This window comes from Aotus nancymaae, unplaced genomic scaffold, assembly GCF_030222135.1.
Source record: "Aotus nancymaae isolate 86718 unplaced genomic scaffold, 86718_ANA_hifiasm-v0.15.2.pri h1tg000250l, whole genome shotgun sequence".
In the NCBI taxonomy this organism is placed as follows: Eukaryota; Metazoa; Chordata; class Mammalia; order Primates; family Aotidae; genus Aotus; species Aotus nancymaae.
Genome location: NW_026988665.1, coordinates 2,674,149 through 2,741,840, shown reverse-complemented (window position 1 = coordinate 2,741,840; position 67,692 = coordinate 2,674,149). Strand labels below are relative to the sequence as shown.

General features: G+C 65.4%; 2 protein-coding genes and 1 long non-coding RNA gene across 3 annotated transcripts in view; 2 read left to right on the top strand and 1 right to left on the bottom strand.

Moving 5' to 3' along the window:
- The window catches only part of PANK4 (pantothenate kinase 4 (inactive)), an 18,817-nt gene extending 18,295 nt beyond the window's left edge, over window positions 1–522 (top strand). Inside the window, exon 19 of the mRNA XM_012460982.2 lies at window positions 2–522. Coding sequence (XP_012316405.1) covers window positions 2–215 — 214 coding nt within the window. The 3' untranslated portion in view covers window positions 216–522. The remainder of the gene's footprint in view (window position 1) is intronic.
- Window positions 523–3,606: 3,084 nt separating this feature from the next.
- Window positions 3,607–31,725, bottom strand: PLCH2 (phospholipase C eta 2). The gene is made up of 22 exons (XM_064371922.1): window positions 31,327–31,725; window positions 28,804–28,950; window positions 27,446–27,699; window positions 27,149–27,277; window positions 23,993–24,163; window positions 21,334–21,427; window positions 20,961–21,164; window positions 20,622–20,742; window positions 18,990–19,161; window positions 18,499–18,606; window positions 17,116–17,259; window positions 13,952–14,044; window positions 13,383–13,462; window positions 12,267–12,364; window positions 11,961–12,143; window positions 11,369–11,476; window positions 10,473–10,597; window positions 10,296–10,380; window positions 9,845–9,991; window positions 9,168–9,247; window positions 6,638–6,935; window positions 3,607–5,191 (listed from the first exon to the last, which is right to left on the bottom strand). The coding sequence occupies exons 1-22, from the start codon at window positions 31,448–31,450 to the stop codon at window positions 3,912–3,914; spliced, it is 4,245 nt and encodes a 1,414-aa protein (XP_064227992.1). The 5' UTR covers window positions 31,451–31,725; the 3' UTR covers window positions 3,607–3,911.
- Window positions 31,726–52,892: 21,167 nt separating this feature from the next.
- LOC105723106 (uncharacterized) lies at window positions 52,893–58,776 on the top strand. The gene is made up of 3 exons (XR_001108743.3): window positions 52,893–53,099; window positions 57,921–58,054; window positions 58,488–58,776. It is a non-coding gene; the product is annotated as an uncharacterized LOC105723106 (long non-coding RNA).
- Window positions 58,777–67,692: the final 8,916 nt, after the last annotated feature.

Below are 67,692 nucleotides of genomic sequence, written 5' to 3'. Positions count from 1 at the left end.
GCCGCCTGGATAAGGGGCTGGCCGCACTGGTGCGGGAGCGTGGCGCGGACCTGGTGGTCATCGAGGGCATGGGCCGTGCCGTCCACACCAACTACCACGCAGCCCTGCGCTGCGAGAGTCTCAAGCTGGCCGTCGTCAAGAACGCGTGGCTGGCCGAGCGGCTGGGCGGCCGGCTCTTCAGCGTCATCTTCAAGTACGAGGTCCCGGCCGAGTGAGGCTCCACGGCTGCCCGGCTGTTCCGCTCGTCTCTCGTCAGGAATGTGTTTTACCGCCACAGGGAGACTGCGTTCGAATCAACATATTTATATTGTACTGCTGGGACCTGGCACACGCCCCCGGCCTGAGGGGTGCGCGGCCGCGAGGCGAGACAGTTTTGTCCTAGGTGACGTTCGTATTGGAATCTATTTAACTGCTAAAGACCTTTTATATATATATGTATATATATAAACAGAGAGATGTATACAGGTATGTCTGGCGGGACGCAGCGCCACGGGCACGCACCAAATAGAGTTTTTAAAAGAGGCCGCAGCCACCTGTGCTGTTTTCTTTTGGAGCAGGGACCCCTCCTGACCCTCCCATGGGGAAGCCCGGAGCGAGACCCTTCCTGCGGCTGCTTCTAGACCTCATGGGCGGGGAACACCGGCTGCCCCGCTGACTCTCTGGCCCCAGGTCCTGCATCTCAAGGCTCCCTCCCAGCAGCCCAGTCCCAGTCCCGTGTCTCACCGCTCCCTCCTGACAGGAAGAGCCAACGCAGCGGGCCTCGTCCCTCCAGCGCCCTTCCCCTGCACCTTCGTGATGTGTGGGTGTCCAGCAGCACTCCTGACCCGAGCTACGGGAAGGAGCCCTTGTCATCGATCACCCTCAAGGGCTCTCGGGCAGCCGGGCACTGGTGCAGACCCAGTGAGGAACTGTGCAGAGCACGTGGGTTTTGTTGCTATGGCCTTGGGCCCAGGCTCCCCGGGGCCCTGTTCTGTGGCCAGGGTGGGGCCATGGTTGCGGGGAGCAGCAGGGAGGCCTGCTGGGCCTAGCCTGTGGGAGCTACTAGGTGCCTGGAGGTCCCTCCCAGTCCCCAGGCTCCCCGCTCAGCCCAGGTGTGGGGTTGAGGCCGCACACCGCACACCGCCCCGTAGGGAGGACAAGGGCTTGCGGAGGCCCTGCTGGGCTGGGGTGGGCTGGCTGCAGGCCTGGCTTTGACTTCCTGTGCCGGAGCTGTTCCCGGTGCTGAGCAGCTGGGCAGGCCCTGAGGAGGCCGAGCTGCCGCCTTGCCCCCCCAAGCCCCCTGCTAGGGCCCCCAGATCAAGAAGCTTCACTGAGACTCCCAAGCACAGGCTATCCTAGGCCAAGGACCGGGGGTGGCATTGCACCCCTGACAGACAGACAGCTTTCCTTGGCAGTCTGGAACCCGCAGAGGCTAAGGCTCCTCAGGGACTCCCCCGTGGAGACCTGCCCTGCCAGAGGTACCTAGTGGCCATTTCTGGCCCCCACTGTGGTGTCTCTTCATGACCTGCCCTTGGAGTCCACGTGGAGCCTAAGGCCTGAGGCCCGGCCCTTGTGCAGCGGCCACCAAGGCGGCCCCTGTCCTGGCAGCTGGGCTGTCCTGAGGCTGGCTCCGCCTGGCTCCAGCTTCCCCCTCCCCTTGGGTTCCAGGGCAGAGGCCCAGCCCCCAGGACCCCGTCAGCCCTCACCACTTCCCAGCCTGCTCCTGTGGCCTCCGCTTCCCCCACTCAGCCCCTCCGGCTCTCGCCCCTGTCCCGGCCCTGCCCTCACTGGTGGTGGCGGCAGCACTGCGCCTGCCCGGCGTGACGCCCACAGGGCTGCCCCAGGGCCAGAGAGTCCAGCCCCGCTGAGGGACGTGCCCACTGCAGAGGTGAGGTCAGATCCCGGCCCCGGCAGGATGCCTAAGAGGAAGTGGGGGTGCACAGAGGCCTGGATGAAAAGACCTGGGACCAGCACAGCAGTGCCCAGCCCAGCTCGGGAGCCCCTGCACACCCCAACGCAGGGCCTGCCTGCCCAAGGGGCTGCCCAGCCTATGAGACAGGCACCCTGTGCCTCCGGGTAACCCCCAGCCTCTGTGACCCCAGCCGGAGCAGGAGGGCTCTGCCTTGTTTGCTCAACGTGGCTTTTTTTTTTTTTTTTGAGATGGGTCTCTTGTTGCCCGGGCTGGAGTGCAATGGCACAATCATGGCTCATTGCAACCTCCGCCTCCCGGTTTCAAGTGATCTCCTGCCTCAGTTTCCAGAGTAGTTGGGATTACAGGCACCCGCCACTACACCCGGCTAATTTTTAAATTTTTTTTCTTTTAATAAAGACGGGCTTTCGCCATGTTAGGCTGGTCTCGAACTTCTAAATTCAGGTGATCCACCCACCTTGGCCTCTCAGAGTGCTGGGATTGCAGGTGTGAGCCACTGCACCCAGCCCAATGTGGCCATTTTGACGGGGCTTTCCTCAAGACAGGACCCGGCCCCGGCCCTCAGCCCCTCCACTCCCGCAGACCCCAGCTGGCTCCCCCAGCCCTGCCCTGCCCATGGCACCACTCGAGGGCTCAGCAGGAGGCCTCGGTCACCAGGTGCTGTCAGTGTCACCACCCAGGAGCTCTGTGAGTCCCATTGGCAGAGCTCAGACAACTGAGGCTCAGGTGCCACCCTGGGCCCCAGGCCACCAGCCCATCTCATCCCTGCACTCGGTGGGGCCACAGCTGCCCACGTGCAAATGGCCCGGGGCTCAAGGATGAGAGGTTGGCCAGGCTCCCTCGGTGGGGCCGTTGGGGCTCAGGGGAGGTGGCACCAGTGGCCCCTCTTGCCTGGCTGAGTTGGGGTAGTGGTTCCTGTGGCTGCCCGAGATGCTGCCAGTGCAGGAAAATTGTGAGGGCAGAGCAGCACCCCTCGCAGAGCTGCCTTAGGCTCCGGGCCCCATGCCCAACTCCCTGAGGGCCCCACCCAGGTGGGACAGAGCCAGGGTGAGCTGGGACACCCTGACAGCAGCGCTCCTTGGGGTGCTGCGGCAGGTGGCAGAACCTCACGGGGCAGGACACCCCCTGACTTCTGGCCACGGGGTGGGCCACACCTGCCCCCACTGCTGGGGCAGCAGAGGACGGGCTTCCCTGGGGTGCAAGAAGCACCCCAGCTTCTCCCGCGAGGAGCCTTTCTGGAACCACCGTGCTTTGAGGCCTCAGAGCAGCTGCCAGGGCCTGGGGTTGCTGTGGCCCGGGGTCGGGGCCTGTGCCCTGAGGAGTGGGCTTTGCAGCCCTCCCCAGAGCCCGTCCAGCTCAGCCCTCTGAGGACAGGCTGGGCCTTTTCTTGGGGTGTCCTTTGGGCTTGGCGCAGGCTCTGACGGGCAGCTGGTGAGTGGCACGGGAGGCCAAGCAATGGAAAGCCGATCCGTGCTGCAAGCATACTCATCCCAGCCACGTTTGGGAGTTTACAGAGGCTTAGCGGGGGTAGAGCGTGGCGTGGTCAGAGCAAGGTGGACACGGGCTTCAGGGCGAGGCCCAGACAGTGTCCTGAGCAGCCTGCACTGTGGCCAGGTCAGCTGTGTCTCCCAGGGTGGGCCCAGAACAGGTGCAGGCAGACACACACCACACATCCAGGGCGGAAAACCAGGCAAAAGTGGAAAGGGAGTCGGTATCATTTTAATATTGTGTAAATTTTGCTTCTAAAAATTTAAATATTTCTCTGTGTATAGATCCTAAAACGCCAGGAAGACTGCCTGGCGGGGCCAGCCTCGAAGCCCCCTCCTGGGGGCCCTGGGCCGGCAGCTTTATCCTCTACTCTCTGGAGCAGGGGCCGAGGGGACACAGAGGGCAGCCGGGACACAGTTTTGGGGGCCTGGCTGTCCCGTTTCCTGAGCAAATGAAACACACCCGCCCCTGCCCCGGGCCTCCACAGCCACCCAGGTTCCCACCAGGGACAGGGTCAGAGGCGGAGCAGGACCAGGTTCTCTGCAGCCGCGGATGCTGGCCCAGGAGCTCCCTTGGAGGGAGCTGGCGCATCCACCCTGCCCTCATGGCCCACAGAGCAGGCGCCCTCGGGGGTACCCCGCTCCTCCTCTGGGGGTCCCTGCCGGCCCCGGCCCTGGCCCTGCAGTCTCTGCTGCCGCTCCTGCGCCTGGCGGGCACGGCTGGCGATGGCACGCACACGGCTCTGGCTGCGGGAGGAGGAGCGCCGCAGAAAACCGGGGCCCCCCGCCACCCCGTCCCCGGCCGCACCCAAGCTGATGGGAGACGTGATGTCTCCCGCTTGCTGGAAGACCGTGAGCCAGCGCAGCTGCTCTGTCAGGATGTCCCGCCTCACCCCTGGCCCCAACACCCGCCGCGCCCCTCCCGGCAGGCCCAGGCTGTGGCTCAGGCTGCGGGAGCCACCCTCAGAACTGGGGGCAAAGTCATCCGCAGTGAGGTCCCCCAGGCTCTTGGACTTGGCAGCCACGGGGCAGTCCTGCAGGCTCCCCAGGGAGAGGCGGCCCCAGGGCGGCCGGAGCGGGAGGCCAGGCATCCGTGGAGCCAGGGGCCTGGGCCGCAGGTCCTCAGGCGTGGGAGGCCGCTGGCCCACAGCCCGCAGGTTAGGGTTGGAATTGCTCTTGGTCACCGGTGGCGGGTCTGGGCGGGCAGCTGAAGCCGAGTGGGGCCTGGGGGGCAGGCGTCCAACGGGGCCTCCGGCGAGGCTCTCTCGGCTACGGCCCAGGCCCAGACTGGGCAGGGAGAGGTCGATGACGGTGTCACTGGATGACATGCTGGAGGACGAGGAAACGCTGTCTCGGTGGCCATGTGGCTCCAGCCGCTGCCACAGCCGGTCACTGCCCGTGGCGTCGGAGTACACGGCAGGGGCCGGGAAGGGCCCGGCCAGGGGCTCTGTGGGCACCTGCCCCTCACTCTTTACCCTTCTAATCACGGGCAGGGGGCCCAGGGGCCGGGGCTGGCTTCTGCCGTCCGTCTGACTGCTGGGGGTCCCCTCGCATGCCTCGCTGGGGCCCCTGCCATGGCACGGCCTCGGCCTGCTGTCTCGGGGCTCCTCAGGGTCCTCTGGGGGGCTTGCCACATTGGTTCCGGGTCCCATGGGACACGGGGGCCATTCCTGAGAAGAGTTGGTGGGGACGGCCGCTGGTGGCGGGGGGCCGGGGCCTGGGGCAGGCTCCTCGGCAATGGTCTCCAGGCTGCACGGTGCAGGGAGCGGCCGCTGCGTGGAGAGGGGGCGGGTGTCTGTGGGGAGGTGGGGGGAGTGAGAGAGAGCGCCACAGGGAGGAGCAGAAGAGAGAGGGAGACAACAAGAGAGGCGAGAGGAGAGTCGGATCAGGGTGGAGTCCCCAGTGCCCGGGCCCCACCCCGAGGCATCCCCCCGCACACTCAGTGCCCCCACCCTGCTGCTGCTACGGCGCAGTCCACGCCCTGTGCCACACACGGGGCCCTCCTGGGACTGGGACAGCAGGGATACGGGGGCCGGGCCCCGTTACCTGTCGCTCGCGCTCTCAGTTCCTAACTACGGAGGCAGCGTGGGTGGGGGCAGAAAGGAAAGCTCGGTCAGGGGGGCTGGAGGGGCAGGGTGGGGAGGGCGGGGCGGGCTCCCTGTCTCTCCCTCCCTCCAGGCTATGGCGATGTCCTCATGGTGGGACGCCTCAGCCCAAAGCAACAAGGCCCGGGGCCCAGGGAGTCCCCTTCATGCAGGTGTCCTGGGCACAAAGGCGCCCTGTGGCTGCACCACATCAGGCTTCCAGTAGGGACCCCTGGAGCCTGCCCTGGAGGAGGCAGGAAGGGGATGGGAAGTGGCCCCCAGTCCCAGGAGGGGCATCAGGGGCCATGCCGGTTGCCAGCCTGGGAGGTGAGTTTGGGGAAGCACCCAGCAGGAGGGGCCCAGCACGTCAGGCCACACTCCAGGCCCAGGTCCTCAGCAGGAGCAGCTCCTGCTGAGAGCCCCAGCCCAGCCCGTCGGGCCGCAAACCAGCTCCACCCGAGTCCCAGGGCCTCAAGATCACACAGGAGGGCTGGGGCTACAGGCCACAGGCAAGCCAAGGGAGCAGAGTGCCACGGAGACAGAGCCACGAGCACACGGGGTGACACTGTCCACACAGAAGCAGCAGCAGGTGACCCAGGTCCAGCCATGCCAGGGGCGTGCGGGAGGACCGCGCAGGGCAGGAGGGCGGGGCTTACCGGCGGAGAACATGGGGGATTTACTCCTGATATCCTCCAGCTTTTGAGCAAACAAGGCACTCATCTCTCCCTGCAGGGCCCCCGGCTGCCTGCAGGCACCCTCGGGCCAGCGGGCTCCCACTTCGGGGCTGCCCGGGCTGTCTGGGCTGCTGGCGTCCGAGGACATGGAGCCGCTACCTCCTGGACCCTGCCCCCAGGCCCCGGGCCCCTTGTGGGCCTCTCTGCTTCTCCCCGAGAGAGCTTGAGGGTCCAGGCCACTGCAGGGGGCCCCCATCAAGTCCTCGCGGGCCTGGGGCTGCTGGCGAATGGCGGCATGCCTGCTGGCCGGCCCCGGGCTGGGTGGTCGCTCCCTCCGCAGGCCCTCGGTGTTCACGCCAGCGCAGGATCCCACCACGCACTTCATGCACGTGGCGGCCATCCCAGCAGGCCCCGGGCCCTCTGGGACACGCGGGGGCCGCACACGCACCGGGCTCTTCTCCGTCACCACAGCTGGCGCCTTACCTCGGGGGCTGCCACTGCTGGGCCCCTCCTGGGCCGGGGCTTCCGGAGTGGGGCCAGGGCTGGGGGGCACCATGTCGTCTGCCGCCCCCTTGGAGCCCGCGTCCTGCGAGCCCAGGACCAGCTCCGGGAAGCCCTTGCGGCCCGGCTTCTGACTCTTGGTCGGGGCGCTGGCCGTGCGCCGCAGGAGCCGCTGGCTAACGGAGGGCCGGGCCAGGGGCCGGCCAGCAGCATGACTGTCCAGCGAGCCGGGCTTTGGGCCTCGGAGGAAGAGGCCTTTTAGGCCCAGAGCCTGCTTGACCTGCAAGGGAAGGAGCCCACATAGCTGGTGCCAGGGCGCCCAGCCCAGCTGCCCATGCACCCCAGGGCCAGCTCTCCAGACCGCGCCACAGACAGGTCTCAGTGCGAGGGACCGGCTGCCTCGGGCTGGGTGGGTGTGGACACACCAGGGCCTTCAGGAGCAGGGTTCCTGGGGCAGCTCTGCCGGGACAGTGACTGCTGCAGATCTAAGGACAGATGGCGCCCCCACCCTCCGGCAGAACCTGCCCCTGCCAAGCTGTACAGGGCCTGTGGGGCCCTCGAGGTGCACAGAGAGAAGGTCCTTTCCTCTGGAGGAGAGGCCCGCAGCCCCAGGTCTGGCAGAGGCACTGGTGTGGAGCCGGAGACAGGTGAGAGTAGAATCCCGGGTCTGCCTGCTTGCATCTGCCCTGCCCTCAGGAGTAGCCAGGTGCAGACGGAGGCCCGCTCGCCCAGCCCCTGTCCTGCCCACTCCCATGGCAAAACTCCTGCCCAGGGAGGTGCCACCTCTTCCAGGAAGCCTTCCTGAACTCTCTTGGGCAGACTTTTCCGATCTTGCCCTGTCCTCTGCCCGTGTGAGCCCCCAAGGCCCACAGCTGGCTTGCTGCCCCGTGAGCCCTGCCAAGATGGGCTCAGGCTCCCCGCCTGCCAGCACCAGGCCACAGCCAGTCTTCCCAGACAGCTGGGCCCAGGAGGTCCCTGCCTGAGTGGAGCGGCTGGTGAGAATGAGGCAGCTGCATCTCCAGGGTGCCGGGGCCAGAGGGGCCCTCACATACCAGACACCCCAAGACCAGCAGCACCCACCGAGCCCCCATGACGAGCCGTGCTCGTGCACAGAGCGGCCCAGGCCCCCAGTGGGTCAGCCCCTGCAGGGGTGCCTCTGGGCAGATGCGTTCAGATGGCCAGCACTTGAATCAGCTTCCTGATTCAAGATCCCAAATCCACGCAATTTGGTCACAGTGGCTGGGAAGCCATTTAGAAGCAGATCCGGGATTCCGGCTCGAGCACCAGCCTTGGGAGTGCCCTCATCCAGGCACTGGGCGTGGTTGGCAAAGACAGGGAGGGAGCAGAAGGGGGACTCAGAACCAACGGCCTGAGGGGCCGAGGTGGGGGCACCAGAGAGAAGGAGGGGGGCGGGAGGGATACGGGGGGGCTACAGCCAACTCCCCACCAGGGACTGAGCGAGGGGAGGGAGGCCTGAGGGACAGGAGGCCGGGAGAAGGCGGCCGCCCAGCTGAACCCTGGATCTGCCTCGTAAATGCCACTCTGGCTGGGGATGGCCAGGGTCCCCGGAACCATGTCATGATCCATGTCACATGAGCGACAGTCTCCAAATGCTACTAGGAGTCACGGATGCTAATGGGCACGGCCTGGCATGCAGGGGCGGCGGGCAGCACTGTCCCGCGCGCCGGGTACCTTCAAGGCTCCTAACGGAGCTGCGCTTCTAAAAGTAGACTGTGGCCATAGAGAAGCCGACTGCAAGACCAAAGAGACAGAGGGGCGGGTGAGGCGGCCATGGCAGCCGCGTGGGGAGCCCCGAGGCCTGGGGGACGAGGAGTGGATGGGTGGGAGATGGCGGGGGCCGGATGGCACCTCTGGGCCTGAGAGCATGGCAGAGGAGAGTCAGGGTTGGGCCTGGGCAGGCCCCTCGTGCTGTGTGTGCAGCTGTAGCCAGCAGGACCCAGAGGGCACTGGGCACTGGCTCCCAGCTGCTCTGCAGGGCAGCAGGGCTGGCACCGCGACCCCCTCCTGCAGAAGCTGAGGCTGAGGGACACACATGCTGGGTGTGGAGTCACGGGTAAATCCCGGGCAGCTGCCTTCCACGTGACACCAAAAGGATAGGGGTGAGCGAGGGGAGGGGGCGGGGGGGGGAGGGCCACCACTCAGTCCATGCTGAGAAGCCAGGTGGCCACACTGTGGGGTGAGGCCTGCGAGGTCCCCAAGAGTCTGAGACAGGCATTGGTGACACAGGGCAGAGCAAGGCACAGGGCACTGGGGCCCCGCATTGCCCAAGACTCCCACAACCGGCCTTGGGGTCAGGGGTGAGCACTGGCGGCTCAGGAGCCAGGCCCCCCAGCACCCCCTCTTGCAGGTAGAGAAGCAGAGGCCTGGGGAAGGGACCCCAGGCCTCACTGCCTCAGCTGAGGAGCCAGCCCTGGGGACACATGGGGGGGTATGGGACAAGGGCTGGTACGGCCCGTCCCCATGATGGCCAGTGGCCAGGGGTGACACTCACCTTACCGCTGATGTCACTGACAGCCACATGCACAAAGATGGAGGCCTCTTCCATCCCCTCCAGGTACACATGCCGGTAGCCTGGAGCAGCACGGGTCAGTGGGGTCATGAGGTGTCAGCCTCCCAGGGCCCCCACCTGCTCTGCCCCCGACCAGCCCACTCTACTTAAAGGTCTCAAGACCCCAAATACAGCCAACAAGCCCAGGCTGGGGACCTCTGCCTCCTGTGGGCCCAGTACTACCCCTCACCTCCTCCAGGAAGTCCACTGGCATTGCACCAGCCTGCAGGGACCTCTTCCTGGGGGTGACCTCTTCTGCACAGGCTGCGCCCCAGCCTAACCTGAGAGCCCCAGGCTGGCTCTCGTCTGGTCCTCAGCACCCTTCCTGAGGGACACCTCTCCCCTACAGGGCACAGGCTATGCCCCAGCCTGACCAGCAGAACCCCAGGCGGCCTCATCCTGTCCTCAGCCCTCTTCCTGGGGGTGACCCCTCCCACGTAGACCGTGCCCCAGCCTGACCCGCAGAGACCCAGGCCGGCCCTCCTCCAGTCCTCAGCTCCTGTCTCTTTGACGCCAGGCCCAGGCCCACCCACACAGGTGCTGACCCGCAGGGGAAAGGGTGTCTGCCCTGCCCCGGGGCCTCGGTCAGTGTGGGGGGCACCATGTCCACCCCTGCCCACCTGGCATCATGCTGCTGAAGGCCAGCGTCCTCTGGCCAATGAAGTCACGCCCGATGGGGTCGTGGTCCCAGACGAGGAATCGGACCAGCGCGATCTCCGGCATGTGCACCGTGAACACTAGGGTCTCCTCCCAGGTGGGGTTGAACCCTGGAGGCAGCGCCAGGAGGAATGTCCCATGGACAGGGCACAGCCCAGCACGGCTCCAGCCTGGAGGCCCCCGGCCCACACCGCTCCCGCTACTGCTTCCTGGGCTGTCCACCCACAGAGGATTGGCACCCAAGAGTATCAGCAAGGGAGGCCCGGCGGAGCAGCTGGCACAGCAGGCAGCCCTGACCCTCCCGCCTCAGGCTGCCGTCAGCGCTGTGACAGTGGTGCCGGGGCCTGCCTGCGGGGCACAGTGCCCTGCCAGGCCCTGTCGCCCACCCCAGCCCCACCACGGCCCGAGCCTCACCATTGTCATCCACCACGCGGGTCTGCTCCCTGCTACAGTCCACAGGGAGCCCGATGACCTCCACCTCCACAAAGGGGTCGATGATCTGGGCACAGCGTGGGGTGCATCAGGCCCATCGCCGTGCCTGCCCGTCACACCCCACCCCCACCCCACCTGCCTGTGCAGGGCGGGCCCTACCTCCCCGCGGTCCCCCAGCATGGAGTCGCGAGGCTTGGGGAGCTGCTGGCCACTGATGATCCGAAGCACCAGCTGCTTCTTGAGCTGCCCGGGCAGAGGGTCCTCCGAGTTGGGGTTGAACATACCTGAGAGGTGTCAGGCACGGGGTCAGTGGCTCAGCCCTCGGCAAGACCCCCACTCACTGGCGCACGGCTGCCAACAGCCCCCTCCCAGCCCCCAACTAGGAGACTGGAGCCAGTGCCAGGTGGAGGGAGGGGACAGCAGTTCAGTGGGGGTGCCTTGGGGGGCAGGCGTGGCAGGCCCAGTGTGGGTCACTTTTGTGGCCACCGCAGCACGTGGGACAGAGCCCAGGCCTCCCACGGATGAGCCAAGGAGTTCACATGGCTTCTGGGGATGGGTCTGGGTCCCTGGGGGTATGTGGGGTGGGGTCTCTGGTGCCAGTGCCCTGGGGCCCACTCAGTGTGAGAACCCTGAGGAGGACAAGCCAAGGGCAGAGGTGGGAGAGGAGCCAGGGCCACACAGGCAAGCTGGAACTCTTCCACAGCAGACAAAATGGAGGGGAGGAGGTTCCTGAGACCCAAAGATGGGCTGGGCACAGGGGGCTGGGTTGCTGGCACCGGGCCCCCCTCAGCAAGTCCTGCCATGAATCCCACATGGGGCCCAGGCTCCTGAATTCTCCGTCCCTGGATTCCTGCAGAGCTGGGCCGTTGTTTGCAACCCCAGCAAGGAGGGTGCCCCCACCCACCTCCCCAGCGTCCTGGGAGCCTCGTCCCAGCCTGATCCTTCAGGGGACCCTGACAAAGCTGCCCACCCCCTTGCCAGCCTGTGGGGCTCCAATCTCTGTTCCGGCGACACCCAGGAGGCCCGTCCAAGCCCTGAGCGTCCGAGCGCCTCACCCTGGCACATACACTCGGGCTTGAGTACGTAGCCACAGCCGCCGTTGGCACTGAACTTGGCTCGGTTCAGCTGCAGCATCCGCCCCTCTGACTGGTAGTTCAGGGCAACTGTGAGGGGGACATAAGGCTGCCCCGGTCAGCACCTGACCTTCCAGGCGTGTCGCCCCCCACCTCCCACCACCACACACCAGCACCCCCTGCACAGCTGCTGCGGGTCCACCGTCTGCCCCTCATCCCCGATATGAGCAGTGACCCGAGGCCTCCACCTGTGCAGGACTGGGGCCTGACATCCTGGAGGGACGTCCCCGGGGTCAGTGCAGCCAGCCTCTAGGCAGGTGTCCCTGGGACCATGGGGACAGACCTGTACCACCTCTCCTACAGCCCCCCGAGGTCTTAAGGACCGTGCCCCAGTGCCAGCCCAGTGTCAGTGTCGGCCTGGTGTGGGCAGCAGGCCTCGGGGGTGTGGAGGCTTCAAGGGTGAGAGCCCAGCATAGAACCAAGGCCCCAGCGGGTCCCTGCTCGCCCCTCAGGTTTCAGGGACCATCTGACCGAGCCCCCCCCGCAGCCCCCAGCGCGCCGTACCCGCACCCACCCATCTGGCAGCCGGCGTTCCAGAAGGGCTGCGGGTTGTAGTTGCTGGAGTCCACGCGGTAGGAGGAGGGGTAGATGCGGGAGAGCTGCTGCTGGTTGAAGCGCAGATACTGCGCCGGCTTCTGCTGCAGGATCTGCTGGGCCTTGGTCTCGCTGAAGGACGACACCTGCCAGCTGGACGCCGCTGTGGCGCCGGGGGCCGGACATCAGACGCTGAGTCCTGGAGCTCGCCCGGCGCCCGGCAGCGTAGCAGGGGTGGGGGACAGGGAGGCCTCCGCCCGTGGGCCCCGGTCCCCGAGCCTCTCACCCTCCACCTCTATGTCGTGGGTGGCCACGGACGTCGTGTACTTCACCAGGTCAGAGAGGGCCCGGGACAGCTGCATGGTCTTCTTCTGCCGTGCCGTCCTGTGGCAGGTGGCAGGGGGTAAGCACCCCTCCCATTCAGGGCCAGCCTGGCACCCAGCTCCGTGAGATGGGCTCCAGGGCTCTGGCAGGTTCGTTAATTCACGTAGCAGCCCTTGAACCCTCAGAGACAGACCCCAGACTGGGCCGCAGGCCACGGAGACCTGAGTGCCGGCAGGACGTGGGCGGGCTCGGAGCTACCAGCAGGTGCCAAGGCCCCGGGCACCGTGTGTGTGCAGAGGAGGACGTGGCCTGCCAAGCGTGGCAGGGGTGGGGGCTTCTGGAAGGCTCTGAGCAGGGAGAGCTAGGGTCGGGGCCTGGGTCTGGCCTAGAATCACTATGTGGAGAGGAGGCCAGGGGTTCAAGGGGGCCTCCGGGTTGCCCAGGCGTGTGGATCAGATGTGTGCTCAGGGCAGAGCCCGGCTGGCACATGGACGGGATGGGAGAGGGCTGTGCCCAGGCGATGGGCGCGGAGGAGCCGTTGGGGGATGGACGTGACAGGAGGGAGTGGGCGGTGGGGGAGCCCAGGGTGGGGGAGCCCACGGTGGGGGAGGGGCGGGCGCTCCTTGCTGGGCCTGTAGGTCTGAGACCCAGAAGAGACCCCAGACAGTGCTAAGGGAAGCCTCAGACATGGGGCCTGGGCCTTGTATCCAGCCTGGCTAGACTGGAAGCAGGGAGCCACTTCATGGCAGGGGCATTTGATGCCCCTGGGGAGGGCATGAGGCTGGGAACGTCGGAGGAGGAGGAGCTGAGGACTGAGACCGACAGCCCGGCAGCATCTGGGCCTGTGGGGACCTGGGCCCTCCAGCCACCTGCTCAGCCGCCCTGCCCCCACTGCCCACAGCCACCAGCCCGCGCCACACACCACACCCCCACCACTTCCCACTGCTTCCAGGGGCCGGGAAAGGGGTGGGTCCTGCCCGGCTCAAGGATGGCCATGATGGGGTCACCACAAAGAAGGGGCCAGCTGGGCGAGGCCCCTGGGAGCATGCAGGGCCTCCCCACGGGGCAGGGCACCTACCCTCGGCTCTGGCCTCCCGGGGAGTCCTGGCCCTCATCCCCCTCCTCCATGCTGGCTGCCTTCAGCTTGCTGCCCTTCTTCTGTGCAGGGGGCAGAGGCGTGAGCTGTGGGGCCCCCGGCCCAGGCCAGGCCTTGGGGAAGGCTGGGGGGTTAGGGAGGGCCCGTCCTCAGGGTCCCCCGAGGCTCACACGGCCTCCCACATCCATCCCGCCTGGCTGTGCCTGCCAAGGCCTCCTCAGTGCCCTCTCGACCTGGGCTCCGGCGGACTCTCAGGGCGGCCACAGGGCACCTGAGCTTGGGGCGTGGGCCAGTGAGGGCCAGAGGAGGGAATGAGCCAGCAAGACCCCTGCTCCCACCAGCTCCCAGCCCAGGCTCCTGGCCCAGCCACTGGCACCTGCAGCCGACCGCTCAGCCCAAGACTCAGAGGGGATCCTGCGAGCCAGGCCGGGAACCCTGGGGGCCGTAGGAGACCCCCATCTGCTCTGGCTGGGGTAGGGGCTGCTGGGGTGCTGGGAGCAGGGAGGACGCTGGACCCAGACGGGGGCCCTGGGCTGGGAGCCGCGCCGGACCTTGCGCCTGGAGAAGCTTCCCACGACGAGGCGGCTGTTGCGTCTGCTGGCCCCAGCGTCCTCCCCAGACTCCAGGTCCTCTTCAGCCTTGCTCTGAGTCCGAGGGAGAGAGAAGGACAGGGTGAGCCCAGCCTTGAACCCGGCAGGGAGGCCGCGGCAGCTCCCTGGTGGCCCCTCTTCTTGCAAGAGGTGGACTCGAGCAAGGCCTGGGGGGCAGAAGGGCAGGGCGGGGCCAGGTTGGGGAGCCCCTGTGGCTGCTGTTCCCAGTCCACCCTGGGGCAGGGGCAGCTGCTGGCGGGAAGGCCCTGGGAGGCAGGCCCGTGGGGGGAACATTCACTCACGCTGCCTCAGTTTCCCTCCCGTGTTGTCTTAAACTCATTAAGTTCCCAATTCTGAATTTCTTCCCCACCAGTGGAGACTGCATAATAAATGCATTTGTGTGTCTGGAATATTCCTCGGCCAGGGCTGCTTACGAAACCCTTTTACGAGCGTTCCTCGGCCCTGCTGCCCAGGCCTCTTCCCACAGCGCGCAGGTATCACCTCATCAGACAAACAGCTCCAGGTGGGCGCTCCCGGAGGCGGGCTCTGAGCCGGGAACCCCAGAGGCCACCATGAGCCTTCCGGCACAACCGGGGCTCCAGTCCCTGCCCCCGCCCAGCCTGGGGCCGCATCCAAACGGCTCATTCATCCCAAAGCTCATTCCCGACGGAGCCGCCCCGAGCCCTGCAGCCCCTTCCACAGACACCCCCAAAACTTTGCCCAGCTCTGCTCAGGAGGGTCTCCCAGCCCTCACCCTGTCCCCACCCGTGGGGGGGCTGCTTTCTTTCAAACACCACGAAGCCATGGGCCCGCAGCAGGGTCCCTGTTAGAGAGGGGCTTCAACCAGAGGCAGACACGGCGCCCAGCCACGGCCACACCCCTGCACACGCCCACACCTCTGGACACATCCCCGCCACACCCACAGCACATGCGCCTCACACACCCACGGATTCTCCCACGACCACAGACACGTGGCGCTCAGCCGTGCCACAGCGCCTCCTGCTCCCCGGCCTCACCAGCCTGGACCGGCGCCTGCCTGGACACTTCCTCACTGGGCACATTGGAAATCAGGACACACGTCATGGCAGGCCCCATGCCAGGCGGCCTCTCAGTCCTGCGGACGTGGCTGGGGAGCTCCTGCCAGCCTCGCTGTGCTCTGGGTACCTGGGCCTGGATGTGTGCCCTGCCCCTCCTTCACTCTCATAGGGAGCCAGGGTAGGATCGGATGGCCCTTCCCAAGGCCCCGTGTGCACCGGGGCGGAAGGCTCCGGGGTTGTGCGGGCCCTGCCAGCTCGGAGGTGCTCCCCCTCCAGCTCCAGCAAAGCCAGCCCCAGTTTCCTCTTAATTTATTGATGCCACAGCTGCCGGGAGAGGCGCTGGAAGCCGAATTCACAGCGCACCTGGGGCCAGTCGGAGCCGCACAGTTCACAGCTCCTTACACATCCCCAAAATGCTGCAGTGACCAAGAGTCACAAGCGACTGTCAATCCAGGCGTGACCGAGGAGAGGCATGTGCTGACCCAGGAGATGGACGGCCAGACCCACCATCACCCCGGGACTCCCACACAGGAGACAGCGACACCCAACCACGCTCCCAGGGGCTGCGGGCAGCAGAAGGCCAGGAGGGGAGGGGGCCTGGATGGGGGCAGAGGGTCTCAGCCAGCAGCAGAACCCCCAGCCCCGCCTCTGTGGGGAGAGGGTCCCCGTGGGGCGAGGCTGTTGGCAGCATAAGCACTCACTGGGCTGTGCCCAGATCTCTGTGGGTGGGTCCCCTCCTTACCCATCTGGCTTCTCTCCCCCATACCCATTCCTGCTGCCCCCAGGCCTCAGGGGCCCGTGAGAAGAGCCTTGTGTCCTCGAGGTTCATGTGCAGAGGGGACGCTGCCTAGCCCAGGGGGACAGAGAGGCACAAGTGTCCCTCGGCGGGCTGTGCCATCCCCACGACCCCCAACGCAGACACCCCCTTTACCTGGGCCTCGCCCCCAGTGAGCTCCAGGGCTGAATGTTCCGGCCTGGCCTGGGGATCGGCCCCGCCCTCGCCTGTGCCAAAGGCTCTGGGACTCTTCTGTTGTGTGTGTCTCCACCCGGCAGGGAGTACATCTCACCAGGGCGGGACCTCCGATCCTCCCCCAGCCTCAGTGGCTGTGCCAGAGCCCCTCCTCCTCCCACGGGAAGGCTTCCTGCTGGGCACAGGCCCCCCAGCAGCCGCTCAGACGTGAGGTCCACAGGGGACCGCTCTCCTGGACCCGAAGATGCATTTCCAGGTTTTGTACCGGTCTAGCTGGCTGCCCGGGGAGCCACAGATGGCCATTCTCCCCACCCAGACACCTCGGGATAAAAATAAAGGCACGCCTGTCGGCTCGGGACCCGAGAGCCACCTGCACAGGGCATGTTCCTCGAGCTCTCCTTCGGTATCAGCTGTGCCGAGTGCACTCAGGCCGTGGGCGGAAATGCAAACACCCGGGTCTAAAAATACTGGTCCTGGAAGGAAGGGGACATGGCACCCCCACCTGGCCCGGGAGAAGTCACCTTCCCACCCTCCCTGAGGGTTAGGAAAACAGCAAGGTCCCTGTGGGGACAGGCAGAGTCAGCTGGCACCACAGGGCACAGTAGGGCGCTCCAGGTACCAGGAGAGTACCCAGCACTGGCGCCCGGCAGCACTGTCTCCCCGTGGAGGGTCTTCAGGGCCCACCCACGTTCCCCACTCAGCCCCACCCACTACAGGACTGCAGGACCCGCCAGCCACGGCTCCTGGATCCTTCAAGGGCTGCAAGGAGGCTGTGGGACCTGCCGACCCTGCCTGGCACCTCTCACCCACACACACGCCACTGCATCTACCGTGACAGCCCCCAAGGGCCATTCGCTCCACGTGGAAACTTCCCCACGTGGCCACGACCAGCTCCAGGAGGGGCATAGGCAGGGAGGGCAGTCGTGTCCTCCCAGCTGGGAAGCTCCCAGGACTGGCTGGGCTTTGAGACCCCGCTGGTATGTGGGCATGTGTGTATGCAGGTGTGTGTGCAGATTTATGAGTACACACACCACGTGTTCCGGGGCCCTCGCCAGCCCACAGGCTGGCTGTCGGGGAGAACCTGTTGGCATCAGGGGTTTCACCTTCTTGGCCTCTACCTTGCGTCCGAGTTTTCCAGATGGGGACAGTGTGGAGACAGAGAAGTCATTGGGGTCCTCACAGTCCCGAATCTTTGACTCCTTGATGAGGGAATCCAGTTTCCTCTTAGCAATGTTTTCCACACGCTTTCGATTGGTGGACGCCTGCGGAGCCAGAGGCCGGCCTGTTGGCATCTGCCCCCAGCCCTGTGAGCAGTGGTGGTGATGACCCCCAGGGTCACAGCACTCCACCCACCCCAGGCTCATGGGAGTCATGTGATTCACCTTGGGCCTGCAGGCAGCCACTGGCAGGACGGGAACCCAGGCCCACCTGATTCCACCAGCAGCATGAGGCTGTCCACGGGCTCCCAGCAGAGCCTGTGTGGCCTCTGACCCTGTGGCCTGGGAGGTCAGCATGCCAGCAGGCGGCACAGGGTCTGGAGTCTCACCACTGGCCGCCATGTGCCTCAGGAGATGGCAGGGCCAGAAGCGGACTTCACGCCAGCCTCCAAGCGGGACTGGGTGCCCTTCCCTGCCAGTGCAGCCCTTGGGTGGCCCTGATGAACTTGGAACCCTTGAGGGCAGGGCCTGGGCCTTGGGGGTCAGATGCCCCGGTGCCAGGTTGGAGTGGGCATGAAGCTGGGAGCACCATGGAGCTGGTTTTTGCCATCACGTGGGCCACACAGAGATGCACACCCCAGGCAGGAAGAGTGCTGCTGCCTCAGGACTTTCTAAAATGGTTGGCCACGTGGCCCGGAGCAAAGCAGCTCAGTCATCTTCCCATGCCCGGCCCCTCTGGGAGAAACAGCCTTCACCACCTCACCGCAGCAGCCCTAGACCAGTGCCTGGGGGAGAGGAGGTGCAGCACCCCCGAGCCCAGCACTGCACGGGACCCTCCCAACTGCGCAGCCCCCGCCCCGGCCCTGGCGGGGACACAGTGACAGTGCTCGGTGGGGGTGACTGCTGCCGGGATCCACACATCAGGGCCAGCCTTAGAGATGGCACTGCTTGGAGGTGAGCCCAGCACTGGTCACCCAGCCTCCGGCCGGATTTGGTGGAAAAAAGGCCAGAAAGCTGGGCGTGCCAGGTGCCGGTGGGAACGGGGTAGAGTCCGGCATGGGACCTGGCCCCCAGTGCTGCCCCCACTTGCTGAGGGGCCAAGAGGGCAGGGCACCCCAAGAGTCAGCTCAAACGCGGGAGCTGAAACCAGGCACGGGCAGCGCTGTCGCAGAGGGATGGCTGGGCAGGGAGGACCCCCCAGACCCTGGGCCACTGTGCACATCTGCCCTAATGTCCCTCTGTCCTGGATGCGTCCCTTTCCAACTCGCCCAACAGCAAGGACGGACGGCTGCTCTCGGGAGCTGCAGGCTCCGCCCTCACCCGCCCTACCCCCACTGCACTCACATCCCCATTCAGGAGCTTGCAATCATCGTCAATCTCATCAGCACTGTCCTCATCAGACACCTCGCCTTCTTCCGCGTCCTCGCTGATGTTGGCTGGGAGCTTCTTCCCCTGGGGGAGGAGGAGCACGATGGGAGGGGCCCTGGAGAAGATGCCGGGAAGCCAGTACCCGGCACCCACAAGGAGCCGCCGGCCAAGGAGAGGGGCCTTTTTTCAAGCTCAGTTTTGGAATCCCAGCCACAGGGCAGGAGCCAGACTGGCCAGTTCCCCGTGGTTGCAGCAGCGTGGAAGGAAAGGCATGGATGTGCATGAGGAGGTCCTGAGACGGAGTGACCACTGTGGGGAGATGGAGGCCAGGCCAGGGGTGCAGCCAGCCCTCAGCCTCCCAAATCTGCCCACAGATGGCATGATGCCCCCACCTATCTGGAGCAGGGCACTGCCCCAGTCCCAAGACTTGGTGTGAGCTGGTCCCAGGAGGGCACGGGCTCACTCACCTTCACAAGGATCTTTCCCTTGAGCATCTGTGGAGAGGGGAGTGTGGTGGCATCCTCACTGCTCACAGACGACAGGTCCAGCTTCTCCCCAAGGATGTCAGTCAGGTACTGGGCCATTTTCTTCTGCTGGATGACACTGCAGTGGTTCTCGATGGACAGGATCACTGGGTACCTGTGCCCCCAAGGCAGAAGGAGCAGGATGAGGCCAGGGCCTCAGAGGATGGGTAGGCCCCATCTCTGCAAGATCCCAGGTCACCTAAACCATTGAGTGAGGAAGGGTCTTCACCAGGAACCCAGGACAGCTGTGACTACCAGCAGCTCTGGGAGGTGGCCCACCCATCAATGGCTTTGAAAAGCAACTGAGTGGGTGGGAAAGGGGCTGGGAGAATCTTAGGGGCCAGTAAAGACAGTATGAGCTTCTTTCCCCAATAAGGAAAAAAACAAAGGCAACTAGAAACTCCAGGAAAACAAAAGAACCTTTGAAAAAGTCATGGTTTTAAAATGATGTGGACAAAATCAAGGTGCAGTATGGAGCAATAGATAGGCTTGGAAATAGAATCTCTTTGGCCTAGATACTGGGGACACTGTCCTCTGAATGGCCCTGGGGTCCTGACATTGGCCCCATAAAGAAGGAGATATAAGCCTGGCACACACCATCTGGTGGAAGATAGTTATTACCTGCACAGCACAGAATGGGGAGTGTAGCAGGGACGTTTAATTACAAGCTTTTCAGCTTCATTTTTAACCATTTTACTTGGACTTTTACCAAAAGGCAGCCATGATTCTTTTAGAAAATGGAAGTGGCCCAGAACAAGAGAGCATGAACCAGAGCAAGAGATGAGCAAGTCGTGAGAGGGCAGGCGGGGCACAGGGGCACAGGGGCTCCTATCCCCACTTCTCAGGCCAGAGACCGAGGCCTGAGGCCCAGGGCCTGCAGGAGAACACTGTGCCTGCACAGATTACACCGGTCATGAGGGGCAACCCTGTCCTGAGATACCAGCAGGCCCCTGGCTCCTCCCAGCTCATCCCTCCTCCCTCTGTCCCCACCCCCATGTCCTGCAATGCCCTCCCCACCTACAGACCCAGGGGTAGGGCTGGCTCAAGACAGTGGCAGGAAGGGCCAGCTCTTCCAGGAGACGCCGTCTATTTCTGCTTCCTAAATCAATCTTGCTTCTCCTCCCATCCTTCGTGTAATTAGCTCCTTGCCAGTCTTTGAGCCTTGTGTAGCCAGGACTCAAAGGTAACTCAAACCACGTGGGGAGGCGGTCTTCTAATTCCAGAAACTAAATTGGATGTTCTTCAACGGTGTCTGCAGTCTCCGCTAAGTGACGGCAAATTGCGTCTGGATACAGAGTGGCTTCTCAGGGGTGGCAAGCATGGGAGCCACAGCCACCGTGAGCCCTGGCACCAGGAGGTGCCACCAGGCATGTGGACGAGCTGCTCCTGTGAGGTCCCCGCCTGGACCTGTGGCCACTCCCTCCCCTATCCCTCTCTCCTCAACAAGAGATGCCAGAATGAAACCAGCCCCCAGGTCACCACAGTCACTGCCCCCGAAGAAAGGACATGTGGATGTGGTGGGAAGAGCCCTCCCCTGCCCACCTCTGGGGCCAGCCGCCCAGGCCAGCCACTCACTCATTCTTGATGAAGGCGTATTTGTTGATGGTTTCGATGACGTCTTTGAAGAGGATCTTGGAGGTCAGGGTGTAGCCATGATGCACGATGGGCTCCCCGTCGGGCCCATCCCAGCAGTCCACTGCAGGCAGGCGGACCTCAGTCAGCCCCAGGGCCTGGCCGCAGTGAGCCCAGGCAGGCTGAGCTCCGGCCAGAAGGGGGCCTGTCCCCTTGCTCAGTGAGGGACACAGAAGAGGCCTTCCTAGCCCCTGCCCAGAGACCCCCGGGGGCTCCTCAGGCGCAGCCCATCTCCCACAGCAGACGCCAGCCCATGGCCGCGGCCCACGGTCCGGGGCTCACCCTCCACGCAGCGGCAGCCTGCCTGCAGGACCCAGGCGTACATGTCCACCCGTGACTGGGACAGGAGCTGGTCCCCCACGAGGTAGGTGTTGTGGGACGAGGTGATGAAATAGTGGCTCAGCGGGCGTGTCATGTCCTGGTGCACGCGGTGGTGCTCAGGGTTGAAGATGTCCCCAGCGGGGCTCCTCGTGTAGTTGGTGAAGCCTAAGGACAGCGCGGCGTAGGGGCCGTGTCAGCCCACCCCCGGCCTCCTCTCACGGCCACCTGCCCCGACTCGACAGGACACAGAGCAGCCGTCTCAGTCCACAGGCTGGGCCCTCATTGCTCCTCCAGCATCCCAGGACCGCCAGGCGGACGGCAGTGCCCCACTCACCATCAATGCCCAGCAGCCCCTTACTCCTGTTTTCGGGGCACGGCTCAAACTGCTCGATGATGTCCTGGCAGCTCTCCAGGGTCACACCCGTCATCTAGGCCAGAGCAGGGGCATGAGCCCAGGGAGCCCATCCCTGGCCTGGGAGAGCCTCGACCAGCTCCCCCTCACCACTGTGCCCTGTCCATCAGCCAGCTCCCCTCACCCCTGTCCATCAGCCAGCTCCCCTCACCACTGTGCCCTATCTATCAGCCAGCTCCCCTCACCGCTGTCCCCTGTCCATCAGCCAGCTCCCCCTCACCGCTGTCCCCTGTCCATCAGCCAGCTCCCCTCACCGCTGTTCCCTGTCCATCAGTCAGCTCCCCTCACCGCTGTTCCCTGTCCATCAGCCAGCTCCCCTCACCGCTGTGCCCTGTCCATCAGTCAGCTCCCCTCACCGCTGTGCCCTGTCCATCAGCCAGCTCCCCTCACCGCTGTGCCCTGTCCATCAGCCAGCTCCCCTCACGGCTGTCCCCTGTCCATCAGCCAGCTCCCCCTCACCGCTGTGCCCTGTCCATCAGCCAGCTCCCCCTCACCGCTGTCCCCTGTCCATCAGCCAGCTCCCCTCACCACTGTTCCCTGTCCATCAGCCAGCTCCCCTCACCGCTGTGCCCTGTCCATCAGCCAGCTCCCCTCACGGCTGTCCCCTGTCCATCAGCCAGCTCACCCTCACCGCTGTCCCCTGGCCATCTTTGATCACACCAGACACGGCCATGGCGGGGACACTGGCCAGTCACCCCCAGTGTTGCATGACTTGGGACTACCATGGGTCACATGGTTTTCGGATGCTTGCTCTGACTGCAGACTCTGACAGCACTGGAGGGGCCTCTAACCTTGTCAGCTGGACCACCCCGCACTGGTGCAAGAGCTGTGGCCCAGTGTAGGCCTGGCATGGAGCAGAGGCCGTGTGTGGGGTGGGTACAGGAGAATGAGGACCCTCATGCCAAGGCAGGCACAGGCAGCCCCCTTCTCCAGCTCCTCCCGCTGTCTGCCTAAGCCCCCATACGCTGACCCTCCCAGGAGAGCTGAGCACCAGGGTCCAGGCCACCCCAGGCCACCCCAGCCACTGCAGGCCGAGGGACCTCCAGGGCCCTGTGGTGCAGCCAGTCCAGGAACAGCCACCCCACCGGCAGGCTTCTCGGAGGTCCCTGGGAACATGGTGAGGTAACAGGTCGGGGAGCCCAGAGCCAGCTGTGGACCCCTGGGAGGCCCAGCAACCAGGGGTCTGAGCCAAGGGCACCAGTTGCCAGCTGGAGGGCTCTGTCTGGCTCCTGAGTGCAGGGAGGGTTCTGGAAGGCTTGGGACAAAGGTCAAGGAGGGAAGGGTCACTTCTGCCCACCCCCATCCAGGTCCCGTTCCCACCATTGCCTTTACTGGGACAGAGGACCTGTGGCCACCCACAGCCACGTGCCAGTGTAGCCAGGCCACCCACAGCCACATGCTGGTGCCACCTCTGGTGGCCAGGGCACAGGGCACCTGAGACAGTGGGGTCCAGTCAGCTGGTGCCAGCCTCCCATGCCTCCTGGGCATCGTGCCTGCAGGATGGAGAAGCGGCTGCCATCGATGGAGCCCGGAAAGCTGCACCAGCCAGGTGGGTGTCTCCTGGGAGCTCAGGCCCAGGGGCAGCTCCAAAGGCCAGCTCTGGGTTTGTGGTAAGCTCAGGGGTGGGGTACTGCCGTAAGATCCTGCATAAAACCCACCCAGGCCCCACCTGGGCTTCCCAAGGCCCCTCTGCCACTCCCATCCTCCCCCTCAGACCATCACCAAGAGGCTGACAGTCCACGTGGCCAGTAGAGTGGAGGTCCCTGAGCAGCTCCAGGCCAGGGCATCTTGGCCCCTGAGGTTTGCCCTGTCCCTGCTCTCCTCCCTGAAGAGGGTCCAGGGTCCTCACCTGCATTCCTGCAAGGCCTGAGGGTGGCCACACACTGCCTGAGCCCCTCCCGTGGAGCCCTGTCCTCACTGGGGCTCTGGCCTTCCTGTCCACTGCCTGGCTGGACCTGCAACTCCTGCCACCAGGACACACGGTACCCATTCCCTGCCCAGGCCTGGGACAAGGTGGCCAGAGCCCTGAACCTCTGGATGCTAGGTCCCTGGTCAGTGGGCAGCATCCAGGGAGCACTTGGCCTTGGCATTGGTCTCTAAGGATGGCCAGGACTTCTTGGGGTCTAGATAAAGGGGTGTGCATGCCCCTCTGGGATCCAGGAGGTATCTGAGTGTCTGCAGGACAAACGCATGAGTGGACATCGTGGCAGGCCTGGCGCCCTGGGGCAGCGAGTCAGCCAGACGCGTATGGCTGAAACACAGGGGCGGGCCTCAAGGGCTGGGCCCCAGGACCCTCGTTCACAAGATGCTCAACACCAAACCAGGAGCGTGGCCAAGCTGGGGGGCCGCAGGGTGTCCACGGTCAGGACCGAGCCATTCAGAGGCCCCTGGAGGAGAAACCACAAACCTTCCCACCTGCCTGGCTGCCCCATAGGGCACACCCTGTAATATCAAAACTAAAGCCAACGTGGGGGGCTCTCAAATGCCGGGCTCTGACCCGCCCCACCCTAAGCTCTCAGTCAAAGCTCAGAAGAGAAGGTGAGGCCTGATCGCCGCCCCGCCCCTGCCCAGGGGTGCACACCTTCTGCTCCATCTGCAGGAAGCGCTGCAGACTGGCGGCATCCAGGTGGTCCTTGTGGTTGCTGTAGGTCAGCATGAGCAGGTAGAGGTCCCGGCGCGTGGACATCATCTTGTAGAAGGCACAGAACTCCTCAAACCCCAGTGTCCCTCGGTGGTCATCCGTGTCTGCTTCCTGCAATGCAAGGCCCTGGGTCCCCATGGACACCTCGCCCAGGGCTGCATGCACAGGGGTCCTTCAGGGGCACTCGCTCCCCAGTGAAAACCAACACGCAAGCCCACCCTCCTCTACGCCACTGCCCTTGTCACGGCCTCCAATCACTCCAGGTCACAGGCCCACCCACCAAGAGGAGAGCCCCATGAAAATGCAGAGCTGACACACCTGCCCGACGCCACGTGCCTTCCACCTTCAACCCGCAAGCAAGCGCACTCAGCTCACACAGGAGCCAACACCACCCACACGGGAGCCAACGCCACCCACACGGGAGCCAACAGCCCCAACACAGGGGTCAATGCTCCTACACAGGAGTCAACACCCCTACACGGGAGTGAACCGCATCCCCTGGGCTGGAGCCGGGTGGCGCAGCAGAAGCCCAAGCTGTGCAGGGGCCGAGGGAATTCATGGCGGCAATAAAGGTGCCATGGAAGAGGACGCTTGAAATCCTTGAGCCCTAAGTACTGGGGCCTTGGTCCTACAAGGGCATGGGAGCCCAGGGCTGGGCAGGGCAGGCTGAGAGCATGACCTGCTTGGAGGTGACATGGCCCCAGTGTGACACCCCAGCTCAGTCCTCACTCACAAGGAACACCAGGACACCCCAGCTCAGCCCTCACTCACAAGGAACACCAGGACACCCCAGCTCAGCCCTCACTCACAAGGAACACCAGGACACCCCAGCTCAGCCCCCCACCACGAGGAACACCAGGACACCCCAGCTCAGCCCCCAACCATGAGGAACACCAGTGCCTCGCCCTGCACTTGGAGGAATGCCAGAGCTCAAGACTTTGGGCAGGGCCACCCTGACAGATGGTTTCACACCTGCCCAGCTGCTCGGCATCTCGAGGGGCATCTTGAGGGGCATCTTGAGGGGCCCCAGGCTCCCCTTGAGCCACCTGCTGTCACCTCGGCCCCAGCCCCTCCGCTGATGACGTGGCCAGAGGCGAGGCAGGCTAATCAGATTTGCCTTGAAGGCAGGGTTCTGCCTGTGCCTGTTCACCCCAGGCTGGGCACACCGACACCCAGCTGGCAGGTGTTCACCCACACTGGCTGAGTCCTTAGGCCCCCACAGAAGTCCCAGACCAGGTCCCCTGAGAAGCAGAAAACACCTCCAGAAGTCGAGGAGGCGCTGCATCCACCACATAAGCAGCCTAGAGGCTTCGTGATTCAGGCTCCCAGGCAAACCCCACCGGGCCCTCTTCCCAGAGCCCACATAGGCTGAGAACAGCATGCTCTCAGCAGCCCACCCAGGGGCTCCAAGGGGGCCTGGGAGGAGCCCAGAGCAGGGTCGAGGGAGCAGGCCACGCCTCTCAGGGCAGCCCCATGTCCTAGTCCACAGGAGAGCACTGCCTGAGCCTGGGGATGTGCCTCAGCTGAGCAGGGATTGGCACCAGCTCAGCACCATGGACAGCAGCAGCCACCAGCCGCCTGGGACCAACCTTGCCTCCCATCTGATCTGGCGTGGCAGGGGATGGTGGTGCCAGGTCCCCTGGGGTCCCCTCTGAGCCAGGGGGATCACGGTCAGGTGGCCCCATCACCCCCTTCATCCCTGTCCCCAGGACAGAGCCCCGGCTACCGCCTGCCCTAGACCCATAGAGGTAGGTCAGGACCCTAGGGCCAGGTTGTGTGCCCAGGCCAAGGCTTGGATGAGGCCAGCATGGCATGAAGGACCCAGCTAGAGCCACATACGCCAGGGCCCAGCACACACCAGACGAAGCCCCAGGGTGCCTGGCATGAGGTGTGAGGGCAGCCCCAAGTCTGAGGCTGCCCACTCACAGCACCCAGGACAGTCATCAGGGTACATGCTACAGCTCAAAGGGGCCCCGTGGGACACAGTCTGGGCCTGTGGCTGAGCTGGGCAGATGAGGCCCCTCCATGGAGAGGCTGTGCACCAGCGTGAGCCACTCTCCACTGAGCAGGAGCAAAACTGCCCGGACGGTGTGGCCCTCGGGGGGCCTGAGCCCAACCCCAGAACACCCCGGACAGTCACGCAGCAACTTTTCTTCCCACAAAGGGAAGCCACGGCTGTTGAACCGCACCCTGGCCGAGCCTGCCTCGGTGCCCACCCAGCGTGCCCTTTGGCAATTACGCCCCGCTCTGGGTCCAGCCACTTCCAGCCTTAGCTTCGGTTGGAGGAAATGAAGCTGAAGCCAAGCCTTTATCCACCATGCAGGGCTCTCTGATTAGGCCGTGCTGGGCAATGCCAGCCATGTTTGGCTTGACCACCAAACACCAGGGCCACTGCACGGGGCTGGAGCGCCAGGCACTCCTGTGTGTGTGCCCGTGTGTGTGTGTGCATGTGTGCATGTCAGGGACCCCAGGGCCTGGTGCTTTCACCCACAGAACCCTCTTTCCAAGACTCAGCAAAGCAGCAAGGCCCCCGGGCCTGATTTGCTGGCTCAGCCAGCGCCACCCATAACCAGGACCTGCTGACGGGCAGAGTTCCTCTCCCCCAGCCCAGCAGGCTTTCCGGAAACAGAAACTAATTACAGACAATAAAGGCGGCAGCTCAGCTGAACGCTGCATTTTCATAACTCCTATCATCAGGGTGGTTGGGCGAGGGCCACATGGGGAAAGTAACAAGCGTGTCAGACTGCACCCCACCAGGCCAGTGTTCCCCCTTCAAGGCTGTGAGGCTGGGGGCCTGGGAAGGGGCTGCAGCTTCATTTGGGCACCTGCCCTGACCACTTTCCCTGGAGCTGGTAGAGCAGACCTCGACCCAGCTGCAAAGAGGAGGCACCAGGGGACCCCCACCTGCCCGCCTGCCATAGGCTGTGGGATGGCTGGCCAGGCGGCCCCTCCTTGGCAGCTGGCCACTTTGTGCAGCTCGAAGGCACCGCCAGGGTCCCTCCAGCTCAGGCAGGGCTGGCTGGCCCCCAGCCACACCACCACAGCCCCAGTGCAGCCCTGGCTCCGGAGCCCGGGCAGGACCCTGCGAAGCCTCACCCTGAACATCTGCTTCACCCTCTGGCGGGGCAGGTTCACGTTGAGCTTGTGCAGCAGCCGCAGGACCTCACTGACGCTCAGGCTGCCGTCCCCGTTCTTGTCCGCCTCATCAAACGTCTGCTTCAGCCACTTTGGTGCCGAGTTAGGGGCCAACAGGAATCCACGGTCCAGGGAGGAAGGAATGGGGGATGCCAGGCTACCGCCTTCCCTACCGACCCAGCAAAGGCAGGCCCCCTCCCCCACACAGGGCCGGCAGCCAAGGGGCTGGTCCCGGGGTCTGCCCCGCCCGCTCAGTGCCCAAGGATATTGGTCCCTGGTGCGCTGGCGGCGAGCCAGGCTGTCCTCGTCACTGATGCCAGCCATGAGGTAGCGCAGGCCGGTGACCCAGGTGCGCGCCACCTCGCCGCTGGTGGAGACCAGGTCCAGCGACTCACGGTGGCTGCCGTGGTATATGCTGAAGCAGCAGTTGGGGTCAAAGCTGCCATCGGGGTAGCGCTGGAAGACCTCCGACTGCAGCCCCTCACTCACCTCCTGGATGGAGTCGATGGAGACTGCCAGGTGGGCAGGGAGCACTGGTCAGGACGCCCGGGGCCCAGCGTACCTCTGCTGGCAGCCCCAAGGCAGCAGTGACCGAGCACGTGGGAGCTCCCCACCCACCTATGTGTGACCCTCCACAGGGCTCAGGGGCTGGGGCTCAAGAACAAAGGGTGAAGATCTGTGAGAATGCACAGCCCCCCACCCGTGATGACCAAGTCCCACCCTTTTTCCCCTGCTCCTATGGAAAAGACACAGCCCCCCAACCCACAAGGGAGAGCATCCACCACCCCCCACACCTGCAGCCCCCAGTGCCCAAGAAGCCCAGAGCTGAACGTTTAGCCAGCATGTCCCTATGTTCCGAGAAATTCCCTGGCCACCTCCAGGGCTCCAGCGCCGCCAGTGGAACTGTGCCTCCAGGGACCCCAGCCCTGCGCTCAGGCACATCGAGGCTCTCATGACCTCAGGTCCCCTGGGGGCTCCGAGGCACGGCTCCCTCCAGGGGCCCAAGGCAGCTACACCTTTGGCCACCTCTGGGCTGAGGCCTCGCCCAGGACACCTGGGTCCTGCCCGTCAGCAAAGCCAGCAGAGACCCTGGCTGTGCCCTTCTCCCAGCCCTTGAGGACTGTCACGTCTCTCCCCAACCTGGGGGACCCCACCCTGTTCCCTGTGTGCCACAATCCTGCCTGTCTACCCGCTGCAGTCTCCATCTCAGGCAGCCCTTGCTCCCTCCAGCCCCACTTCCCAGCAGCTGCTGGGCCAATGCCCGCCCATCAGCGCACCCCTGTGGGGGTCGTTTCTGTTTATGGGGAGCTGTGACCTCCCCAGCTAGATGAACTATGCTCTGCCCCTCCTCCCAGCCCAGCACTCAGCACAGGGCTGGGTACAACCATACTCAGTCCCCACTGAATTCCAGGGAGCTCAGCCAGGCGGGCAGGGGGCCTGGGTCCCTCCCACCCTATAGCCCAGAGGTCACTGCCGATCCCCAAGGCCACTGAGCCAGAGGTGTCCAGGCCTAGGGTCTCACCACCCCTCAACCATCAGCGGCTGCTCTGGGAGGCTCCCTACCCTGTGTGCCCCCAGGGACTCCAGCTTGCCCCCACCCCAGGGCACCCACTCACTCTTGGCCTTCTCGTTCTTGCGAGAGGGCCTCCAGCGGATGCAGGAGCGGTGCTCGTCCAGGTAGTAGAAGCGGACCAGGCCCTTGGAGCCACCACGAAGCTTTACCATCTGCATCCCCTCCTGCATGGCACCCAGGCACCGCTCCACTGCACATGGAAGACACACGGCCGTCAGCAGAGGCATGGCCACTCCTCACATCACTCGTTCTGCCCATACTGCCCTGTCAGTGACGGGTCAAAGGCCAGGGCCCAAAGTCACCTCCACCCCAAGTGCTGACATGCCTGGGTCACACAGCCCAGCTGGGCCCTGCCACTCCTCCCCAGATGGTCCTGGGGACTGAGGGCCCTGCTCCCCACCCTGCTCAGCCACATGGGAACCGGCGCTGGGCCTGGGGCCCCACGAGCCAGCACTCTGATGGAGCCAGCACTGAACTCAACAGTGGGAAGGCCAGGCACAAGGCCAGACAGACGAGGCGCCTGAACCCGGCTGTCCGGGGCCACAGTGAGTGGAGGCCCCTTGCCAGGCGCAGGGTGGGCCAACAGGCAGCAACCCCAAACCCTGCCCCCGTCCCTGCCCCCAGCCACAGGCGGCTCCTGGGAGCAGACAGTCACATTCTCGGGTGCCTGTGCCCCTTGCTGGGGCATCTCCTGGAGAGCCCCCACCCTTCATAAGCAACAAGGTCAGTGCCAGGAACGCCCAGTCCCAGGGCCCGCGCATCAGCACAGACTCTGGAGGCTGGAGCCGAGCTTCCCAACCCTCCCCTCCCTGAGGCCGCCTGTCCCGTTCCTTCTCCTCCCCCATCCATTCGGCCTCCCGCTGTTGCTTGTCCCAGGGGAAGGGGCTGCAGGCTCCAGGGAGTCCAGGCCAGACTCAGCCGCCCCAGTCCAGGAACAGGATGGTGCCGCCCCAGTCCAGGAACAGGATGGTCCCACCCCGTTGGGCCCTGTGCACCCGCTCACAGAAAGCCCGGGTCCCAGAGGTACCATCTGCTAAAGCTCAGAAGTGCTAACCCCACCCCACGTCTGAGGCTGAGGGACCCCGGGGGGCGCTGTGGAGGACCGGGGCAGTGCCGGTCAGGCCTCCTTGGGGAAGCTACGAGGTGATCAGGAGCAGAGAGGAACTGAGGTGTGGAAGGCATGGCAGACGGGCTGGGCTCTCTGGGCACTCGGGAGGTGAAGATGCAGGGTGGCTGCAAGGATGTGGGAGGGAGTAGGGCAGGACCCAGAGGCCTGCAACAGGTCAGCACCGACTGGGCCCTCCGCAGGCCACCCAGACACAGGCTCCGCCCTCCACAGGCCACCCAGACACACGCTCCGCCCTCCACAGGCCACCCAGACACACGCTCCGCCCTCCACAGGCCACCCAGACACACGCTCCGCCCTCCGCAGGCCACCCAGACACAGGCTCTGCCCTCCACAGGCCACCCAGACACACGCTCCTCCCTCTGCAGGCCACCCAGACATACGCTCCGCCCCCCGCAGGCCACCCAGACACACACTCCGCCCTCCGCAGGCCACCCAGCCCTCCACAGGCCACCCAGACACAGGCTCCGCCCTCCACAAGCCACCCAGACACACGCTCCGCCCTCCGCAGGCCACCCAGACACAGGCTCTGCCCTCCACAGGCCACCCAGACACACGCTCCGCCCCCCGCAGGCCACCCAGCCCTCCACAGGCCACCCAGACACAGGTTCCACCCTCCACAGGCCACCCCAGACACAGGCTCCGCCCCCCACAAGCCACCCAGACACAGGCTCCGCCCCCCGCAGGCCACCCAGACACACACTCCGCCCCCCACAGGCCACCCAGCCCTCCACAGGCCACCCAGACACAGGCTCCACCCTCCATAGGCCACCCCAGACACAGGCTCCGCCCCCCCACAAGCCACCCAGACACAGGCTCCGCCCCCCGCAGGCCACCCAGACACACGCTCCACCCCCCCGCAGGCCACCCAGCCCTCCACAGGCCACCCAGACACAGTCTCCACCCTCCACAGGCCACCCCAGACACAGGCTCCACCCTCCACAGGCCACCCAAACACACACTCCGCCCTCCACAGGCCACCCAGACACACGCTCTGCCCTCCCAGCCATGTCCAGCCAGTCTCTTCTGCAGTCTCCTAATGGCAAGGGCCCCTATGTCCAGCCCGCCCAGCCACCTGGGCTGCAAGCACCACAGACCCCCAGAGCACAAGGGACCCCATCAGTGACAGCATGGAGCATTGGAGCCACTGAATCCCCCCAATCTTGCCCCCTGGGTTCAGCCGCCAGGCCCTGCAGGCACCTAGGAGACCAAGGTGTGGGCGCCTCCGAGCGGCTGAGAGGCAGGGCCTGCCGATGCTGCCGGACCACATGACCCCTAGAGTGGGCGGGGCAGGGGGAGGAGGAGGAGTCAAGTGCTGGGGTGGGATAGAGCTGCGGGGGTGGGATGCAGCCCCACGCTTCTCACTCTTCCACCTCCAGGAGCAGCCCCCACCCGCCAGGGCCCGCACTCAGCCTGGGCCGCTCCCCCACCCTTTCTTACCCAGGGGGCCGAGCTGCCACTGTGAAGACAACATCACGCTTCCTCCCACCCAGAGGAGCACCTCTGCCAGCCAGGCCACCGTCCCCTTGGTCCAGCTGTCAGGGGAGGGCCAGGGGCCAGACATGCCCCGACGCTGGCCGGGTCTGGTTCACGGAGGCCACAAAGGCCCCCGGCCCTCAGGCAGCAGAGGTCAGGCACTGGCAGTGCTGGGGGTAGGACCTCCTTGCGGGCTTTTCTCCTCCGCCTCTTCTTCCTCCGCCTCAGGGACCTCCGGAGCCCCCACAGGGCTGTGGCCAGGCCTGGCTGGCATTGGTCTGACCGTCACCTGCTGTCCCTACAGCTCCCAGACCAGTCCACCCATCCTCCAGAGCCACCAAGGAGTCCCTGAGGCTGCCGCATCCCATGGCTGGGGAGCACAGGCCCTCGGCCCCGCCCAGCCTCTGACCCAATCCCTGAGTTAATCCCAGCTCCAGACCAGCTGGCGGAGGATTTAGGCTGACAGGACTCCCAGCTGGGCCAGGAGGACATTGGGGAGGCAACAGTGTTTCCCAAGGTCCCAGGTCATCTGACTCAGGGCTGCTGGACAGAGCAGGACCAACAGTGGGAGGGGGATCCTCCTGGAATCTGGAGAACACAGCCCTATGGGGCATGGGCCTCAGGGGACCCTGTGTGGGATGGACTTCCCCACTGTGCACCCACCAGGGATGCTGAGGCTGGCCTGGAGTGGTCCCTGCCCTCGCCCCATATCCCTACTTAGGAGGGCCTCTGAGTGGTTCTTGCTGACCCACTGCACCGTCTCAGCTCCCACTGAGGTGAGGACCCCAGGTCCCGCTGCCACCGGGACCACACACCCACCCTGTTTACTGGCGTGGCACCGCAGGACAGCACAGGCTCCCCCATCCCTGAGTCCAGGCGGGGACACCAGGGGCAGCTATGGGCATGGGAGGTGGGCAGACCCTGCTGAACAGCCACCTGTGTCCTGGCCGTGCCCACGCTGCATGGCCACGCTGGGCCCTGCCCTTCACAGCCACTTCCCCAGCTGCACTGGCTCCAGCAACAAGGACCCCAAGGCCCCGGGCAACTGCCCTCGTCTCCCCACTCCAGGAAGAAGTTTGGCCTGCGGAGCCCAGGACAGGGAGGTGCCAGGGCTGGGCATCCTGGCAGAGCCCTGGGGCCAAAGTCAGGCATGGGAGGAGGCGGCCCCTGAGGAGATGGCCGTGCATCTGCACTGCCCACTGATGACCAGGGCCGTGCCCGGCCAGATGAGATGCACTCGGCACAGAGTCAACCCAGGACCCGCCAGGGGCCTGCTCACAGGCTCTGCTGCTCTTGGTAGAAGCAGGTCAGCAGGAGTTTCTGGGCTCTGCCGTGGAATTAGATTAGGGAGCCGTGAGCCTCGGGGAGACCGGAGGCTGGAGTCCTGGACGTCCTCAGAAAGACAGACACTCGGGGCACGGCCACCGTGTCAGGGGCAGCGCCGGGGCCAGGAGGCAGCCCAGGCGCCTGGTCCAGGGCCCCGGCCCACCGATGCCTCGCCACGCCGGACCGCAGGCTTCCACTCCCACCAAGGGCATCCAGTTCTCCCTCATGCGCCTCAGGGACCTCCCAGCCCGGGACACACCTGCTCTCCCCTCACCCTGGGCCTGGCCCCAGCTGGGGGTGCTCCTGCCTCTCACTCACCCCTCCTTGAAGCACCCCAAGGCTGGGCCTCTGCCCCCTCCCTCCCTCCCTCCTTCCCTTGAGCTCTCTCAGCCACTAGCTGGTCCCCCATCGGATGGGGTTGGGGCTTAGAGGCCCCATCGCCTGAGCATGGGTTCTGAGAGGGGCCACAGATTGAATTTCTGGCCCCAAACCCCCAGTGTGGGGCCCAGGCTCCCGCACCCCAGGCCCCCGACCTCCCCAGCAGCCCTGGCCTAATCCTCCACTGACAGGGCGGGGAAAGGCCCGGCTAATCCTTCCTGAATGGCCTCGATGGGGGCTGCCCCGCCTGCCCTGAGGACCACAGTGACCGCCCACTCCCTCCAAAAAGCTGCAGACACACAACCGCAGCTGCTGAGTGAAGCCGGGGGCACCCCAGGCCAGGGACATGGGAGGGACCCAAGCCCAGGGACTTAAGAACCTTCCACCTGCTGCCTGTGGGTAGACCCAGCCCAGCCCCCACACGCCACCAGGCAAGCTTGGCCCCACGGCCTCCATGACCGGCCGAACGCTCACCCTGCCTGCCCTGAGCCAGGGGCCGAAAGCCCACGGGGAGGTCGAGGAAGCCACACTGCTCTGCAGCTCCACACAAGGCCCAGCCCTCAGCCAGGCTCCACTCCCGCCCCCAGGCCGCCTCGGCCCCTCCCGTGAGCCTGAGTCAAGACACCTGATGCGGGGTCTCAGGTGGGATTGAAGGGCCGCACCTGGCCGTGGGCCGGCTCCAGAGGCGGACCTGCACCTGCCATGGTAGAAGCCGAGAGTCCTGGTCAGTGAGAGACACGGGCTCCGTGGGGGAGAGGAGGAGAGACACGGGCTCCGTGGGGCAGAGGAGGAGAGACACGGGCTCCGTGGGGCAGAGGAGGAGAGACACGGGCTCCGTGGGGCAGAGGAGAGACACGGGCTCCGTGAGGTAGAGGAGGAGAGACACGGGCTCCGTGGGGCAGAAGAGAGACACGGGCTCCGTGAGGCAGAGGAGGAGAGACACGGGCTCCGTGGGGCAGAGGAGGAGAGACACGGGCTCCGTGGGGAGAGGAGAGACACGGGCTCCGTGGGGCAGAGGAGGAGAAACACGGGCTCTGTGGGGCAGAGGAGAGACACGGGCTCCGTGAGGCAGAGGAGGAGAGACACGGGCTCCGTGAGGCAGAGGAGGAGAGACACGGGCTCCGTGGGGCAGAGGAGGAGAGACACGGGCTCCGTGGGGCAGAGGAGGAGAGACACGGGCTCCGTGAGGCAGAGGAGGAGATACACGGGCTCCATGGGGAGAGGAGAGACACGGGCTCCGTGGGGCAGAGGAGGAGAGACACGGGCTCCGTGAGGCAGAGAAGAGACACGGGCTCCGTGGGGCAGAGGAGGAGAGACACGGGCTCCGTGGGGCAGAGGAGGAGAGACACGGGCTCCGTGGGGCAGAGGAGGAGAGACACGGGCTCCGTGGGGCAGAGGAGGAGAGACACGGGCTCCGTGGGGCAGAGGAGGAGAGACACGGGCTCCGTGGGGCAGAGGAGGAGAGACACGGGCTCCGTGGGGCAGAGGAGGAGAGACACGGGCTCGGTGGGGGAGAGGAGGAGAGACACGGGCTCGGTGGGGCAGAGGAGGAGAGACACGGGCTCCGTGAGGCAGAGGAGAGATACGGGCTCCGTGGGGCAGAGGAGGAGAGACACGGGCTCCATGGGGAGAGGAGAGATACGGGCTCCGTGGGGCAGAGGAGGAGAGACACGGGCTCCGTGGGGCAGAGGAGGAGAGACACGGGCTCCGTGGGGCAGAGGAGGAGAGACACGGGCTCCGTGGGGCAGAGGAGGAGAGACACGGGCTCCGTCGGGCAGAGGAGGAGAGACACGGGCTCCGTGGGGCAGAGGAGGAGAGACACGGGCTCCGTGGGGCAGAGGAGGAGAGACACGGGCTCCGTGGGGCCGAGGAGGAGAGACACGGGCTCCATGGGGCAGAGGAGGAGAGACACGGGCTCCGTGGGGCAGAGGAGGAGAGACACGGGCTCCGTGGGGGAGAGGAGGGGAGACACGGGCTCCGTGGGGGAGGGGACACAGGGGTGGGAGGGCCCTGGTTCACCCGCTGCTCCCCCTGGTCTCTGCACACCACAGTGGGGGTCCGCAGTCCTCAGAGCACTACCTGACCCCTGGGACATCCCTGGGCCAGGGACCTCATAGTCCTTCTCCCCTGCTCTGTCCCTGTGAGGCACACAGGGGGCGCTGGCTGGACACAAGTGGACAGGGAAGGACGGGATGGGTAGGACAGGGCAGCTAAGGCCAGCAGGCCTGCTCTGAGGAGGTGACAGGAGCCAGCGCCCGCACAGGAGAAGCCTCCCACACAGATGCACCGGGATGGAAGGACAGGCAGAGGGGCGGATGGACAGGCGGACAGGGCCGCACCCCACTTGGGGAGAGTTCACAGGAGGGCTCTTGGGCCCCAAAGTGACACCCAGGAAGGCAGCTGTGACTCCCTGGGCTCAGCCCCCACACCTAGGCTGCACGGCCTTGCCCTGACTGCCTGGTCCTGCCAGCTGCTGGGAAGTAGGGGTCCCAGACCTGCCCCTAACCTTGAGTGGTCCTTCCTGTCTCGGTGCCTCAGTTTCCCCGCTGTGAAAAGTTTGCTCCTGCAGCCCCTCCCTTTCTTCCCAAGGCCTGAACCAGGCGGGTGGCAGCTGCTTAGAGGAGGAAGAGCACGCTGTCGGAAGCCAGGGCGGTGCTGGCTTAATTTTGTTTTTATGGCGGAGATCGATCTTGTCCTAACAGCAGGCAGCACGGGCCTGGAGGATGCCGTCAACAACAGGCCGCTGATGGCTCAGCATCTCCGCCTCCCCCCAAAGGAAGGCTGGAAAATCAATGGACTCTTCCAACAAAACCCACGACTCACACCCACAGGCCTCCCGGCGCGTACACTACACACACCCGGGCACCTTCGGGTGCCACAGCCCCTCCCACGACAGGGCCCGGCCGCTTCTCTTCGCAAGCACATACAGGGCGGGTGGGGTGCCCATCTCTTCCAGGCCGGTCCAGAGGGGGCCCTGGCTGCCTGAAAGCCCCTCCTCTCCCGAGGCTGGCTGCCTTTCACCAGGACCTTTCCAAGGGCCTCCCCAGCCATCAGAACACCAGCTGCAGTGAGGTGTGAGGGCCAGACGCTCCTGCCGCCCTTCCTGGCCCCGGCCTTTCCACATCCCCGACATCCCCCTCCCATGCTGCCCCCACGGCAGGCCCAGCATGCAAGAGGGGCTGAGCCTGTGCTTGGGTGGAGGGAGGGAGGAGGAAGTGGCCAGCTTGCCCCAGCCATGGCGCCCACTGGGGATCAGCCCGGCCCCTGGACCGGCGCCCCACGGGAGGGAGGGCCGGGCCCACACACATATGGCGGAGATTATTTAAACGTCTCAGAGAAGCGACTTGTCCCCCCGCACGTCTGGGAGCCTCCTCCCCAACTATTTTTATTTTATCAGGAGTGTGAGTCTGTGCCTCGAGCCCTCCCCTCAGGCACGACCCCACGGGTCCCAGGAAGGGCAGAAGAACCAAGGGCAGGTGCTGGGGGCCCGTGGGGCCGGGGCCGCCCCCAGGCACACCTGGAGGGCACCACAGGACAGGTGCTCTGCCCTTTCCTCGCAGCACCCTCCCTGTGGTGGCCACTCCAGCTCTCGGCAGGAGGCGGGGGGTTGTCGAGGGGAGGGCCTGACCCCATGGCAACACTCAGCTCGGCAGAGGAGTGGGCCGGAGGGGGCCCTGGGGCCTGGCTGTGTTCTGCCCCCGTGGGTGGCTCCTGGTCAGTGTGCTCAGAGCCCTGGGGGAGCTGGGACGGCCAGCGCCCTGAAAGGTGGGGACAGATTCTCGATGGCCAGCCAAGCTGCATCAGCCTCGCTGCCCGACCTGCCCTCCACCTTCCACTGGTGACAGAGCAGGGGGAGGACAGCAGCCAGCCTCAGGCTCCCCTGGTGGCCCAGTGGGTGCTAGGAGGACCGGGCTCCTGCAGGGTCCGGAGGGAGGACCAGCAGACACCTCTGTCATCCAGCCACGAGGTGTGGAGGATGGGTGGGAGGACTTGTGACAGTCACAGGTGTCCAAAACCCTCAGCCAGGGTCCCAGTTCCACAGAAAGGTGCCCCTCATCAGGAATTTGTAGTCACTGGACACTCTGAGCAGTCAGCAGGGGCGAGTGGACAGGACGGCCTCTGAGGCCGGTGCCCCGTGCCCCGAGCCTCCCTCCAGAGCAGCCCCTTCCTGGGCCGGTGGGCGCCTGCCCAGCCCAGGCCTCCACGCTCTCCAGCCGGCCAGCTATGGCCAAGGGGGCCCCAACACCTGGCCTTTCTTCAGCCTCCTCCAGGACAGCCAAGGCCAGGTCTGTCTCGGCGAGGGTCCCTCTCAAAGTGGGCTCCCCTTCCTGCCTCCTCACCATCCCCGGCCGTCCCCAGCTGGCGGCAGCCCAGCTCACAGCGGCGGTATTAATCGCACTTGACAGCCCCATCAGGAAGGGATCCTATTATAGACCATTTCACAGCTTCCCCTCCTGCAAGTGTCCCCTCTGTGTGTCCCTGGGGGCTCCTGTCCCTGCCACCAGCCACTAGCTTCTCTGAGGCCCTGGCTGCCTCTCTGCCCTCACTGAGCAGGACATGGCCAGCCAGGGCATCACACCCACCTCTCCTGGGACTCTCTGAAGGCAGGTGCACTTCCCAGGGCACCCCAGCCACTGCCCAGGGTACCCCAGAGGAGCTGCAGAGGGAGCTAGGCTCTTGGCAGCGGCGGTGGGGGGACCTTTCCTGAAAAGTCACCAGATGGAGCCCGGCCTGCCAACTGGGAGAGTGAGCTCCTGCCGAGTGAGGGGAGGGGGCTGCAGCTCCAAGGGGAGGGTTCATGGGCCACATGGGCAGAGCCAGCCCTGCTCCCAGCCCAGAGCCAGGCGCGGGAGGGGCCGCGGGAGCTGGGCGGGCCACCAGGCAGAGCAGGCGCGGAGCCACGAAGGAGGCGAAGAAACAGAAGGGGCCAAGCCCGCTGCATCCGTCCTGCACAGAGCTGCTCCTCCCGGCCAGAGCAGCCCAGGCCACCGCCAGGCCGGGCAGCTGCTTCCTCCAACAGCCCCTCGAATGCTCCCGCAGAGAGCCTCGGAGAGAGTGGGTGTCCTGGAGATGGCCTGGCCCTCCGAATTTCCCTGCTCACGCTGGCCCTAGGGCTGGGCCGGCTGCCCTGTCTCCCACTCCTGTCTTTTCGGGGCCAGTGAGGCGCTCCCCGGGTCGGCCCCCACCCACACACTAGCTGACCCAGGAAGGGCACAGCGCTGCCCCTGAGAACTGGGCTGCCCGAAACCCGGCCCTTGGTCAGCTCCTCAACGGGGGCCTGATCAATGTGAAATCAAGACCATTCACTCTCTCGAAGGTGTGTACCTGGGTCGCCAGGTCTGAGCATGAGGAAGGGACGCACCCCCAGGACAGCGTGGGCACCATCCCGAGTCAGGGCTGCACCCTGGTGCCTGGGACCTGCTGCTGCAGGAGCCCCTGTGGTCCCCACCTAGGTGCTGCTCTCTGGGCAGAGCTGGAGGGAGCTCCACAGCCCCAGCGGAGTAGCTCATTTGTGTCTCAGTGACCGTCAGCCACACAAGGCCCCCCTCTTGGGGTCTTTACCCGGCTAGCATGGATGCCCTGTGCCTGGGGCCACCCCATGTGGGTGAATTCTCAAGAGCCAGAGGAAGCATCCTGTCCTGAGATGGTGTCCACCAACCCCATGCGGGAGGCCGGCGCCCACTCGCCTTTCCCACACAGGAAGTCTGTCCAGCCGGCGGAAGCCCACATACGCAGCGCCGGGAGCAAAATCCCGGGAAGAAACAGGCACGCTGGATTACTCATCCCCTTCCTTAGCCCCTCCACCAGCCCACCCTCAATGAAAGTGGAGCCTCTGGGTCCAGGTCCCCGAGGGGGTCCAGGTCCCCAGGGGGGCCCCCAGGCACCCCCACACACACCTGCCCCAGCAAAGGGCACTGCCAGGGCAGGGGCCGGCCCACGGCTTCTCCAGGAGAAAGTGCCAGGAACTGGGATGCCATCGTCATCAGCTCATTAGCTGTGCAGATGGAGGGCTGGACCCAGGACACCGGCCCATCTGCTCCATCCTCGGCGGCACGTGGAGTCTGTAAGGACCGTGCTGCTGGGTCCCCTCCCTCTGCCCAGGATGGTGGCATGGAGGGTGGGCTCAAAGCCATTCCTACCATTTCCCACTCCTAAGACTAGGTCCTTCCCTGGCCAGCTGCAGACTCCAGGTGTGCTGGGTCTCCCAGAACTTGGGGCTTTGGGGCCACGTGGCAGCAGCCAGCCCCTCTGTCCACAGCAGGCAGGCGTCCTGAGCCCAGTGGCCAGCACAGGGCAGTGACTCCAGGGAGCTCTCTACAGACCAGACAGGCAGGAACCAGGGACAGTGTGCCAGGAGAGCCCTGGGATCAGGACTTTGGTCAGCAGTGGGCACATCTGGAGTGACCCAACCTACAGACAGAGTGTGTGCCCCAGCAGCCCTGGTCACACTTGCCATGCTGTCCTCCATTCAGAGAGGGCAACTCTGCCTGGGGGTAGGGCAGGGGAGGGGACGGGCACCCTGGAGCAGCTGCACGGGCCAGGCATGGCACGACCACTTTGCAGACACGCTGGCTCTGAACACTCACAGCCACCCCGTGAAAGCGCCCCATGCTATCCCTCTTACCTGTGGAGGCTCTGAGAGTCCCTTGTGTGAGGTCACACAGTTCATCAGAGGCAAAAACCAGCAACCCGGCCCCAGTCTACCCAGCAGTGATGCCATATCCCACCCCACGTGTCCACGCCAGTCAGAGGGCAGAACCAGGATCCAAGCCACCCGGAGGCAAGCTCCTACTCTCCCTGGAGACCTAGGAAGTTCCTCCTGGTATCCAGCCCGAACCACTGCTACTGCCACCACAGCCACTGTCCCACTTCACCTTTTCCTCTCCCCACCCCTGGCCCACAGCTAGGCTGTGCTCGGGGAGCCAGAGCCCCTGCCCCACCCCGTGCTGAAGAGGCTTGCCCAGGAAGCGCTTGCTGTGAACAGCCCCAGGGCTCCCGCCACCCCAGCCGCTCTGCTCTGTCTGCACAGGGCAGTGCCCGGCTCCCAGGTCAGGAAAGCATGACGGATCACAGCAAGAAATCTCCAACCCAAAGCGGGATGGGCTGGGCCAGCTTGTGACTCCAGGGAACCCTGAGGACGCACAGCAATTACTGGCCCTCAGAGAAAGCAGCAACTGCCCTGTCCATGGTGCTGACCGGAGCTCAGGGCCACCTCTGCTGACCTGGATGAGGGGCCGGGGTGGGGTTGGGCCAGGACAGCCCCCAGAGCCTCAAAGGCCAGAGCCCACCAGCCCCTGGCACCCTGATACCTGCCCCCCGCAGGCAGTGCACATCTGCTGGGGCCAGGCTGCAGGTCAGGACCCGTGTCAGCGTGGCTGAGGGCGCCTCCCCACCGCCCACCTGGACTGCGTGGCCCCCTTGCAGGGAGCGGACCCTCGCGCAGAGAGGTGTCGGCACAGGGGCAGATGAGGCAGGGTGGGGCGCCGGGGGGGCAACACCCCTCCTCTGGGACCTCGTCGGAGGGATGTACAGGTAATGGGGTCATTGGGCCGCACTCCTGGAGACCCTGCTGGGAGGGGCCATGCACTGCCCACGAAGGGTCAGCGGGTCACCAGCGAACAGCTCCGGCCCTGGGCTCCCCGCGGGGCCCATCACAGCTCCCTTCCTGGGACCCCACCTGCCCCCTTACCTTGGTCCTGGCTGAGCCCGCCCGGGGACCCAGGCTCTTCCATGGCTGGTGGGCGCCAATCTCAGTTACCGGCACGGCCCGAGGGGCCCGGGGCCCCGCGCTGGCCCCCGGTGTCCCCTGAGCCCCAGCCCAAGCAGGGGCAGCCCGCGCGCACTGCCCATGCCGACCGCAGCCCCACAAGCTGCCTCGCCCGCCCGTGAGGAAGGCGAGGGGAGGGTGGGGCGGGGCCGCCGCCGGGACCGCCCCTCCTGCAGAGCCCCGCCCACTTAACCCTTGGTTGCCCATCCCGGGCCCAGAGGCCTCTGCTGGGTGGAGGCAGGCGGCGCACCTGGGCCTGGGCCTCTGGTGGGCGAGGAGCTGGCTCCACTCAGAGGCCAGAAGGGGAGGCGGGTTGGCCGCTGACTCGGCTGCTGGCTATTCCCATAGCGGCTTGAGTGACCAACCCCGTCCATCCTACTCTCCCTCCCTCCCTCCCTCCCTCCCTCCTGGCTGGGCTCCTCCTCCTGAGGGGTCGCTGCACCCCCAGGACCAGAGCCAAATGCTCCCTGGCTGGCTGCCCCTCCACCACAGGGACCCTCAGGTCATTACACCCCAAGCCCCGAGGTTGCAGCCAAGAAGAGCCACCTACCCCAGGAGGGTCTCTGGGGAGGGCTGAGCACTGCGGACGGTCACAGGGGTGACATTTCACCAGCTGCCCTGGGGGGCGTCCAGCGCGGGGGGTGGCTGAGCCCCAGCAGTGGCTCCCAGTGACAGTGACAGCTGCAGCCCTGCATGGGTACACCCCTTACTGTGCTCTCCCAACGCCTCGCCTCCCGGCAATGTCTGTCAGGTACTGAGCTGGCCCCCCTCACCCTATCCCCTCCCTCACGGAGCCAGCACTCGGCCTCCTGCACTGGCTGCTCCCAGCATCTGAGGGCGTCACATTTTCCAGATGGGCAAAAGAGGTGAAAGGAGCCACCTCTGCCCCAAGGGACCTTGAGCCCCCATCCCAGAGAGTGGCCTGGGGGGCTTGTGTGGACACTGAGCCCCAGGTGTGGGCAAGGCAGGCAGGCACACAGGCTGGAGCAGGAGGATGTGAGGCCACTTCTGGGCTCTCTGAGCCGCTGCCACCTCAAGGAGTGACCACCTCCTGCCAGGCGAGGCCCCAGGTGTGGAGGGGGAGGGGAGCCACCGGCAGCTGCATTACCACCTGGGTCCTGCCAGGGAAGCCCCTGGGCCTCGCTGCCTGGCGCCCTTAAAGGAACTACCTCCTCCCTTCACCTCCACTTAGGGTGGCCTGGGCCCCTCGGCTGGAGCAGCCCCTGCCCTGGTCTCTGGGGACCTGCCCTCGAGAGTGGGCGGTCTCTGTCACAGCCCCTTTGGCACTGCCAGAGTCCCAGGGTCTGTGTCCACCTGCCAGGCACAGCTGCAAGAAGGGAGGGGCAACACCCTCCCTCTGGGCCCCGGTCTGAGTGGGTCCTGGCACCAAACTGAGTGTCAGGGCTGAGGGGAGGCCAGGCCACAATGGGGACTGCCCAGACAAGGACGCTGCAATGCACGAGTGACAGAGGCAGCCAGAGGCCCAGGAGCAACGGGCATCCCAGCACCCCCACACCTGGGCTCCACACGTCCCGGGGACAGTCCGCTCAGGAAAGGGCCAGCAGCCCCAAGTCTCGGAAGGGAGAAACGGAGTCGGGGAGAGGAGACGGAAGGCAAAAGGCACAGACACACCCCAGGGTGGGAAGGAGGGAGAGAGGGCTGCGGGCTGCAGGTCCCGGCCCAGCCAAGCATCCCTGGAGTCGACAGAGGCCCCGGAGCCCCCTCCAGAGGCCAGTGAAACCCAGGTTCAGGTTCTAATGAAGAATCCATCCTCGCGGCCGCCCCAGCCCTCCATTCAGCTGGGAGATGATTTCTGTTACTGCAGCCTGCGATTAAAGGCAGTGATTAAAAGCCGCCTGCTGCACATGTTAATTTGCTTAAGATTCTGATCTCCTAAATCTTCTTTCTGGGCATTTAAGCAGAATTCTGTCTTAGAGAGCGTTTGGCCTGGCGGGCGGCGGGTGGCGGGCGGCGGGTGGGGAGGCGCCATGGTAGGGAGTTTAGTTTTCTCCTCCTTTGAAGAAGGTGACTGGAAGGAACCAACGCGTCCAGGATGCAGAGCCCGCCATGAGCCCGCCGGAGCCCCTGCCCCCACCCGTGTGCCAGCACAGCTTCGATGACCAGACCCAGCTCCTGCCTTGGCCAGAGGGCAGAGGGCAGAGGGTCCCCACCCCGTGGGCGCAGAGCTGTGTCTCCGTGCCCCGCTTGCTGGGACTGGTCCTTGCCTCCCGGGTATGAGGCTGCCCGTGTTCCCATAGTCTAAGGCTGGATCTACCATGAGCCCTTGCTGCTCTGGCCTTGGGTTCACAGGCATTGCCAGGACGGAGGCCGGAGGACACCATGCCCTGAGACAGGGTGAGTCTAGACCTTGGGCCCGTAGGTGGGCAGAGCTGGCCCCCCTTGCCTGTGCCTCCGTTTCCTCCAAGCACACCTGCTCCCCAGGCCCGGGCTCTGCACACAAAGGAAGCCACTCCACCTGCCTTCCCGGGCGTCAGTGACACCAAGCCCAGCCCCTGGGCCTGCTGAGCTCCTAATGCCTTCTCCAGAGCCGAGCCTGAGGGTCCCATCCTCAGTCCGTGTGAGCACCAAGAACTGGCCGTGAGCCCGAGGCCACCTGCACCAGGTGCCACCCCGACATCCACGCTGCCCACCCCAGATCACGCAGTGTCTCCATCTCATCTTCCTCAGCTGGAGGGGCTTTCTTGCCCTAAGGGCTGGACAGAGGCCACGAGCGGGCAGGGAGCCACCCAGCATCTCACAGGAGTAGGCTCGGGAGGCAGCAGAGTCTGCACAGAGCCCAGGCCTGGACTTCCCTGCAGCCCGCTTCCAATCCTCCTTCCTCCATTGGCTTGGGGGAGCAGGAGGTGGCCCCTCTCCTCAGCCATCCTGCAGCAAAAGCTCCTCCACCTGATCTCCAAAGAAAGCCATTTAGGTGGCCCCTGCTCCAGGCCATAGGTTCAGGAAGTCATGGCCAGGCCAGTGTTGCTCCAGTCTCCCGGGCACCCCTGAGGGCCTGTGTGCACTTGTGTGCATGCCCAGGGGCCGGGCAAGTGCTCCATCCACCAGCCTGCGTCAGGCTCACCAATTCTGGACCAGCAGATGACCCTGTGTTTGAGCAGAAACAGCCCCAGAGAAAGGGATGGAAGGATGGAGACTCGTATCAGGGGAGGGCCAGCAGAGTGAGTGCAGAGCAGGGAGGGGAGAAGCCTGCGAAGCCCCCTGCCCATCCTGGAACCCCATGGAAGGAAAGCCCCGCCCCAGGACTTCTGGAAGCCCCTCCTGGCCAGTGGCCTGGTCACACCCGCAGCCAGCTGCCGAGTGACCCCTGAACAGGAGCCAGCACCGTGTCCTCTGGGGTTGCTGGCCAGCCAGGGGTGCCCTGAGTGTGTTCCTGAAAATGCCACTGTAGACAGGAGCTGGGAAGGGCAGTAACCAGCCAGCTCCGGAGACCCCAGTTCACACCCTGGCTCTCTGTGCGCCCCATGGGAATTCACTGCCTCCCTGGCTTCAGTTTCCCTGAATCAAACCGGGGGGACCAGCAGTTCCCCAAGGGCCTGGCCAGCTGGCACCTGGGCTCAGGCCATGAAGGAAGAGCGTTCCAGGCGGAGGGCAGTGGGCGCCTTCAGTGGGGCCTGGTGGAGCCAGACATTCTTGCACCAAATGTCCAAGTGCGATATCCCCTCGGGTGGCCACTGCCGCGGGGAGGGCTGGAAGCCCTGTTCTCGGATCACGGCCTGACCTGTCCCCGGCGGCACAGCTGTCTCCTAACAGCCTCCAGGAGCAGAGCCCTGAGAAGCCACCTCCCGCCAGCGGTGCGGGGCCTTTGTGGGGCGCCTCGGTTTCAGCTTCCGAGTTCTGTCCTACATATGTCTCCAAGGAAACGCTTCCCGATGACCTGCTGCAGTAAACAGATTCCCGGCTGCAGCCCCATTCAGCAAGCTTGGCAGGCAGGGGCTCTGCAGCCCGCCCACCAGCACCAGGGCAGCCCTGGGGACACAGGAGGGCCCCCACGTGTCCCTGATTCTGCTCCTCCAACACCACTTTGGAATGCCTGAGTTAGATGGGCCCCAAGAGGCCCCTGGATCTGACCTCTTCACTTTTCAGATGGGGAAACTGAGGCAAGGGAGTCTTGCCCAGAGTCTCACAGCCCAGCTGACCCTGCAGCTCCCCATCCAGGGTGGGCTGGTTGCCAACAGTCCCACCGGCCCTGTGGCCCCCCAGAGCGTGAGCACCCCGGCCTCCTCGTCTTGCACAGAACGTACTAATTTCCTCTCAGGAGCACCAAGCGCACGTTTAAAGACAGAAATGTGGGCCCCTCCGGTGACAAGACAGTGCTGACAGCTCTGCCTCCGGGACAGACACAGCCCAGTAGCCTGAACCTCAGACGTTTTAATTATTCAACATCAAAGCCAATTCCGTGTTGCTTTCTCGCCTGGTTTAAGAGTTCTGTGGGTGTCACAGCTTCAGTTAAGGAACTGTGGGGGCCTCGAAGGGCCAGGTCTACCTCCACCCCCACCGCCCTGACATACACTTCAGCACCAGGACAGCTGAGGGTCCTCCTGTCCCGGGAAGTGGCTGGGGGTGGGGGTACAGGCTAAGGCAAGGGACGCCCCTCCGGGGCCCCTTTGTGTCCCGAACACAAAGATCCCCTGGCCAGGTGGCTCATGCCTGTAATTTCAGCACTTTGAGAGGCCGAGGTGTGTGGATCATGAGGTCAAGAGATGGAGACCACCCTGGCCAACGTGGTAAAACCCCAACTCTACTAAAAATACCAAAATTAGCTGGGCGTGGTGATGTGAGCCTGTAATCCTAGATACTCGAGAGGCTGAGGCAGGAGAATGGCTTGAACCCGGGAGGTGGAGGTTGCAGTGGGTGGAGATCGTGCCACTGCACTCCAGCCTGGGCGACAGAGACAGACTCGCCTCAAAAAAAATCCCCTGCCGCCTCGGCCCCCAGGACCCCACGTGGAGACACCTCAGAGATGCACTGAGCCCAGGGTTCAGTTCTGAGGCTCTGAGGTCACAGAGGAGCATGTGGCCTGGCTGAGGAGGAAGACAGACCAGTGAGGACCTGGCCAGACTGACCACAGACCACCCAAACTGACCACAGCTGCCCCAGATGGACCAATGTGACTTGGGGTGACCACCTGACAGCAGGCCATGGGGATGAGACCACACATCAGGCAGAGGGGGTGTCAGGTGGAGGGGGTGTCAACCGGAGGGGGTGTCAGGTGGAGGGGGTATCAACCGGAGGCGGTGTCAGGTGGAGGGGGTGTCAACTGGAGGGGGTGTCAGGTGGAGGGGTGTCAAGCAGAGGGGGTGTCAGGTGGAGGGGTGTCAGGTGGGAGGGGTGTCAGGTGGAGGGGCTGTCAGGTGGAGGGGTGTCAGTTGGGAGGGGTGTCAGGTGGGAGGGGGTGTCAGGCAGAGGGGGTGTCAGGTGGGAGGGGTGTCAGGTGGAAGTGGCATCAGGGGGAGGGGGTATCAGGTGGAGGGGGTGTCAGGTGGGAGGGGGTGTCAGGTGGGAAGGGGTGTCAGGTGGGAAGGGGTGTCAGGTGGAGGGGGTGTCAGGTGGGAGGGGGTGTCAGGTGGGAGGGGGTGTCAGGTGGGAAGCAGTGTCAGGTGGAGGGGGTGTCAGGTGGGAGGGGGTGTCAGGTGGGAAGGGGTGTCAGGCGGAGGGGGTGTCAGGTGGGAGGGGGTGTCAGGTGGGAAGGGGTGTCAGGCGGAGGGGGTGTCAGGTGGGAGGGAGTGTCAGGTGGGAAGGGGTGTCAGGTGGGAAGGGGTGTCAGGTGGAGGAGGTGTCAGGTGGAGGGGCATCAGGTGGAGGGGTGTCAGTTGGGAGGGGTGTCAGGTGGGAGGGGGTGTCAGGGGGATGGGGTGTCAGGTGGGAGGGGTGTCAGGTGGAAGTGGCATCAGGGGGAGGGGGTATCAGGTGGAGGGGGTGTCAGGTGGGAAGGGGTGTCAGGGGGAGGGGGTGTCAGGGGGAGGGGGTGTCAGGCGGAGGGGCGTCAGGCAGAGGGGGTGTCAGGTGGAGGGGGCGTCAGGTGGGAAGGGGTGTCAGGTGGGAGGGGGTGTCAGGGGGATGGGGTGTCAGGTGGACGGCGTGTCAGGCAGAGGGGGTGTCAGGCGAAGGGGGTGTCAGGTGGGAAGAGGTGTCAGGCGGAGGGGGCGTCAGGCGGAGGGGGTGTCAGGCGGAGGGGGTGTCAGGTGGGAGGGGGTGTCAGGCAAAGGGGGTGTCAGGTGGAAGGGGTGTCAGGTGGAGGGGGTGTCAGGTGGGAGGGGGTGTCAGGTGGAGGGGGTGTCAGGTGGAGGAGGTGTCAGGTAGAGGAGGTGTCAGGCAGAGGGGCTGTTGAGTGGCACGGCCAGTGCAGGCAGAGTTCCAGAGGGGGGATCCAGGAGAGGCAGCCCCGAGAAACTGGGATACAAGCAAACACAATCAGAGGGGACATGGGGTGCCCGGTGGATGGCCAGGGAAGGCCCGCCACAGAGGCCCTGGGTGGGGAGGGGCTACCTCGTGGGTCTGGCATCCCCAGCTGCCCTGCCCACCCTCCACTGTGCCATTCCCCAAACAAAGGCCCCAGCCCTGCTCCTGGTCCCCGCAAGCCTGGGGAATCGGCAGACAGCTTCCATGGGAACATCGTTAATGCCAAGGCAGAGGCGCAGAAGAAACAAAGAAGACAGGACAAGAAACACTGGATTTGAGGCCCACAGAGGCGGGAGGCGCAGGCCCGGGGTGGTCAGTGAGCGTCACTGTCCCCACAGTGTCCTCATGCGGGCAGGAGGGGAGCCAAGGCCCCAGGGCTGGGTGACCCAGCAGGGAGCGGAGGCCGGGGCAGCTGCAGGGACCAGAGTTTCAGGAAGGCTCTGGCCTGAATCCTCTCAGAGGGGCCCACACATCTTGGCCTCCCTGTGCCCAGGGCCGGGTCCCACATGGACCGAGCTCAGCCTGTCCTGCCAGCAGCATCCGCAGTCACAGCAGGCGCCCACACGCCTCCCTCCTCCCTGCCACAGGACACCCTTGCTGGGGGTTCAGGCGCCACCAGAAAGGCCCTGGCCAAGGTCGGCGGGTCAGGTGTCCGGCCCCAGGCTGCAGAGCCCCACTGGAGCCCAAGGGAGCAGGCACTGCCCTGGCTGCCCAGCCCTACCCCCCTGCAGCAGCCTGACCTAGATTCTGTGCCCGCGTGCAGCAGCCATGCAGAGCCCTGGCCGGTCTGGCACAGAGTCCAGTGAGCAGGATTCCAGGACAAACTCTGCCGCGTGGACACCGATGCAGCCACATCCCAGGACACATACCCTCAGCAGGGCCTGTCCGGAGCTGCCGGCCACCTGGCCTCACCCAGGCCCTCCCCATGTGGGGCTGTGAGATCCTGCCCCAGAGAGGGGCACTGGGCAGACTCCTGAGCCCCTACCCAACCAGGCTGGACCCCAGCCTCAAGGGCCTGCTGAAGGAAGGAAAGAGAGGAGGTGAACCCATGGCTGCTGCCCTGCAGGTGGGGAGCGTCACTCCTGCACGGAGGGGTCGGAGGTCAGAGAAGCTGCAAGTCCTGCCAGGGCCACACAGCCAGTCACTGTGACGCCTGGGCTGGGTCAGTGCCCTCAGCCCCCGGCTCCTCCCCAGGGCCCCCACAGCCTTGGCCCTACAGCACCAGGGGCCCTGGCCACAGGCCCCACCCCCAGCACCAGGGGCCCCTTCAGCCTCACCAGCCTCCACCCGCGTCATCAGGCCCACGCAGCCCAGCTTACACCTGGGTGCTGCCCAGGCCTCCCAGCTGCTTGCATCGTTAAAAATATGAAAATCCTTGACAAAGAAGCACGTGCCCCTGTTATGCCACTAAAGCCCCTGCCTTTGGCTCCCAGGATCCCTGGCCTCAGAGTCAGTTCTCAGGCCAGAGGGAGCCCACACGGCCCCTGACCAGGCCAGTACCAGCCACCCACTGCGCCCTTCCTTGCCTGCCTCAGCCCTCCTGTTTGGTAGCCCCAGCCATCAGCTAGGGTTTATGCAGCACCTGCTGTGTGCTGGGCATGGCTCAGAGCTGGGGAGGAACTGATGGGGGAACCAGAGGCAGCCCCCACACCCAGAGCCCTTCTGGTCTGGGAGACACAGAGGAGTGGGCAGTGGCCCTAGCTCTTGGGGGACCCTGGCAGGGGCAGCACGGCCTTAGGAAAGGCCCGGAGAGAACAGGGTGCTTCCCTGGACCGCAGGGCCCCTGGGGCATGAAGGGCCAGTCCTATGGGTGCGCGGGCCCTTCCCTGAGGCTGGGCTAGGGTAGCAAGGTGAGGAAGCAGAGAGCAGAAGGGGCCTGGGCAGGGCTGGACAGCGCCAGCTGGGGCACAGTCACTGCTGGAGCAGAAGAGCCCTTGGCCCAGGTGCCACCTCAGGGTGCTCGCTCAGAGCCAAACAGGCCAGAGGCTAGTGAACAGTGGCCAGGGCCGATGGACCCTCCCCTGGCCGCCTTCACCTGCCTGCACTGTGCCAAGGACAGCAGCCCCACCACAGGGCGCTCACCGGATTGCCTCCAAAAGCCGCCGCCCTGGGCCTTCCACGGCCATCCTGTCCCACGTGTGAATGATGCAGGAGCATATCTCCGGGCACCGCACTCCATTCAGAGGAGCTCCGGCTCAGTGTCTGCCAAGGAAGACCATTGGAAACTGTGTGCGTCTCCAGCAAGACACAAACCAGCCAGAGAGGATGGCACTTGTCACCACGTCCCACGTACGGCGAAGGGAGGCCCTGGGTGGACCCCGAGGGCACAGGGTTTTAGCCCCAGTGAGGTTCCTGGCAGGTGGCAAGAACCCACTGACTGCCTGGCATCCCCAAGGCCCCCTCCTGAGCCCCACCTCCAGATGGGAGCAACTGGGCCACCAGGAAGCAGGATTCGGGGCTGAGTCTGCAAGGAGGGGCCCAGTCACTACAACGTGGGGGCTCAAGAGTGCCCAGGAGCCGCCCCACTGCAAGACCGGCATGGCCCAGGCCGCCGAGAGGCAGCACCAGCCGCTTGGGGCCCTGTCTGTGGAGACGGCCGAGCACACGTCACAGAGTGGGGACGTCCCCAGATGTAGTCACTTTTTACCTGGTTGCCTAAGCGCAGATTAAAAGCCAGTGAGACTCGGGAGTATAGGAGGCTGACACGGGAATGAAACGGCCTCGAGACCATCCTGGTGCAGACGGGCCTTTGGGGGGCTGCCCCTATCGGCGCGGTCTGAGTGGGAGCTCCCTGAGGGCACAGCCAGAGCCTCCTCGGGCATCTCCCCCCAGCCACTCAGCCACTCCGGGGGCACAGATTGGGCCCAGCTTCTGCCTAGGCCCAGGAAGCTGGAGTCACACTGACCTTGCTGGCCCCACTGAGTCTACCCCGCCTACCCGCTCCTGTGAAAGCAGGAAGGCCACTCAGGCTGACCTGGCGCCTGTTCCCCAGCCATTCGGCATGTCCAGGTCAGCCGAGGCCAGTGCCCAAGGGGGCCCGTCCAGCCCGGCCTCCACCCCTTCCTGCGTCGTGGATCCCGGCTGGTAGCCCCTGCTGCAGGTGACCCACCCCGTCTAGTGCCCTGCTCCAGGGTCTCTGCCATCTGCTCCGAGGCAGCTGGATGCCTGCACGAGGTCCCGGTGTCTGGACAGCAGGACACACCCTTGTCCTGTCCTCAGCCTCATGGAACCAGGCGCTGAGCAGGACCTATAGGGACTGAGAGGAGTCCCCCGCCCCAGGCAGCCCCGTGCCCTGCTGAGGCCCTCCACCCAGCCGGCTACCTTCCCTGTGCTGTCAGCGCTCCTGAGGACCAGCCTGGGTGCCCACAGGGATGACCAGCGCCCCCAGTCCCACACCTGTGCAGCCCCCTTGGCGCCTGAGGCCCACTCCTCAGTCTCTGCCCTCCCCACCACCTGCCCGGAGGACGGCGTGGGCCCAGTGGCGCTATGTGGGCAAATGTTTATTTTTTTGCCTTAGGTCAAAAACAGAAAAGAAGGCAGTCTGCTTATTAGGCAAGAGGAAAGGTCATTCAAGGGCTGGGAGCTGCCCCCAGAACATGCCTGGGGATGGTTCGTGTTACTCACAAGGCTGTGGATGCTGGGGTTCGGCCACGACTCAGCGTGAGCTGGCCTCCACCTTCGGGGAACTTGTCACCACCCTGTGGTCAGACACTGAGGAAGCCGCTTCCCCCAGGGAGTCCTTCCTGACTGCCTTCAGGTCACTCTTGTGCCCCTCAGAGGCAGGAGGCCACTGAGCGGCTCGGCCATCCCCAGGGTGAGTGCAGCCCCTCCCGCCACACAGCCGCATCCCTGCAGATCTCAGAACCCGAGGAGCGTCCTGGGAGGGAGACGCCTGGTGCCAGTGGCTCGGGCACCCTGGAGAGAAGCGTGGTGGCAGTAAACTGAGGCAGAGGGGACTCAGCCCCTTGTGATCACAGCCCATGAGGGTGCCACTCACAGGTCCCAGCCATGCTAGAAAGCCCAGCAGGGAGGGAAGTCACCCTGAGTGGAGGACAGGCCAGGTCTCATTCCTGTCCTTGCTGATAGGCGGAGCTGCCAGCAGGTCAGTTCACATCTCAGCTCACCTGAGAGAGCGCTGGGTGCCCCCAACCCCCCGCCATCCCGCACAAGAGTGAGATGACCGCCAGGGCCAGACCCAAAGCCACCAACGCCACACCTGGCGCCTGAGGACTGGGGCCTCAGAGGGTTCTGAAGGTGGGTGGCTTTTGCCCCTTAGAAAATGGAGACGACAGGCTGGGGCCCTGAGGGGACAGAGAGGACCTGCCCAAGGCCTAGGGGAGGTGTGGATCACCCCTCACAGTCCTGGAGTCCTCATATGAACCTGGGGGTCCCTTCCCATCTGGGAGCCCCTCACAGCTGTGAGACCTGCCGTCCGCAGACCCAGCATGGGCCTGAAGGGGTAGAAAAGCGTCCTACTAAGTGGGCCTACTCTTTCGGGAAGGGTGGGCTCCTCCCACCAAGACCCCTAGACAAACCAAGGCCAGAGGAAGGCCCAGCTCCCTGGCTTCAGAGGGGGAAACTGAGCCCCAGGGAGGGAGGATCCCCCAAGTTTCAGCCACGGCAGGAAGCTGAGAGAGGCCGCGTCTCACTGTCTCCCCCGTGTCCCCCAACCCCAAGAGGTCGATGGGTCTGCTGGGGGTGAGGGCTGCACAGGAAGGGCCACCCCGGTGACCTCACGCGTCCCCGGAGCAGCGGCAGCGGTGACGGTGATGGTGACGAGTCACCGCCCGCAGCTTTTTAAGGCACATCTGAGAGCAAGGGGCAATTTAAGTCATTTTGATGAGCGCTAAAGTGCGCGGCTAGAGCACCGCCCCCCCAGCGCCGCCCCCCCAGAACCGCCCCCCCAGAACCGCCCCCCCAGTGCCGCCCCTCCCAGCACCGCCCCCCCAGCACCGCCCCCTCAGCACCGCCCCCACAGCACCGCCCCCCAGCACCGCCCCCCAGCACCGCCCCCCCAGCACCGCCCCCTCAGCACCGCCCCTCCCAGCACCGCCCCCCAGCACCGCCCCCCAGCACCGCCCCCCCAGCACCCCACCCAGCACCGCCCCTCCCAGCACCGCCCCCCAGCACCGCCCCTCCCAGCACCGCCCCCCAGCACCGCCCCCCCAGCGCCGCCCCTCCCAGCACCGCCCCTCCCAGCACCGCCCCTCCCAGCACCGCCCCCCCAGCACCGCCCCTCCCAGCACCGCCCCCCCAGCACCCCACCCAGCACCGCCCCTCGCAGCACCGCCCCTCCCAGCACCGCCCCCCCAGCACCGCCCCACCTTTCAAGCAGGGCTGGAGCCCCTCCACGACCCTGCAGGGCTCGGTGGCCATGAAGTCAGATAGGAGCCAGCACCCAAGGGACAAATGGGGGGCTCCGCTCGGAAGCCCGGGGAGGCCTAGATCCGACAAAGGCCCAGGAAAAGTGTCCGAAGCTCAGGGGCAAAGTGCCCGCCGGTGACCTGGTGCTGGCGGCTCGCTGACCCTGATGACCCCGTGGCAGGCCCACGGGACACGCTAGTTCTCCCTCTGGGCTCCGCCTCCTAAACAACGCTAACACCCCCACCCACAGCCAATGCTCCCCGGCGACGCCGTTTCCCACAAACACAGGATCTAATAATTCCAATAATGCCAAGCCCAAAATAACACACAATGAGCCACTTGCTGAGCTCCTACTGGAGAATGGAACTGAGTCAAACACAGCTGCAAAGGCGCTTTAAAAAGACACTTAAACACACGCGCACACACGCGCACACGACCCGCCCGAGGAACGCCAGCCTCCGCCCACGGCGCGGCTCCACAGGTATGGAGGGCGAAGACGGGGGCGCGGGCGGGGAGGGAGGCCCTGTGGGGGCTGGAGAGGCCAAGGGGCTCCCGGTGGCCTTACGTCCCGAGCTGGGACCCTCTGACATCGGCAGGTGCACTGTGCCAGCTGGGAGCTCCCGCCTCCATCTGCAGCAAAGGTCCTGGGGCCACCCTCTGAAGGTTCCGACAGCTCCTGCCTCTGCCTGACCCCCAGGGCCACAGGGCACAAGCGTTCCCACCCCCCACGGGCAGCTGCCCCAGCTGTGGTGGCCACAGAACACCCTTCACACTCACTGAGTCTAACGCCACCTGCAGGAAGGTAGGTTGCCAGCCTCCCCACAGCAGGCCCTTCTCTGGGGGTCCCCCGCCCCTATGTGCTCTCCCTGGGGGGTGTCTCCCAACCCAGTGTAGGCCCTGGGAATAGCGAGTGAACCACCACACGTGGGGACCAGCACCGAGGGACGGAGAGGGGGCCTGGCAGGGCTGAGGGTCCTCCTGCCTCGATGCCGTGGCACTCAGCCCAGGCTGGGGAATAGGCACCTGCCGGGCCTCTGGGCAGCTCCCAGCCTAGACCAGCCACCACCGAGTCAATGTCCACTGCCAGGTGCCCACCCGCCCCCGCTCCAACAGCCAAGGGTCCTGTGCCTGCCCGCCCCCACTCCCACAGCCAAGGGTCCTGTGCCCGTCCGCCCCCACTCCCACAGCCGAGGGCCAGTGCCCAGGCTAAGCCTCTCAGATGGGTCAGCCGGGTTCCTGTCTCAGAAAGGAGCATGGTCTCAAGGATGCAGGGAGAGCCAGGTCCCGGCCCCACTGGGGGCTCAGTATTGGGGGGTCTGGCCCGTGGAGGCTGCAGGGAGGAGCAGAGCCGCCTGGAGCGGGTGGGGCAGGGCCTGGCTGGATGCGGGTGCTTAGGCAGGGTGACCCCAGCCTGGACAGCAGGTTCCTGGGGGCAACGTGCACACCGCTGGTGACAGGGAGGGGTTCTTTGGCCGTGAGCCATCTGCTCTGTCTCACCCACGCTGCCAGTGAGCCCCACACCGGGCCAAGGACACAGTGCTGGACCTTCGGAGACAGCCCCTGACCCGACAGCCCCCCAAGGGCCATGAGGCCGAGGGCCGAGCCAGGGCGGTGCTCCCGGGGAAGCTACCAGTCCCAGTCCAGTCCCAGTTTGTCCCAGGCCCTGGGCCCCTGGGAAGCCACGGGGCTCACATCCTAGCCTCTCCCCACTCAGGGACCTCACCTGGCAGGGGGTTCCAGAGGCCCTGCAGGTTTCCGGACAGAAAGGCCTGGGGTCAGCCATCAGGCGACCCCTTCCCAGTAAAGGGACACATTGCTGGTTCAGCCCCTGGGAAGCAGGAGCCCCGTGTCCTGAAGCCATCGCTGACAGTCCCCCAGGAGGGGCCACGCCTCATCATGTCACCTCAAGCATGTCACCTGATACCCACCAGTCCCTCTCTGAGCAAGTGCCTGAGCTTCCAGGGGTCCTGCAGAGGCAGCCCTATGACCCTGTCTCAGGCTGCCTGGGCATCCTCACATGTCGGGGTGAGTCGGGCATGGCAGGCGGGGTACTGGCCAGCAGGCAGCTGGAGGGCCCAGGCCCAGGCCACCTCCACTGCTGCAGGGCAGGAAGGGAACAGGCAGTGCCCACCTTAGATCAGCCAGGTGAGGCAGGACAGGCCCCAGGGAGGCTGAAGGGCACCCAGCTCGGCCTGCTGGAGAGACCCGGAGATCCTCATGGCTCTGCCCACAGTGGGCACCTATACGCGGGTGACAGGATGGGGGTGGTGCTGGCTCCGTGGCACCCCCATAACCCACTACCAGCAAGCCCTGGCTTTCAGAAACTCCCCCACGAGGGCTGGGGCCTGCCACTTTGCTGCACCCCACTCGGGAGACACAGGCCAGGCCTCTCCAGCAGCCCCCGACACCATTGCCTGAAATCCTGGGGACCCTGGAAGCCACAGCAGCCCTCCCGACCAGGAGACGGGGGCAGGCACTGGGCTGGACCCAGGCCTGGTGTCTGCTGGAGTCAGAAGAGGGTGTCCAGGGGCTGCACACAGGAAAAGGGACCCCAGACAGAGGCAGTGAGGTGCACTTTCCTCTGCCCCACAGTGGGTGGAAGGGAAGGGTGGTGGAGGGTCCTGCCCCTGCCAGAGGGGGTGGCCGTGGGCAGCGGGGAGGGCAAAGGCCACAGGGCCCAGTGAGGACGCTGGCCCCAGGACACCTGAAGGAGGTCCTGTGAGCCCCGTGTCTCAGCCCAGACCACCGTCAGCGTGCCAGGGCCAGCGCCCCTCTTCCAGACTGGGGAGGGCCTGCTGTGTGCACAGACGCTCCAGTGACCCCTCCAGACGGGGCCTCCCCTTCACTGCCTGCCACCCCCAACCTCAGCATCCTCATCTTTGCCATGGGCAATGGTAACAGCACAGACCAGGAATGCAAGCCTCAGGGTCTTCACCACCTAAGCAGCTCCCACGCAGGACCACCCCGGGAAGAGCCCCGGAGACAGCACCCCCCAGGCCACATCCTGAGCACAGTGGGGACACTGGCTGTCAGGGACAGACCTGCATTTTGGCAAATTGTCCCAGCTGCCCCACAGGAAGATGGGGAGACTGGCAGGAGGCTCGTGCTACGGTGGGGGTCAGGTGGCCCAAGACTGAGTGGAGGTGGTGAGGAGTCACACCTCTGAGGGCACTGAGGGGGCACCCCCACCGGGAATGGATCCACGGGGAAGGGTGGGGTGAGCCTGGATTTCCCGCCTGAGAAGCCAGGACCAGGTGCCAGCAGGCATCCCCTCCTCCAGGCTGTCCTCCAGGCTGTCCTCCTCTAGGTTCTGCTGAGCTCCAGGCAGCAAAGGCATTGCCCCGACTGTGTACTTGCTGCACCTGGGGCCAGGCCCAGGGGTGGTCAGCTGAGGACAGCCAGCAACTGGCCAGGCTGCAGGCCCTTCCAGGACCACGGCTGACCAGGTGGCCAGGCCTCCCAGAAGCCTAGCTTCTGGTTGGGGAACCCCAGGTTGCATTCCCTGTCCCCAGGGCCTGTGAATTATTTGAGTCCCTCCCTTGGCCCATCTGCTGCTCTCTGGGGTGGCTTGGGGTGGGGTGAATGAATGGTGCGTTTCCTCCCCACGTGCCTGCAGGGGGCGCCGCTGGAGGGAGGTGGATGACCCCACCCCAGCCCCAGCCCTCACCTCCTGCTGCTCACAGTGGCCGCTCCCAAAGACCAGTGGGGCTGGGGCAGGGGACAGGCAGGGAGGGCCAGGGCAGGAGGGAGAGGAGGAAGCAGGATCAAAGGCCCCGTCCCCACCACAGAGGCTCCCTCCACCGGGCTCACTCCAGGACAGCAGCTGCTGCCTTTGAGCCGAGATGAAATACTTCCGTGGGGCTGCTACCCGCCAGGCAGGCTGGGGGCCGGCGGGTAGGGGGAGCCTCCGGGGGACCCAGGCCTCAGCAGCTCCTGGAGAACCTCCACTTTGCCCCCTGAAGCTCCACTGTCCTGGGACCTGCAGCCGGGCGGGCTGCACTCAGCCTCCACTGTCCTTCTGCACCCTGGGTGCACACGGCACCCAGCGCCGTCCAGGCTCAGCAGTGCAGAAGGGCTGCCCCTACCAGCAAGCGAGCCTCGGGCTGGAGGGAGGGGGCGCCTTCCCGGTCACCGCTGGCGCTTGGACCCAGACAGAAGCCTCTGCTCAGGCGCCCCCCCCGCCGACAGGCCGGCAACGGAGCACAGACCTTGCTTCACAGGGTTGGCATTTCTGAAGGATGACGAAGATCCCGGGGCTCAGAACGTGTTTTCTGTGCGAACAGACACTTCCCCAGCAGCGTGCGGCTGACAGGCGCCTGTGACAGCTCAGCCTGAATCACAGCACCCACCCACCCACCCACCCACCCACCCACCACATCCCCTCCCCACCCCCGCAGCCCAGATGCATCGGGAGCAGGGCTGGGGCCAGAGCACCTTAGGGTCCTGGGCCGGTGGGGCCAACTCGCCCAGGCCCCTGTGATGCTGCCCAGCCCCCAGAGAGGGGTCCCACTGGCCTTTCCTGCCCCCATTACCAGGGCTGCAGTCTGGGGAAACGGCTCCCTGCTGCCAACGGCAGCTACCCCAGTGAAAGCCCCCAGCCCATCTATGGCACAGACCCCCACAGGGCTGCCCCCCCTCCATGGTGGGCTACGGCTCTCTGGCCTCACAGTGGACCTTGGAGCCAGTTCCTGGGGCTGGAGTAGAGGGGCTTCCTGCAGAAGTGGGGGTATGTGGTGGTGGCCCCCCGGAGCTGCCAGGGGTTAGTCAGGCAGCACTGACCAGTCTGGAGAGCCAGCACTGATCGGCACAGCATGGAGACGCACCTCCATGGCCTCACTCTCGGTGACAGTCTCTGCCCGTGACTGCTGGTGGCGTCGCTCAGAGATACTGCTGCATATGATCGTGGGGGGCCGGGGAGCACACACGTCTCTGGCCCCAGACCCCACAATCAGGACACAGGGCAGGCCCACCACTGCCAGCCTTGACTGGGAGGGGGAGGGCCCTGGGGAGTGGAGAGGCGCCTGGCACCTTGGTGACCAGGATGCCAGCCACAGGCCTCCGTCCTGGAGCACACCCGGCCCAGCTGCTGGCTGGCCCTCGAGCTCTGTCCCAAATTGCACCTGGAGTGCTGTTTCCAGACAGCGTGTGCTGGTGGCCAAGCAACAGCCCCTGAGGGAGGGCCAGGGACATGTCGCAGGAGCCGATGTCACTAGCACAAGTGTGGGTCCCCATGCCGGGCTGTCCCTCCTTCTCTACAAGTCACCAGCTCACCCTCACAACCACCATCACCCCCTTTTTACAGATGAGGAGACTGAGGCCCAGAGGCACAGCTATCACCCCAAAACCCACAGTCCAGGAACTGGGCAGGAGGACAGGTGTAGCTTGAGTCCAGGCTGGGGGCCCATGTGCTTGACCTTGAAAGAGCCTGGCCAGAGGGTATGAAGCCTGGGATGCAGCAGTCAGCAGGCAGGGAGTGGGGGGCTGGTGGGGAGTGGGGTGCAGATGGGGAGTGGGGGGCCAAGTTGGGGGACAGGTGGGGAGTGGGGGGCAGGTGGGGAGTAGGGGGCCAAGTTGGGGGGGCAGGCAGGGAGTGGGGGGCAGGTGGGGAGTGGGGGGCAGGTGGGCAGTGGGGGCCAGATGGGGAGTGGGGGGCCAAGTTGGGGGGCAGGCAGGGAGTGGGGGGCAGGTGGGGAGTGGGGGGCCAAGTTGGGGGCAGGTGGGAGTGGGGGGCAGGCTGAGTGGAGGGCAGGCAGGGACTGGGGGTCAGGTAGGGAATCGGGGGCTGAGTGGGGGGCAGGTGGGGAGGGGGCAGGCAGGGAGTTGGGGCCAGTGGGGGGCTTGGTAATGAGCTCTTGTGCATGTTCTGAAGGCTGCAGGAAGCATCCCAGAAGGCACGGCGCATCCACACCTTCACTTCGTGTGCAAGGCTCAGGGAGAATCAGCGGCTCTGAAAAGTGGGGCACGTCCTGGCGAGCTAACGAGGCGCCCAGAGGACCGGCCGCCCGCAAAGGAGGCCCCTGAGGAGGGAGGGAGTGGCTGGCCGTTTGAACAGGCCCTCGAAGGATCAAATTTTGCAAATAAAAAACAAAGCCCCTCCTGGGAAGAGGTGCCCGATATCTGTCCCCGACCCAGGCCCATCCAGGAAGGGGACAGCAACGGGTGAAGCCACCTCTGCCAGGCGCCTTTCCCTGCACAAGCCTCAGGGGACAGGCCGGGCTGGGAGGGGCTGTGGCTCAGGAGACCCCAGGGGAGCCATGGAGACGGAGACGCTGTGTGCAGAGAAACGGCCTCACTGACCCACTTCCCCAGGGCTGAGCTCGGCGGGCAGCAGCATCAGAGACGGTTGTAGCCACAACCGCAGCTCAGCTCTGAGAGCCGTCGGTACTCCAGGGACCGGCTGAGTTCCAGGGAGCATCAGGAAGCAGGGGAGGCGGGGACGGCCACTGTCCCTCAGAGGGGCTAGGCAGAGCTCACACAGCACGCAGCTTTGCTCACAACACACCACTGCCGGCCCATTTCACAGGTGAGGACGTGGAGGCTGAGTCCACTGCCGGAGGCCACACAGTTGCAGACTGGGGACCCCAGTCTTCCCAGCTCCAGGGCCATGTCCCCCACGCCAGTGATGTCACTGGGCAGAGCCACCCCACCCCAGGCCAGGCAGAGGCTGCCTGCAGACCCGGCCCCTACCTCACCTGACGCCACTCCCTCAAGCGTGGGCCTCCACACCCTGGCTTATGTATTTATTTATTTATGTATGGAGTTACTCAGGCTGGTGGCACCCTCTCGGCTCACTGCAACCTCCGCAATTCTCGTGCCTCAGCCTCCCAAGTAGCTGGGATGACAGGCCCCCACCACCACACCCAGCTAAATTTTTGTATTTTTAGTAGAGATGGGGTTTCACCACGTTGCCCAGGCTGACCTCAGGTGATCCACACACCTCAGCCTCCTAAAGTGCTGGGAATACCGGCATGAGCCACCGTGCCCAGCCAGACACCCCAGTTTAAAGCATGTATTTCTACTGCAATAGCCCAACCTCTGGGCGGTGGGGGGCGGCGGTGCTGAATCTGAGTTTTCAGGGGATGCGAAGCTGCCACAGCTCCGGCCGGGACTCCTGGCCCCGTCTGAGCCTCCTCAGAGCGACTGGTGGGGCCTGGAGCCCTCAGAGCCTCTGATCCTGGGATGTACTCCAGGGCCCAAGATCACCGACCTTCCCCAAGCCAGCGAAGGAGCCACGTGCAACAGCCTGGAGAAGGCTGGCTTAGCCCCTCCCCCATCTTGGGAGTGACTGTGTGCAGGTGTGTGCAGGTATGTGTGGGTGTGTGATGTGTGGGTGTGTGCAGGTGTGTGATGTGTAGAGGTGTGTGGGTGTGTGCAGGTGTGACATGTGCGGGTGTGACATGTGCAGGTGTGCAGGTGTGTGCGTGTGATGTGTGCAGGTGTGGTGTGTGCGGGTGTGTGCGGGCATGTGATGTATGTGGGTGTGTGTGCAGGTGTGATGTGTGCAGGTGTGTGTGGGTGTGTGAGGTGTGTGGTGTGTAGTGTGTGCGGGTGTGATGTGTGTGTGCAGGTGTGTGATGTGTGCGGGTGTGTGGGTGTGTGCAGGTGTGGGTGTATGGTGTGTGCGGGTGTGTGGGGGTGTGTGGTGTGTGCGGGTGTGTGATGTGTGCAGGTGTGTGATGTGGTGTGTGATATGTGCGGGTGTGTGGGTATGTGCAGGTGGCAGGTGTGTGCAGGTGTGTGGGTGTGATGTGTGTGGGTGTGCAGGTGTGTGTGTGCAGGTGTGTGATGTGTGTGGGTGTGTGCAGATGTGTGCAGGTGTGTGCGGGTGTGATGTGTGCGGCTGTGTGGGGGTGTGTGCAGGTGTGGTATGCAGGTGTGATGTGTGTGGGTGTGTGATGTGTAGTGGTGTGTGGGTGTGATGTGTGTGCAGGTGTGTAGGGTGTGTCCGGGTGTGCGGGTGTGTGTGGGTGTGTGATGTGTAGAGGTGTGTGCGGGTGTGTGCGGGTGTGTGATGTGTGTGGGTGTGTGCGGGTGTGTGTGCAGGTGTGTGCGGGTGTGACGTGTGTGGGTGTGTGATGTGTACGGGTGTGCGCAGGTGTGTAGGTGTGTGCAGTTGTGTGCGGGTGTGTGCAAAACACAGGTCCAGCAAGCGGGGAGGAGCTGAAGGCGGAGGGTACCTGGAGGATGCAGGTGAGATTAGCACCTGGGCCTCTCCACACAGATTTGGGGCCGGAGTGGATGGCCCCACCCCGAAGCCACCCAGCCCTGGAACCCCCCAGGGTCCTGTGTTTTTGCCATCAAGCCTGGCTCCTCCTGGAGCCTCACCCACAGGGTCTCATCCGCAGTGGGAGCTCAGAAGGCAGGTGTGAGGAGCCTGCTGCCATCTGCGGGGGAGGAGACCCCGGAATCGACGCCCAAAGGCTGCTGGGAGCACAGAGTGGGTGGGAGAGGAAGACAGAAGAGGAGCCCCGAGGGCAGCTCTGAGACGGGCGAGCACCCCCGACATCTCCATCTCCACCAGGCCACTTCACTGCCCTGAAACTGGCCCCTGCAAGCTGCACGTGCGTGGGCATACAGGTGTGCAGGCACACACACAGGCTGCAGGGCCGGGGGAGGAAGGAGCCCCAGCCCAGACTCAGCCCAGTCCTGGGGAGCATGAGACAGGAAAGGGACACCCGCATTCTTGCAGACCCCGACCCCTCTGCAGCCCCGACCCCTCTGCACACCCAACCCCTCTGCACGCCCCGACCCCTCTGCACGCCCAACCCCTCTGCAGGCCCAACTCCTCTGCAGGCCCCGACCCCTCTACATGCCCCGACCCCTCTGCACGCCCGACCCCTCTGCATGCCCCGACCCCTCTACACGCCCCGACCCCTCTGCAGGCCCAACTCCTCTGCAGGGCCCGACCCCTCTGCAGACCCCAACCCCTCTGCCAGCTCAGACCCCTCTGCAGGCCCCAACCCTCTGCAGACCCCGACCCCTCCGCCAGCTCAGACCCCTCCGCACGCCCGACCCCTCTGCATTGGCCTGACCCCTCTGCACTGGCCCAACCCCCCTGCATTGGCCCTGACCCCTGTGCATGGTCCTGGCTGGCCAGCTCTCAGCTGGGCTGGATGGCCGAGGCAGTCTCCTTTGTCCCTTTGTGCTGGGCGAGTGGAAAGGACAAAAGCTGTTCTCCCGGCTGGCGAGCTGCTGCTGCCGGAGACATCTCCAGGAGCCCTTCCTCCCTCTGCCTCCGATGCACGCCTGTTACACAACAGACCTAAGAATAATCCGGAGGGTGGTGGGAGTCGGAGCTGCCCCGCCTCCTGGGACCCCTGCAGCTGGGGGGAGGGAGGGGCCCGTGGCACACAGCTCCTGCTTCTGCCCGGGGCCTGGGTCTGCCAGGGGCCACCCACCCCCAGCCCCGGGAGACCTGGCTGCAAGGTGCTAACTCCAACCTCGACCCCCAACTCGCAGGGCTGAGCCACGAGTCTCAAACAAGGGGGCGAGCGGCAATGGAACCCCAGAATCCAGTCCCACTTGTACCCAGGGGCCCTTGGAGACTAGAGTGATGGCCCCAGAGCAGGTATTGGCAGGGAAGCTGGGCCTTCGGTGGGTGTGCTGATGTCCAAGCCCCCAGTGGCCACCCCTTCCTGGCAGCCAGAGGCAGCAGCCAGGCTAGGGCTGCGGTGGATAGGGGAACAGGACGGAGGTGGGAAGGCTGACCAGGCCAAGGGAGGGACCCTGTGGGCCAGCCCTCATCCCCCTCCCGTCAGTGTGCCCTCCACTGGAGCAGGTGGCAGGCAGCTCTCGGGGCTCGGCACAGGCTTGGGGCCGGGCTCCCTCCGTTCCTGGACAGACAGCACTGGAGTAACAGAAGATACACAAATTGGCCCGAAGCTCTTCACGTGTTGCAGACATTAAACATTAAAATCCAATTACAACTCATATTGTCGGACCTGGCTGCTGCGGCTTACAGCAATCCTGTGTGGGGTGGGGATTATGTAACCTGAACTCCTGCGGCAGGAGTGAGGGCCTCGGGAACCGGGGCTGCCAGTCCCCATGCCACCTAGGAGGGTCTGCAAGGGGTCTCTCTGCCCACCAGCTCCTCTGGCCCCTCCTCCTCTGGGCGGGGCCCTAGCTGGTCACCCTCAGAAGGGGCCCTGCCAACCTGTCCCCACCCTCCCTGGTGCCCCCAGCTGTTCTCCACCCACAGCCAGCTCTGCAAGTGGCTGGACATCAGGCCTGATTCCAGCCTCACGCTCTGGGATCTGAGGTAAAGGCCACCAGAACAAGCCCCCAGCCCCAGCCCCGAGTCTTCCACGCACCATCCAGCAGACGCTCCTGCCAGTTACCCGGCCACTGCCCAGATCCGTTCCAGCCTCTCCTCTCACTGCCCTGGGTTCCCTGGGGAGACGCCCAGCAGATGCCAGTCTCCCTGCCTCGTCCAGACGATCTCATGGCCTTTCAGTGAATTGATGACCAGGCCCATCAGGCGGTCAGCCTCAGGGGAGGGGCCTATGGGGACCCTCAGCGCAGCCATAGGCACCCACTTGCCCAGTACCCGCCTGCCTCCCACATCCCTTCCAGACCCCAGACCCTCCCAAGGCGGTGCAGAGAATGTCGCCCTGGCTCAAGTGCAGAGGGAATGTGTTGAGGGGGGAGCGATGTAGAGCTGACTTCTCCCAGCATCAGCCCAGGGTCCTAGGGGAGACAGGCAGGAGGTGGGACAGTGGCCTCTGACTCCGACCTGTCCCTCCAGGCATCCTGTGGTGCCTGAACACCCTGCGGCTGCGCCTCGCTGAAGAAGTCTCTGGGATCAGAGACCCAGCCAGGCAGACACCATGGGCTCCCCAAGACAGGGCGCTGGGCACCGTAACCCCGCCTCACGGGACGAAGGTGTCAGGGGACGAAGGGAACACTGATTGGGCACGTTGTCATGGAGGGAAATGGCCGTGGAGGACGGGCAGTTTCACGGCCACAGTGGGGGTCAGTGGTCACCGTGGCTGCCTCCAGTGTCACCGGACAGCGTGGGAGGCGGGGAGGGGAGGGAAAGCCTCCTCTCTCCTGAGAACCTTCCTCCAGCAGAGCCCGCCTCCCCTAAGAGCACAGCTCTGCCGGCAGAGCCCAGGAGGCACCCCTCAGCTCTGGACACTCAGGCACTCCTCCTCCTGCGCCCTGCAGACCGCCCGCCGCCCCAGGGCCTCCCCAGCTCCCCTGCCCGGGCAGTGGCCGCTGCACCCCGCTAGTTCGGAAGAGGCCGGCTCCCCCAAATGCGCACCTGCAGCCCAGGCAGAGGTGCGTGCGGCACCCATGCGGCAAGTCCACGCAGCACCGGCTGGACCCACACCGGGTGCCCCGCGCAGCCGTCCGCAGGGATGGGGCGTCCGGCCTGGGCTCAGCCGGGGTCACTCTCAGCGCGGTCCCGGCCCCAGGGCGACGTCCTTGGAGCCCCGGGGAGGAAAGTTTGCCGAGGGGCGGCCCCCAGATCCCTCACCCCGCGCCTGGAGCCGCCCGGAGAGCTCAGGACGGCTCTGCCCGTCCCGCCCACAGTCCCGCGCCCGCACCGCTGCCCGCGCCGCCGCGATCGCGCCTCCCCTCCGGGTCTGAGCCCGGGAGCTCGGCCTCCCGGGACGGCAGGGCCCCGACCCACACCAGGGCAGCGGCGCCCCCGCGCGTCCACCCGCGCAGCCCGGGCGGGCGGCGGCGCAGCGGGAGCGGCACCTACTGTGCTTCTGCGGGGCGGCTCCCGCGTCCATTGTCTCCGCGAAGGCGGCGGCGGCGAAGGCGGCGGGCGGGGCGGGGGCCGGGGGCGCCGTCAGCGGCCCGGCTCCGGCTGGGGCTCCCGCGGCATCGCCCGCCGGCTCGGGCGGCCCGCGCTGGGCGGTGCGCGGCGACACTGCGCCCGTGGAAGCGCCGCGCGAGGAGCGCGCTGTCACTCGTGCCCGCACCACACCCCCTGCCCGCCCCGCGCCGGGAGGGGGCCGGGGGCGCGGGCTCGGCGGCGGGCACCGGGCGAGGGGCGGGTCGGGCGCGAGCGGGCGGGCGCGGCGCGCGGAGCAGGGGGCCGCGGGGCGCACAGCGAGGTTGGCCAGCCCGCCCCGCCCCGCGCCCGCCGCAGCCAAAGTGCTTTCTCCGCAAAGACGCGCCCGCGGCCTTCCGCTGCCCGCACTCCCCCTCCGCCTCCCTCTGGCTCCCGGTGGCCCCAGTCAGAGGGACCGAGAAGGGGCGGGGCCGAGAGCGCTCCCCATCTCCAGGCTGGGCGTTTGCCCAGGCGCGGGGAGAAGCCAACACGGGACTCTGCCACATGACTCCCCGCCCCCCACCCCCATCACCCTGGCGTTTGAGGCCAGGGGCCTGAGCCACCCCTCCCCCAAATAGGATGTCAGGTGCACCTGCAGACCCCTGTGCAAGTGCCTGGAACTGCTGGGGAGGGAGGATGGCCCAGCCCCAAGAGGGTGGCAGGGCACCCTTGGCTCCCATCAGGCAGCCAGTGCACCTGCCTCTGGGGAGAGGGAGCTTGGTGCCGTGTCCTCTGCGCCCCAAGAGAACCAGGATGGCCCCGTAAGTCCAGGGCTGGTGCATCCCCTGGGCGGGTCCCTAGCCCCACACCAGCCACCCCTTCCATGATTCCAGATGCTGCAGGCCCAGGGCAGCCACACAGACAGGCCCTAGACCCTGGGACCCCCTTCCGACCAGGCATCTCTGCTTCTGGGCTCTTCGTCCGTTCCCACCTCTGCTGCAGGCAGCTATGGACAAGGAGCAGGGGAGACAGGTCAAAAGAGACTGTCCAGAGTGGCCTCAGCTCCCCAAGGCCTGCCGGGGCCACAGAGCTGAGACAGAACTTCGCAAACAGCCCCGCCTGGCCGACTCTGGAACGTGAAGGGCACCTGCACTCAGAGCACCCCGTTTACCCACGAGGCCAGTCCCCGGCCTCTGAGGGAAGCCCCAGCGTTCACCCTAGGGCAGCCCTGTGCTCCCACACCATGCGGCTTCTGCACTCAAGGATCCCTGGACTTCGTTGTCTGGGTCTGACATGGGTGGTTCAAACCAAGAGGGGGTCCTCGCCAGAGCTGAGAAAGGGGCGAAGCCCACTGGGGCCAGTCAGCTCTGCCTGCCAGGGAGAGGAAAGTTTGAATCTGAGACAAGGCCTGACATGGCCACCAAGCTGGGAGCCAGGGAGGAGTCCAAGGACAGATTAGGAAGCGTGGGACCGTGGCGCTCAGGACTGGTGTTGCCAGAGTTTCGATTTTGCTCTCCAAAGCAGACCCTGCCCGACACTCGGCCCTGGCCTGGGTGACTAGAGAGGAGACAGAAGACACAGGTGCCCGGGCCGGCTCCCCAGAGGTTCACAGGTGCCCGGGCCGGCTCCCCAGAGATTCACAGGTGCCCAGGCCGGCTTCCCAGAGATTCTCAAGGGGCCTGTCTCCCCTCCAGGCCTCAGTTCCCCAGGAATAGACCTGCTGGTGTCTACGGTGCTTTCCTGACTGCTGCAGCCCGAGCTTTCTGCCTCTCCCAAGCAGTCTGCTCTTTGGATGTGCCCCAGAACCTGGGGCACGGTCAGGATTCCTCCTGGTGCAGAGATCACCACGGAGAAACTGTGTCCAGCTGCCCGCAGGGCCAGCCCAGCGCCCAGGGCTTTCTGCTTTCCAGGAGCACCAGGCAGCACCATCTCCTCACACCCTGGAGGCTCTGTGCCGCGGCTGTGTTCCCAGATGTTTCATCTGGCCGAGGCTGGGCATGCTCCAGCAGCCTCTGCCGGGGGCCTTGAGCCTGCAGTGATGCCTCCATCATCACTAGAGCGAGGGGCTGACAGAGTCCTGCGTCCTGTGCTGCGGCTGCCTTCATGAGGGCTGTGGATGGAAGGCGAAGAGAGCAGCACCTCCCGCAACGAGCCTGCAGGCAGCTCCAGGGCTGCCCCTCGAAGGAAAGGTGATTTCCTGGCTCCCCTGGCCGCACCAGCACCCGGGACTCCCAGACTCCACCTGGTTTCTCCTCCCGGGTGCTGGCTCCTACAGCTTCTCTGCCCGCCCTTACACCAGGGACCTAGTGCCCAAGCCAGGGCAGAGCTGCTGCTCCTCCCTCTCCTCCCCCGGAGGAGACTCTGCCTTGACGGCATCAGCTGGTCTGGGAGCCCAAAGTGGTCCAGAGTGGACTCAGCAGCCGGTGGAGGACAGACGCGCCAGTTCCTCAGAAACGTGCAGAAGGAAGGAATGACGTGTGGGTGAATGAGTACCGGAGGAGCTCTGTGCTGTGAATGAACGTGCCCAGGCTCCTGCCCACCCCCGTGCCCCCACACTCGGCCCCTCCCAGCACAGGCCCAGGAGCTGGCAGAAGCCAAGCCCAGGCCAGGGTGGGATGCCTGCTTGGGGCCGGGGGGTGCTCTGGGACCACCCCTGTGGGGCCAGTGCCTCTTGGCTTCTGAGGCTTCACAGCAGGGCCCGGTCGGCAGGGGCTGCCAGGGGGCTTTCTCCTCCACGTTGCCCGTGCCCCGGCCCTCCAAGGGCTTTCCTCAAACTAAAGCCTGAGCACCCCCTTCACTGCCTGGCTTAGAGACCCCCGGGAGCTGGGTGCAGTCAGGATGCAAACTCACCCCCTCCATTTCCCAGGCACCTGGAGCGGGCAGTGCCCTCTGAACCATGCCCACCTGCACCCCGTTTCCTGGGTGGCACGGTCAGGGGCAGCTTCCTGGGCACAGGACCACCTGGCCACAGCCAGATCTCAATAGTGCGGAGCTCAGTGCCCTCAGATGAGGCCCCAGGAGGGAAGACCCACAGCCTTCGGTTCCCAGAGGGACGTGGCCAAGCGCTCAGACCTGGGGACAAAGGCAGAGAGGCAACAGGAACAGCAATGAGAGAGAAACCAGGCCTCTTGCACAAAGCCAAAACCGAAATGCAAATTGGAAACCACGAAAGAAATCTCCATCCTGAGCCAGAAGCTCCAAGAATCCCCGGTCGGAGCAGGAAAGAACCCTGGGCAGGCTGGGTGAGGCCAGCGACACACATGGAGAGAGGCCACCTGCTCGCGGCAGGCGGTGTGTGGCGGCACCAACGCCATGGCCGGTGCTCCTGGGGGCAGCTCCAGCAGCCGGG

Excerpts from the sequence above, each read along its gene's own strand:
- PLCH2 (XM_064371922.1), bottom strand. The coding sequence starts at position 31,450 with ATGTCTGGCCCCTGGCCCTCCCCTGACAGCTGGACCAAGGGGACGGTG. Across the intron at positions 27,278-27,445 it reads CCAGGGACCAATATCCTTGG|TGGCTGAAGCAGACGTTTGA; the intron begins GCACTGAGCGGG and ends TCGGCACCAAAG. Across the intron at positions 9,992-10,295 it reads CCGCGTGGTGGATGACAATG|GGTTCAACCCCACCTGGGAG; the intron begins GTGAGGCTCGGG and ends CGCTGCCTCCAG.